The sequence below is a fragment of the Glandiceps talaboti genome, chromosome 3 (genome assembly GCF_964340395.1).
Source record: "Glandiceps talaboti chromosome 3, keGlaTala1.1, whole genome shotgun sequence".
In the NCBI taxonomy this organism is placed as follows: domain Eukaryota; kingdom Metazoa; phylum Hemichordata; class Enteropneusta; family Spengelidae; genus Glandiceps; species Glandiceps talaboti.
Genome location: NC_135551.1, coordinates 23,955,940 through 24,023,502, shown reverse-complemented (window position 1 = coordinate 24,023,502; position 67,563 = coordinate 23,955,940). Strand labels below are relative to the sequence as shown.

The window sequence follows — 67,563 nt, the reverse complement described above, 5'->3', positions numbered from 1 at the left end:
GGCAATCTGAGCAATAATACGCGCCCCTGTGGGTTGACCGATGTATGAAGGCATCCGTCACGGCGTACCTTGCAGGCTAGGATTTTTTCACGATAATTCAGGTAATAAATCGTGTACGATTGACGGTGGCTAGGTACATGTCAGCAAGAAGAACTGAAGGTTTAGCCTTCACGACGTACCTTTGATGATCAATGCAATGTTAGCTTTTCCATAGACACCCATGGTTTTTGGGTCTATGGCTTTTCCGACTAACAAAAAACAAGATGTGTTTTTTTATTATTATAAATGCAAAATATATATAACAAAAAACTTCGTGCTTTCTCAAAATAGTCCACCAACAGTTGTAAAATAGTTAGAATTTCTACATGTACTCAGTTTTCTACACTCTATAAGTAATAGAGACAATAAACGCTACAACATATACTGTTAAAACACATCTCTTGTAAGATTATGACTGATAACATTTTACTGGTACACGAACTGTTATTAATTGGAGTGTCTTGTTAGTTTTGCATGTTTGTGAAACCACACTCCGTATATGAATATATACTCCAATATATACATATGTTATCAAAATTTACATTCTGCTGAAAGAGGGTGCTTCATAAAATGGTAAGATTTTGCATTCAAACAGAAAAAAAGGTTTTTTTTTCGAAAGGAGTGGTCCCTGACTTTTGTGAAGGACATGGTACAATGCTTGCAGATGTCAATCAGAAATATGACCTAGATCTCTGCCCGATCAATGTCCAATATTCTACACAGGAGTTCGACAGAACAATGGTCTTGTGTATGAATGATGGGACTGGGAGAAAATGGTAAAACACTTCTTGCCAGGCTATAGTTCAGGCACTAGTTATAAGACGTCATATCACCCCTTGCACCTTTAATTGTGCAGCTATCAACGATTTCCCTTACCCTGGCTTTCGGTCTAGGGGAAATAGTTGTTACATAAAGGACCCTCAAGTAATATCTTCAAGTGTCCTAATAACCATGGCAATAAGTGTTAATTATGTTATCATATTGTACACACTCTTGTATTTGTTTTATGTTGCCATGTTGTACATAGTGCATTATTACATATAACCTTCCGTGATTGGCTTAAATCGTATCACGTGGTATGGACTATTGACCCATAGTAACCTCAATTTGCTTATAGGGACATGCAATGGTCGCATTCTATTTTCCCTCGACCAATATTCATGTAGCACAGAGGTCTTATCTGGGATTTGCTTTGACTATGGAAAGAATATGTGCCAGAGAATGTGATGTGTTATAAAACACTTATTGCCTGGCCTTAATTGGGCACTAGTTGATGTCATATTACCCCTTGTGCTTTTATGTATGTTTGTATGTAGCAACCGTTTCTCTTGGCTTTCAGCCTCGGGAAATCACTGCTAGATAACAGCCCTTTGGGTAATAAATCTCTACTAGTACGTGTATAGCCAGAAAATATTAAGTGTATATTACACGTTTTATGTCATCATGTTATAGACTGTTTAGAGTTCAGTCCCAGTATTGTTTTATGATAGTCTACTCAAGGTATAGTCTCGGTTACCCAGACTTTCACCACTGGGGGCTCTTCTACGAGACCACCCTGGCCAGATGACCACCCCACTCCCTCTCTCGCTTAGGGCGGTCTCGTAGGCAGAGCCCCAAGCGGTGCGTCTGGGTAACCGAGACTACTCAAGCTACACACTTGCTACACACATATTCCAATAATAGCAACGTAATTAGAAATCTTGCAAGTAAATTCTAAACGATGCAGAAACACACCCTAAACACTCACCTACTGAACATTGATATATTCTACATTCAAATACAACATCTCATCAGTTTTCCTTGTCATGTCTTGCATTTTTTTGTAAAATGTTTTCCTTTTATTGAAAAAAAATCTGCTAACATTAACAATGGTATAGTGAGGGTAGTTTATACATTAAAGGCCACTATGACAAATACTTATCAAGTACAGTTTCTTTCTATACTATACAGAGTATTGAAACTTTCTATCAGAGTGAGCCCTCTAGTGGTGGAAGCAAGCAGAGTCACAGAAAGACTGGTTTCCAGTACCCATAATCCTCTTCGCTAGGGTTTTGGGTAACAGCTTTAAAGATGGGACCAGAAACCAGTCTAAGTCACAGATCATTTTCTACTCTCTGATTAACTATTATTAACACTCTCATCATGACACTGCACAGTATCTAAATTTTTCTTCTGCATTCAACTTGAGAGAACCATATAGTGCAAAACCAAGTTGACAATAATAGGTATGAATGACCTCTGTCATTACACTTATTTGAATGCCCAGAATTCACCTCAGTCCATTCAATTTCAAACAAGTCATTGAGAATGACATACTCCCCGCTATGATTGGGTTTTAAAGAATTATCACTACTCTGATCACGCAACAACACTTGTGAACCTAAACCAAACAGACTTAGATATGTTGTGTCTGCTTGTTGGACATGGAACATGCCTACAACAATAAAGGACGGGTCGGGTATGGGGGATCGTATCACAACGAAAATGGATATGCACATGTATGTCATAGAACACTGTCCTAATACCAACTTTGAATGAGATATGTTCAAGCATGTCTGAGTTATGGCTTTGGACATAGAAAAATCGCAAACAAAATGGCTGCTAGGCGGCCATATTGGATCGTATCAACAATGAATATGCACCTGTATGTCATAGAACACTGTCCTAATACCAACTTTGAATGAGAACTGTTCAAGCATGTCTGAGTTATGGCTTTAGACAGGGAAAATTTGCAAACAAAATGGCTGCTAGGCGGCCATATTGGATCGTATCATGAAACAAATTGACGTGCATATGTATGCCATTGTATGTTGCCCTGTACCAAGGCATCTCCAAGAAACGGCTGCGGATGGACGGACGGACGGAACCCAATCCATAAGTCCCCATCCCGGACTTTGTCTGGTGGGGACTAAAAAAACATAGTACGGTTAATTGACACCTGAGGCGCTATTACACACCACTAGAGGGCACCGTTTATATACAACTTGAGGGTGCTATATGCATTTGTACCGTACAAGTACATTACAGAATTAACAGAACATATATTTTGTCTTTTTCACTGGAAAATAATACATGAAACTTAATATTTATTATAAACATTTCACACTTGTAACTGACCAATCTTACTCATGAAAACAAAATCCAAAAAGAGTTGACTGAAAAAGTAAGACTTTCCATGTACAATATAACATTTCACCCCTGCCATCCACAAAGTGGCTTTAACAGGAATGATATTATGTTGTTCATTTTTACTAAAATTACAAAGAAGAGTGTAACGAGAATATGAAACTTGACATTACAGCGGAATCTAGTTATTTTGTTTCAAATTTTCAACAGTACTGCTATAGAGTCAAAGTGATAGACATGCTAAAAAAGAAATATATACCGCTGAATAAATTGATCAACAACTTTAAAGTTGGCAATATATTGGTGGGTTTTTAAGATAATTTCTTGTGTGTTTTTATGTAGGGTGGGACTAAGGTGAGATGACACAATGATGGCTGATGTCTTGTTTGTACCGTTCTCTCTATTGATGGTTTTAAGAGAGTGTCTGATATTCCAACTTTGCTTTCATCATGGACAATGCTTTTCAATGTTTCTTTACAGTTTTAAAGCTGCACTAGCTTCAATCAGACAATAACAATAGACTTAAAGAAACTTGTTAAAGGTATATTAGCTGCAACGGGGACTATTTTTTTGACTATTTTTCTTCTTATTTTCAATATAATTTTACTTTTACACATGCCAAAGCATGTAGAATAACCTCGTGGCGGGCGGTTCGAAAAGAAGTAAATCGGCCAAATGTTTTACAGCTCCCGTATGTCACTTTGGAGTAATATTGACGACTAGTAGACAGGTAAATCTTCTAATTAGAGGGATTGGACCATTTACAGTTTAGTTTTAACGTATTTTTAAATGAAAGAAAATACCCCCAAAATAGTCCCCGTTGCAGCTAATATACCTTTAAAATACTAATAATCAGACCTTGTACATGTTAATTTCTGGGTCTATTCTATCTATATGAAGGATAGTAATAGGTTCAAATCATGATTCATTGGAGGTACAGATTTTTAGGTGTGGACCTAAAATTCAATTTGATTAGCTTTACGCCATATGATTTGTACAGCTACATAAATACATTTACCTACAGGTGATTCACTACTATTATGGGATATTATAAATAAGTCATTCCATTTAACAAAACAGTTTCAAAACCCATTCGTTACAGCTAGTGTAGCTTTAATGAAATCTTGTTCTATCTACCACATGGAGTCTATTGACAATGTATTGTTTATTTTGATCTCGACTTTTCCAAAACTAAAGTTTCACTTTTGTTGTTGTTGAAAATTCCACTATCCAGAAAAAACAAATCTTTCACAAAATATAATAACTTCCAAAAAACAGTCTTTCTTCAATTAAAACCAAACACTGATTTGTGAAATACCAAAATATTTATATCATGTACTCTTATTTTGTTCTTACTGAAAAATAAAGTTGTTTGTGCGCCATTTTTTTTTTTTTAAATCTCTTTCATGCCACTACAGAATTCAATTTTAGACAAAATTTGCATGACACAATTGTTTACCATCAAACACACAATTGACAACATTATGGAAGAAATTCTGACATCCAGAAATTAAAACATGTAATATAAATTTGTTTTGACTGTTTTGAAATGGTTTCTGCATTAGGCCAAAAATTAAAATGTTTTGTTTCTCTTCCTAGGGAAAATGCAAAAATTATGTGGTGGGTTGATATATTATTTTGAAGCATCACCATACCGATCAATAAAATTATAAACAGAAAAAATATAAAGAAACCTGTCACAGATGATCAGTAAAAATAGATTATTTGATACAGTTTGATACAGCGTTCATGGCAAACACATGTACAATTAACATACTGTACACACGTGTGGTAAAAATGCCATGTGTGTGCCAAAACACTTGAAAACAAAAGCTGTGACATGCATGTTCTCAGGTGATGCAGGTGGGGATGAGAAACAACACACTTTTTTTTCTTGGCCTTAGTTTAAAAATACACTATCAGTAATTACACAGGAATAGCAATCAATCGATTGATTAATAAATAAATAAATCGACTGATCAATCAATCAATTACATGCTTGCTATTCCCTGTGGTAATTATGAATGATATCATATTGTCAGTAAAACCCATAACTTCTTTAAAACTGATTGGGTTCTGCTATTTCTTGTTTTTTCCTATGCAGCCAAATAAGTATTGGCCATGTTCTCAGACCTTGTTTTCCATTCAGTACATATTTGGATTTTAGGTCTTGACAAAAAATTATCTTCCAATGATAAAATAATTGGATGGTATGGTTGCAAATTGTGAATGGAGCTTAATGAGTGGGAATATTTAAATAAAATTTACCACACTTAAATATTACAAAGTGTCTACAATATTCAAGAAATGGCTCCATCTTAGGTGATTGACCTTGAAAGCCAAGGTCAAGGTCAAGACTGTAAGAGAAAGCTTGCACCTGATAATATCGGAGTTGGCATTTAAATGGAGTTCTTATAAAATGTATTTCAGTTTTTGAGTTATTGGGTAATGTGGCTGCCATGAAACAAAGTGACATGCATACATTGAACTCCTTAAAATATCGGTAGGTATTTTTGCATCGGGTTTGAATAAAATGAAAAAACTATGTAACTCCTTCCAGAAATGCCCAATAGGGAGTGGGGTCATCAACAGCAAAGTATATCACTTCATGGACAAAGTATTCTAACAATAATGGATAGTGTATCTTTAATATTCACACTACTATGGCTTCATTCATGTTAACAAAACAATTTGGAGGCTTCTATGTAGCCTATAAGGTACGTCGTGACGGGGCGCCCTCACACATCGGTCGGTCAACCAATGAGGCTGTCAGGTGAGGGTGTAATGACACAATGTATCTTACAGTCTAGCTTCTATGTTGCAGTTACAATTACAGACCCTGTTTTAAGTTTTCTTTCTTCAAAAAAGTTATTGCAATAAAGCATTGATTGCTCCTGTGTTAAACAAGAAATAGAAACCATGTGATAGTCACATGTCTACAACCAGATGATCATCACATGACCAAACAAAACTGACAAATCACAAACTTTAGACAATAAAAACCCACAATAGCATAATATTCAACAAAACTAAATGTACCTACCACCTTACAAAGTGATTTTAAACAAACAGTGTTGTTATAGAGAAAAAACAGTGATTTGTGTTATTGGCACAAATCTGATCAATACCTTTCCCTCCAAATAACATGCATACATTGAACTCTAGGAATTGCAAAATAACAACATTAATCTACCAGAAGAAAAAAGCTCTTAACGCTGAACTGTTTCAAGAATTTGTTTAAACTGTACACTAATACCAGTATAGTATCCATTTAAGGATCTCCAAAACTTACATTTTTACCCATAATCCTTTATTCTTTGAGCAATCATAAATCCTTAGATTGCAACCAATCACATTGTTTGTAACATTATAGGCCACACACAGACTTTCTGTTTCAGACCATTCTGACTTTGATGATCTGATTGGTGGATGCAGTCATCAACTTCAAACTTTGTTCAATGATGCACATTTGATAGAAAATGATGTCTATGTGGTAGGTATCTTACACCAGTCTTTTAGACTAGACAGTTTGATATTCTGTCCATTTACTTGAACAAACTGGTAGAGCATTGTGATTGGTTGATGAAACAACAATACTTTTCCAATTGGCTGATGACATTCATTAGTACATCCTGATTGGCTGAACAGTATGCCTTATGAATATTAATTGTCTGAATAATATAATTCATGCACTATGATTGGCTGAGCCTGATTAGCATTTCACCATGATTGGCTTCTAAATATGAATAACTTATCCATATAGGTTGAACCCTCTTATTTATCTGAATATGTCAAGGAATTGAAAAGTTTGGATCAGTAAGTGAGAAATATTACAGTGGCAACTGAGGAATCGCCTTACCGAGACACACACAAATTCAAACTATTGTTCTTCAATGTGGTATATAACACTAGAGGGCGATAATGGCGACTGTTGTGTGGATATAATCACTCTGTAATCAAGATATTTTACACACTGGAAATCCACAAAATGCACACTGCAAGATTATGGAAGTCATCAAAAATGCCACACTACTGCGAGTCCAATTAACTCAACGGCCATTCAATGTAAATCAACATGTCGCAACAATCGTTCGCGTCTTAGTTCGTACGCCGAAACCTCGACTGCCACTGTAGTAAGACACCATTGATCACATGTCTAAGTATCAACAACCATAAACTATTTACAATGTACATGTAGTTACAGATTTCAAATAAAAAATGCATAGAATGTTTAGAATCACACAGTTGAAATGAACACAGTCATTTTGTATTCATTTTATTACAAGACCTATGATTACTACCTTATGTTTGGTAGATGTACGTACATTTCAATTTCAACATGAATTCCGATGTCACAAAATGAGATTAGAACAATGTGTATGTTTCAGTATAAAGGTCGTGGCAAGTTGGTCAAAAAAAATGACCACTTTGTGTCTAATTAGGGTATTTTCTTAAGTTTTTTGGAATATATCGACGGACTGTTTTTGGCCAATGTAGGCACAGATATGCAAATAGAATAGTGGTTCAGGCATTAGTAGCCAGAAAAATTGTACTTTTTTTTTATTTGCCGGGTTTAAAGATACCCTTTATTTTAACTGATTTCAATGTGATTACACTGTTGGTTTCTCATTCATAAGTTTTTGTTGGATATTTCAGACATAATTTTGGAAGGTGAAATAAACTGAGGAAAAAAAAAAGAAAAATTCAAACACTGTCTCGGGTATCTATCTCAATATACAACATTTTATTTCAATTTTTTTTTTATGATAAAGGAAATACATTGGCACTTTTATTGCCTCAATTCTTTTTGTTTTGAAGGGTACAAAATTATATTTCGCAAAATTTACTTTTCTTCTTCTTCTCCGTGGAAGTGTTCTCGGCAACTGAAGCACAAGAATGTCAACATTTGTATATCTTGCTTGCACTTGTTTCAAAAGTGTTGCAATACTCCAGTTGTACAGTATGTGCTCACATCTCATTGTGTACATGTAATGTCTTAGAATGCCCTTGACATCAAGCAGAAAATAACCGTGTTACATAACACTAGTATATAAAGTCTAAGGGTAAGTGATGTTACCACGGAGATGCTGTGTTTATAAGCCTAATAACAACAAGTCTCCCGTGTTTGAAGACACAATTCCCCTCACACACACACACACACACACACACACACACACACACTCTTACTATATGTATTGTGTTGTTCACTGATGGTCCTACAATTCACGAGCAAGGTCATAACACAATAAAAGGCAATGTCTACTCATAATAACATAAAGTGATATTAATTGATGAAAATACAAGACAGGAGAAAATGGACATTGACTATTCATAGTACACGACATTGATACATGAGACAAAATCTCTCTGATTACACAACCTTTGTTTGACATTATGGATGATGACAAAGGAAAAAACACTCATGGAGTACTTCCATTAGTTGGAGCATAGACCCTTCACCAACCATACAGTTGTATATGGTGGAGGGTCTATGGTTGGAGCAGTACTTGCTTACACTCACTGAGCAATGTGCTAATTGGCAATTAGCCCGTGAATTGGTTCTAGGATTAGCAATCTACTAATTAATGCAAAGCTGGTAAACTTTGATAAAAAACAAAACAGTGATAACTGTCAGAAATAGGCAAAATGAGCGAGAGGAAACAATAGTTATGATGGCAATATTTAAAACTTTATACGAAATATAGAGAAAATAAGAAAATTTGTCCTGTTCCCTGTGATATGACCTCCCTATTTGTCTTGGTACAATTGGAACTGTTATAACTCAAACGATTCCTCCATGTACGACACTACACATCTTTTCAATTTCACCATTGAGTACCGATATCGAAATTAACTTTATGCAAGCAGATTTACTTCATTTCTTGAATACAATGAAATCTACATAACCATCCATCCTTTCTAAAATATATGGTTCCTTTCACTCATCTAACCTTTGACCTTGCATCACACACATCAATGTCTCCATGGTAACATCACGAGGTAACACAAATTTTTCACGTTGAAAAAAGGAGTGTTTTATATCAGTGGATATTTAATTCCAATGTTTAGAAAAAATAATATTTTCTTCTTATATAAAAATGGCAGTAGTATTTGAAAGTTAATTTCATGGACTTGAACATAAAATGAACATATTTGAACATAAACGAACATAAGACATAATGCAATAATACACAGTGGGTATGTATTCCACTGTCTACAATGAAACTAAGGAATTCACCAGCTTGTCAAAACCTCACACCAATTGTAATCAAAAGACCCATGATACATGACCGACTTTAATTTTGTGCAGCCAATGAGATCTGAGTTTATATAACTTGTCATTACTTGAGATCCCATAACAATTATGAGACCTACTTTCTGATTGGTTTACCTAACCATATGCTGTTGATGGCAGCTTGTGGCAACCAATGGAGTTAAAGTTTATAGCTTGACAAAACTGTAGATTTTTTTGTAAATTACAAGATCTTACATTGATTGGTTAACTTTATCTATGTCTTAGTAAGCAGTTTCTAACAGCCAATGTAATAAGTGTTTACTAGCATGTCACAACTATAAATTATTTCAAATTATAAGATCTACTATCTGATTGGTTTATAATGTTCTTAAAGGTCTCTAGCAGCCAATGGCAAGAGAGTAAACAATGGGAAGGCACAATCTGTACAATATTATTTCTCCTGACAGATTATCAGTTATGTGTCCATAGCTAGGTTTTATTTTTTAATTAGAAAAAAGTTGCTAGGTATTTTGGCACAAGGTTTTTTAAGAACAATGTTATAAGTTTTCTTTATTGTAATGATGGTGGTGAACAATATTAGTTAGATAGTAGAGATAGCAGAACATAAGATTAGATTAGATTAGATTTGATTACATCTGTTCATCATCTTTCTTTCATTAGATAGTTTGTCTATGTGATATTTCTAATTATTCAGACCTCACCCATAACTTGTTATTGTATACTGTGAAAATGGGTTCTTATCGCTTAACTTTTTTGTTTGATTTGATGAAAGTTCTACTCTTAATGATAACTATATATTGTAATTAATACTATGTCTCCTACAGTGTTTTATATTTGGACTTTGTCTTCATTGGAATTTCTGTATCAACAGCCCTCTTAGTTATTCAGTTGGAATTTCTGCATAAATCTGGGAATTAGTGAGAGTTGTCACTCGTTTAATTGCAAATTTCGTAATCTGGCAATTTATCACTTGTTTCATTGGAAGTTCTAAATAAATCCAGGAATTGGTAACAGCCATCACTATACGTCATACAGCCATGGTCTGGGCTGTAATTACATGTATCACCAGAGAGTTATGTATCCAATAAGAATGTCAGGACTATTGCTATTATCCATATCTTATCGGGGCATATATTTTTTTTAATGAATCACGATTTTACTCATCAACATGTAGCACTTGAGTAACTAACGAAAATGGTGCAGGGCTAGATCCCGTTTAAACTTACACCTCAAGTATTTGAAACGACTTCTTATCAGCTCCTTTGATATGTTAATATATAGGGTAGATTTAGCATTTATTACCACATCTGTGATCATTAAGGGGGAAGATATAGCATTTATTACCACATCTGTGATCATTAAGGGGGTAGATATAGCATTTATTACCACATCTGTGATCATTAAGGGGGTAGATATAGCATTTATTACCACATCTGTGATCATTAAGGGGGTAATGAGTACTTTTACAGAAAAAAGTAGTTTGAAAAAGGAGATAATTTCTTGGTAGGAGAAATAGTCAGACTGGAAACGTTTAGCCAAATAGTATTAATTAATGCCGTTAAAAAGTACTGGTGGGTTATAATTATAAGATTCTGATCTGCTTCACCTGCATATTATCAATAAGCATCTCAGAGACGAACAGAATCAACAATTATGAATTGAACTTTCATATGGATTTAAAAATTTGTTTTGAATGTGTTTTGTATCAAACTAAAGATTTGATAGAGACTGTGATATCACTCCGTATATTATACAAGTACTGCTCTGTATTAGTATGGTATCACCTGCATTGTTGAATATTTAAACGACAAATTATGAGTTGTGATTGATGATGTTAGTCTAGACATATGAATACTGCTCTTAGGTGGACGAGTGTCAATTTGTTCATCGTCTTAATATATAATAATGTTATAGTGAATTGTGACTCAAAGTATTTTCATTTCAATTTTAATACAATGATAACAAAATGTATTACAATCATTATCACCATTATTACCCTGGTAGCTGAAACTTTGGTTTTCTAAGATAGACACGAATTAAAAGTATTGTCGCAACGCGTTGATTGAATGGACGACGGTTTAATTACAGTCTCAGTAGGGAGGTGTCTCTGAAAACTAGTTTATTTAGAGTTCCACGAACATGAAGTGCTGTTTTGGGACTTCCAATGTTTATGCTATGTTAATCACAGGGTGATTAGAATCACACATGAGGAACTGGTCACTCATTTGAGTAATCTAACACATTGAAGAACAATACATTTAGTTTGTGTCTTATCTTAGTACACTGAAGGCTGGATTACCAGTGTCGTATATTAAAGTTGACTCTGATCAGAATATTGTTTTATCGGTGGTAGACAAGTACAACTGGCTTTGAAGGTGCTTAGAAATCTTTTCTTTATCATAATATCAGTTTGCTTACAGACACACGTGGCCACAGCACACAGCAGGATACAACACACACAAATACACATGCTGTATAAAACACGATACTAAAGTCTGTACTGGTTAACAGGTGGCTTTGCTGTACTTTACATTTCCTTACGCATTGCATCCTGCTGTCCAATACTGTGGTTAAGTGTTCATGTAACAGAATTTATATATGTGATAAAGAGAACATTTCCGTCCCCTTCAAAGTCCGTTTTAATTGTCCACCGCTGATAAAACAACATTCTGGTCATCTCTAAATAACGGTGATAATGATAGTGCACCACATATCAAGTGATAGTATTAAAATAAAAAATATATAAATTAATTTTGCAGTCATACATAATGATGTATATCACTGTAGTTTCTTAGCACCGAAATCATACTCACAAAATTTCATCCCTTATGTTTCTTGAAATTTCTTACACTTTGTTTGCACCAAATATAAGTTTCTACTTCTTTGACGTCCTTAAGTATTTATCAAAAATTTTTTTTTTAAACTTTAGTCAAGTTCTCTGTCATCATGTATGACTTAGTTATAGGGCCACTTAAGCCTTGACTTGTAGTAACAAAGCCCCTTAAGCTACTTGGAATTCCTAAGACTTAGAAATATGCTGGGGGGTAGTTAGTAATATTTTCAAGTAATAATATTTGGCCATATGATGTGTCTAGATAATTTGGGATGACATTTAAATGGCTTCTACACTACTTATAATGCATGAACTTAGCACCTGTTTTTTTTTTTTTTTACCTCATCCCTTTCACTTTGTTTGGCTGCTATGAATATGTTTTGTTTGTGAAATGTTCATATTGGTTACCGACAAGATGACAACTCAACTGACTGTCACCTTATGATGATTAAAGATGGAGACATATGGATTCAAAAAAAAAAATGTTTCTTTTTTACAGACTATTAACTTACAAATCATTGTGGTTTGAATTATTTCTGCAAGTGGTTGAACAGTTTTAACAAGCTGGTTTCTTTTCACCTGCATTACAATTGTGCTCTCTTATTTCTTGTTTTTAAGTTTATCAATGACGTGGCAGAGTTTTAAAGCTGGGCCCAGTTTTAGTCCCATATACTTCATCATCATGTCACTATTCAATAACAGCAAGGCTTTTCCATCAATTTCCTGAAAAGAATACACAAGAAAAGGCGACTGTGTTTATAATTCGTACAGATTGTGACTGGATGAAACATAAAGGAATGTGAAACTTAGATATAATGTATGTATATGTGTGTGTGTGTGTGTGTGTGTGTGTGTGTGTGTGTGTGTGTGTGCGTGTGCGTGTCCCTGTCTATGTGTACGTATGTACTTGTGTATATACATATGTATGCACACCTGCCTGTCTGTGCATGCGTGCGTGCACATGCATGCATGTGTTTTATTTTTTAAGGTGAGAACAATTTTGTATTCATAAAGTGGGCAGTTGTAGTGAATAATACATGGAAGAACCAAAGTACCATTCCACAAAATTAATATCAAAAGAAAATAAGTTAGCATTGCAAGTAAAACTGCTAACTTGTTTACTAGCACTATGAGTAACTGTCCACAGTCATTGTATCATCATTGTCTGTATCATCATTGTTACAATGTAAAAATGGAATTTCTGAAATTACAGCGATACAGTTATAGATTGAAGCACATGGCATAGGCTATCACATTAGTTAACAGCCAGCATATTACGAAACTTTAAAGTACAATTTTTACTCATATTTATGTAAAGAATGTGAGACACTTTGCACTGGATCTGTTCCTGCAATGTGCTTGACTCTAGAGGTGTTTCCAGAATATAGAAGATACACACATTTAGATCCTAAAATGCATGAGACACAAAAAAATTAAAATACTTACATGTTTCCTGAAAAGCTCTGTATAGGAAGCTAATGCAGGATCTGTGTCTGCAATGTATTTAATAACATCTTCAATATTCCAATCACAAGGATTACCACTGGGTTTACTATCGGCTATAGTGGTGGAACTGGCAGCTATGTGTAATAAACAGATAAACACAGTTTAGATCATGCACTGGCCAAGTTATTGTCTCTGAACAGAAAATATGGATTATATACCCCAGGTGCTTTATGTAATAACAACCTGTGTCTTCATCACTGGTTCTGTGGTGCTTGAAATATGAGTCAAATCGCCATTATTTTTCCCAATTTTTCATAAATTATGATAGAGGAGGTATAATTATATTAGTCCCCCAATATTCTTCATCATTCAGCCATAAAATACTTGTGACGGAAGGTGTTGTGACTACGTATCTAGTGACTAGTGACTAGTAGTGACAAGGCCCCTTAGGTCACTCATATTTTGCTTGGCTGAATGAAGAAAAATATTACGAAATATCTATTAGACATTAGCTTTGTCAGTGTATATAATTCCTATGAGGTTTTGGTAAATAGTGATTTGGCAGATCGGACAAATTGACTGTCATCAGGAGTGATAGAGGGCATGTGGTGAATAACAATAATACCGATATGTTGGTAATGTAGTATTAGATGTCTGCTTTAGGCCGTGCTTACTTGACGACATTTACAAATAAAATACCCTAAAATTGATATTGTTTTCATTTTGATACCTTTTTATGTATTTGCTATCATATGATAGACAGACAACAGTTTTGACCACTTACACAGAAACATCGAAGATAGAACAAATTGAAAATGCTGCTGCTGCACATGCACAACCATAACACAATGGTTAGGAGTATATTAGTATGTCCACAGGGAACAGGACAAATAATCAGTTTTGTTTGATTTTCCGGATTTCTAATATTATTTTCTTTATATTTCAAATAAAGTTTTAAATACTGTTTCCTCTCACTGTTTTTTCTTTCTATTTCCTACCTGATATCAATGTCTTATCGGAGTTTATCGGCTTTGCATTAATTAGTAGCTTACTAATTCAAGAACAAACAGAAAATAATATTAGAAATCCGGAAAATCACGAGAACAGAACTGATTATTTGTCCTGTTCCCTGTGGTATGTCATCAATGGGTCATTTCTCGAGACTATTGGAAGCCACATACAACATGTACATCAACAATCTGTCACTTAATGCCAATGTTGGACAATATGACATTCCACCAATATAGTGACATCATCATAGAAGGTGGACAGCTGGATGTACAGAAACTGACAAGTACTTTCACACCTGAATTTACATATATTAAAGCTAACCTTTTCACACCTCTGGTCACTCAACACCTCCAGTAAATTTGGATCATTCTGTCAGATCCAGTTAGACACTGAAGGATTCAAGTGATTTGTTTGAAACAAAACAAAAAAACTATCAAAATTGGAACAAGAAGAGAACTCATATATGATTCATTTTTTTTACCTTCTGTTGTTATTCTTCTAAATTTAATGATAGGTCTGTCTCTGTCTCCACTCTCTGTTGACCATCTTCTTTTCACAAACGATGTCGATGATTTACTGGATCCTGCCTCAACACTAAACGTTTCTTCAACTGTAATCAAATAATATCAAGTGTATGTTTAATGTGTTTTTCACACAAAATAGTCTATCCCCTAGGGAAGTCATCAACTGCAGCCACAAGAACATGACCAAATCAGACTAAGATACTGCGAGTCTGTGTAATAACAGTGGTGTAGCAGTGTGTGTGAAATAACAGTGGGATAAAGCAAGACGTGTGAACTAACAGTTGTGTAACTGTGTCTGTGGTGTAATTTTTTTGAAAAGCATACTAAAAGGCATACTCTATAATGAATATCATGTTGATTAATCATCCCCCCCCCCCAGGTTTTTTTTGAGTCTGTTCACCAAAAAATAGAAAACAAACCCAAAAAGTGGATCTACTATGGATCTACTAACAATACATTACTACTCTAGGGAGTCTTTAACAGGAGTAGCACCCCTAGCCTGGTTTAAAATGACACACTAGCTATCCTGAATGTGGCTACTCACCTTGTTTGGCACATTTTGTACATTGACCCTGTAGAGGTCTACTGCAGAAGAAGTTACCACAACACAGTAAGTCTTCTAAAAGTTGATCTAGAGTGGTCCAAAATGTTGATAACTTATCTGGCACCGATATCATCACTGCTGGTGACTCATTGCCAACTGTATAGATAAACAATAATTGAATGTGTGAGATACAGTAGAAAACTGACGGGAGAGAACATGAAAAAGTTATGATATGGGTCAATTCAATTCTGATACAGCTAGTTGTCAGACGTGACTCATGGAAAATGCTTGTACACTATACTTGCATGGCAAAATACATTTAAAACACTTCCCTTTTGTCAAACAAACTTAAAATCAGTTGTAAAGACTGTACAGTACTTTCAGCACAGTGTGTTGGAAAGTGCTACATAAAAATGTGCAATGACAACCCGATGTGACATCATACCTGAGATTGAAATGGTTGGATCCTTCTCATGGTTTGGTTTGAGGAATGCTAAGACAGCTTTTTTCTGCACTGCACAATCTACACAATCCTGGACTATGTCTTTGAGTACTTTCTCCATTGTAGCTGGACCAAACTGTACTGGAAGCTGACGAACTTTATGTGGACTAAGATATGGACCACAAACACAACTACTGTGAACAAACACTGTCACTGGTGTGAAAAGATACAAAAAAAAAACACTTTGTTATGTACAATATTAAATTACAAGTTATCTCATGGCAGACATAATTATCATTTTGTTGTAAGTCTACAAGTATCTGTAAAACAATGAACTAACCACCAGTATTAAGCAAAAACAAAAGAATTACAAATTTCTGTCACTGTGGGTAACATTATATCAATTGTTCTATTGTCGATACTGTAGACATATTTTTGTAATTTCTTAAATCATCATTCAAAGTTCCATCATTCAGATATAAAGTGATCACAACAACATTAGGGGTGTAAATTGCATGGGGTTTTCATACCAACACTACTTGAGTTTGACATCTATTGTGAATTTCTGTATCCTAAACTTCCTCCAATAATACACTTTCAGCAGACGGCTGTCAATCAGCAGCCCAACCGTTAATCATTCCAGACTGCTGTCAACCAGTAATTGAATGGTCAATCAATCCACAGACTGTCAATCAGTAGCTGAACTGTCAATCATTTCACTGACAGCTGTCAATCAAAATGTTGGATTAACCAATGACATTGCTTACCTGTAGTTGGCTGTGGTTGTGGTATTGGTATGTGAACTGGCAGTGAACTTGTGTCGGGTTCCATGTTGGCACTTCCAGGGGAGGGTGGCTGTACACTACTACTACTAGTACTGCTTGTACTGCCCGATGAGCTACTTGATGAAGATACACTAACAGTTCTCTTGATTTTTGGCAAACCTGGTCAACAAGAAAATCATTTTGAGACACACTCATGATACATGATATGATACTGTGCATAAATTGCATTGTAACTAATATGTAAAAACTGTAACACATTGTTTTCATACAGCCTTGTGATTGGCTTAGATCGTGTCACGTGGTATTGACTAGTGACCCATAGTGACCTCAATTTGCATATAGAGGGCAATACATGTTTTCTATTTTCCCTAGGGCACTAATACAATAATACAGAAGTCCTACCTGTGATTTATTTCTACTATAGAAAGAATATATGCCTGAGAATATGATGTGCTATAAAACACATATTGCCTGACCTTATTCGGGCACTAGTTGACGTCATATTACCCTTCATGCATTTATGTAGCGACTATTTCCCTCAACTTTCAGCTTTGGGAAATAGTTGCTGCATAACAACCCTCGAGGTAATAGACATCTACTACTGCCCTCGTAGCCAGGCAATATGTGTATATTATTACTATGTTTTACCAACCTGATCTAAGGATACATCAACATGTTCACTAAAAGACGAACGAAACTCTACATACCTTTCAGTCCTGGGGCCTGGAGATGAATCCCTGCCGTGGAACACCAACTACAGGCGAATATATCTCTAGAGTCATAGTCACACCAGTAGTCAAAAGCACCACGCCAACCGTCAAAACTAACAAATATCTGGTTGTCTCTAACTGCAGCTATTGTGGCAGGACAGATCAGGTGTGGGTTCTTCCTATCTACTGCTTCTAGTTTCATACCCACATCAAATGTATTGGATTTAGGGGTTGTTGGCTCCTGATTGCACAGAGAGAAAGAGATATATATTTATGAATCTAAAGAACATTATGATGATATAACACATGATTGAGTGTTACTACTTTCCTCCACTCTCATCAACATGCTTCACTGTTCTCCCAAAACTGATATGGTGAAAGCAGTTGTATTGCTTTATTTACCTCTATTTCCATCACTTCTTGTCGTTTCCTTTCGACTTTTTTTGTCCGGGTTATTGCCACCTTCCCACAGCAATCATTCCCGGATAAACGAAACGAAATAAACGACAACAAAGGAAGGAAATAGGAAATCGAGCCATTCACCACATCAGATTTTAATCAGATTGTATTCTCCCTACAATATTTTAAGAAGGGAGCTTACTATTCACGACATCTATAAAATTGTATTCATATAACAAACACTCCATATGACACCCATCTTTTCTTACTAACCTTGATAGTGTATAATGCTGTGAATACAGAAAATCCAAATGTCCATTCACATGATCATATACTATAAACCTAACAAGCTACACTTCCTTTTGAGGCCCATTAGTCATAACTTAACTTATCAAGGTCTAGAGTAAATTTACATGTCGAGTGTTTGAAAATCCTGAATGGAATTACCCCAGTGTATCATATAACTTAAAACATGTAATTTCCTCGTATTCTCAAAGTATGTAGCAATATGGCAACAGCAAGTGTTTACCTTCTTAAAGGCTTTAGGAGGAGCCATTTCAGCACCATTTAATGTACGCAGTAAGAACATTGGCCATGATGATGCATTCATACGAAAACCTGCAAATAGTCAACAATGAAAATAGTAATATCAATAATTGAAATCTGACAATCTTATCATTTATTTGATATTTTGGGGGGCATTCATCACAAGAGGGCGCCCTCTATACAATTAATTACATGACCTATGGGGTCCACTTTCATTCTTTCAACCTTATTGAACAAGAGTGGGTGGATTGGACTATTTGAATGTTTAAGCCATTTGTGTGTTGGTTGAATGAATAAGAGAAGGGGAATTGAATTAGTTTAATATCCATCGACACAATTAGATAAGACTTGATTACACACAATTCTACTTTTTGTAATTTATTCAATCTGACTGTATGTATGTATGTATGTATGTATGTATGTATGTATGTATGTATGTATGTATGTATGTACGTACGTACGTACGTACGTACGTACGTATGTACATATGTACATGTATGTATGTATGTATGTATGTATGTGTGTGTGTGTATGTATGTATGTGTGTGTGTGTGTGTGTGTATGTATGTATGTATGTATGTATGTATGTATGTATGTATGTATGTATGTATGTATGTATGTATGTATGTATGTATGTATGTATGTATGTATGTATGTATGTATGTATGCATGCATGTATATACATACGTATGGACGTCCGACTATGGACGTCTGTCTGTCTGTCTGTCTGTCTGTCTGTGTGTGTGTATATGTACACATGTATATGTATGTATGCGTGTGTTTGTGTGCGTAAGTGTCTTTATGTCTGTCTCTGACAACTGCATACATGTACATGCATGTTACAAGCTGTCAATTAATAATGACGTTTGTATCATGGATTATACATTTAATGTAGTGTGGGTGAACTATTTTCATCATTTACATACCTAATGGTGGTTGAAGTAACCCTCCATGTTTTTCACACCATCCAATTTGTTTTATATCACTAGAATCTACTAATCTCCAAAAGTCGTTTTTGTTGTCGCCACCATCGAGTCGTAACCTTACACGTGGACCTTGAAGTCCCACAACTGTAGCTACACATGTTGATGTGATATTTCGAGGATCTTGTGCTTCTAGCTTCATTCCAACTTTGAATTCATTTGGTGGTGGTGTCAGGGGCTATTGAAGAAAAATGTCACAAATTAGTATTTTAAAGCTGCACTATCTCCAACAGTTTGATTGAGATAAAGAAAGTCATTTTGTTGGTGGTCAAATGACATCAGAAATATCCATCCAGTCATCGGGAGTACTTCATTGAAGTTGTGAGTATAAAGAATTGATTATGAGATAAATGTTTAATAGAAAGTTCATTTTGTTAGTGGTCAAGTCATCAGTAGTACTCTTAATTATTGAAGTTGTAAATATATAATGTGGTTGTGACTAACAGGGCATGTCTTTTGAAAATGGCAGGAGAGCTAAAAATCACTCTCCTGAAACCATCCAGGCGAGTGGTTGGCGAGTGATTTAATACCTCTCCTGAAAATAGTCAGGCGAGTGAAGAAAAAAAAATTTCATTTTCATTTCTATTTGTATTTTCAAATGGCCAGTTGGGTCCAAATAAATAAAATAGAATTAAAAAAACACACACATTTAAAAAATGTATGCAAAAATATATTTATAAGTAACAGTTCGTTTGGTTATTAGTACAACAATTATTATTGCAACAATTTTGTTAAGTCTGTGCACATCAAAAAATATTAAGTTTTTTGTTGTGACTACAAGTAGTACAATACAAAAATATGTTTTTAATTTCAAATGCTAACTGGTCTTGTTTTCTTTAGAACGTTTTTATAAAAACATCCTACCTGAATATCTCCTCCGGAACAATTTATAGTCGCTACAAAGTACATGTTTTGGAGGGCATTGAAGAAACCACCACTTCTATTTCGCTTAAAATGCAGCTAATTCAAACTTGAGATTGTTCAAAACTATAATGAATTGACAAAAACTAATGTACCCCAGATGACAAATGCCTCCTGATGTTGAGCTGTGACGTTGACGTTAAATTGCTTGCTAATTTGTAACCATTCACTCGATCCGAGACAATAAAACACGTAACCCCACCTAGTACCTGCACACGGATCCGACGACTGGTGTCGCCAACTAAAGTAGCGAGATCCGTTCACGTCTGAGCAGCAGACCTACTTTGTTTTGGAAATCACGACAAGGCGAAAATTCGAACAAAAATTTTATATGTTACAGCAGTCGATAAAGCCATGGAGGTAAAACAGACGTGGTCGGCAGTTGAATAGATCATCGGACAAAAACAATGAAACTGCATGTTGGTGATTATGAAATAAAAACCCGGGAATTTCTCTGAAAACTGCACGAGAATAATAAGATAAGATGGGAAAAATATCGACAGATTATTTTTATTATTTATTTTGTAAAATAATCGATCTTATTTTATTGTCATTCTTTCAATGCCCTCCAAAACATCGCCATGCTATTGTCGGAACTCTGGGCATGTACTTTGTGTAGCGACCATAAATCGCAGTTGTTGTTCATGTTCCGGAGGAGACATTCACGTAAGCGTAGGATGCCGGATGGTCTCCAAAAACCCCGTTCTAACAAAACTAGGCCGATCGGAATTTAAAACTAAAAACTCATCGATGGATTGCTGAAAACGACATCGTATAAACAGTCATCGTATCAATCGTAATTGCGCAATTTGCAATGATGCGAAAGTTGAAATCTCCACGCATACTGAGCTGATCAATATTCATGAATGCCATGACATCATGCATGTCCCGCTTCGAATACGTCACTATTTTTCCCATATAAGGGTAGTGCAATGCAAATTTCAGATACATATATAGGTCATGAATGGAGATAGACGATTATGAACACGGAAGTGTGCCACGCTCCCACCACGTAATTTTACCGAACAAACATCGATTTTTATGGTAACCACATACTGAAAAATGATATAAAATAACACCAGGCTGTTGTAAAGGTTCGTTGGGGCCCAGGCGAGTGGAAAATCGCTCTCGTGGATTTTAGTTTGCGCGAGCGGTAGGCGAGCGGAGCGATCGCTCGCCTCAAAAGGCATGCCCTGGACTAACCATACTTACCTGTTTGAAACATGTGTGAGGTGCTGGCGTTCCTCCTGTTTCTTTTAAGTACTCTTTCCAAGTAAAATTATCTGTTAAAAAGAAAAAAAAGACAATTAGAGTACAAGAAAGAATGTTCATGACCTCTGGGTTCATATTATCATATGAAAATTTCTTCTCACGGTCAAAAAATATTACTCCAGTAATTCAGCCTTTAGTTTTCTAAGATATACACAAACTAAAACTGCTGTTGCAACATGTTGATATAACAGTGATAAGCTATTGAATTGGACTTTGGTTTAATTATAGTCTCTGTGACTCTGTAGGGAGGCGTCACAGAGTTTTATTGACAGATTTCCATGAACTTGCAGAGTACTGTTTTGGGACTTCCAATGTTTACACTAGCTTGATCACAGGGTGATTAAAGTCACACAACAGAGGAACCACTATCACCTACCACATTAAAAAACAATAGATTCAGTGTGCACCTATCTCAGTAAACCAAAGCTGGATTACCAGAATCTTATTTTGAAAATGAATCTCACATTTTTGCTGCGATCTCATCAGCACTGTCAGGGGTGAAAATTTGGGATTCTCTTTCAAAATTTCTTTTCCTTGAGTGGAAATTTTCACTTGACATAATTATAGACTGTAAGATATGTCTTGTTGTTCAATCCTAATAGGTTTATGCTAATAGCATGGCATGACGTGTTGTATCTCATAGCCAGTAGTTTTTACATACATATACATATGAACTCAGATCAAAGATATACATACATTGAATGAGATATCCAACAGTTTTATCAAACCCCAGTATTTTTCACTACGTTTTGTGAATATCTGCCTGTTGTAAAATACACTAAACCATTACTAGAATCAGTTCAATCCTCCTTATGATTAGGTGAACTACCTCTCTGCTTGTCTTCATTGATGTAATATAGATGTAAGTGGAAATATCCATCAGTTATAAGTATGTCATGTGACAAATTTCCATTAAATCAAAACAAATTTTGGAAAAATGTAACGTAGATGTAATATAGGAAAGAAATGTGACAGTTGACATACTTGTTACAGAACACTGTAGAAATGTGCATGTGTTCATTTTGAGAAAACTGTAGAAAAGTTTGTTTGTTCATTTTGAGATTAGATGGCTTAGATGTAATACGTAGATTTAGCATAACCAGTTAATGTACAAGTATACATGTATTCAACTGCAGGAAAAATTCTGTAATTTCAACCTTTTTGTTTTCTCTCTCTAAAGACGGTCAAACACCTTTGATTCAAAACACACCCTTATCTGTAAATTATTGAGTTTCTTCCTTTGTGTTCTCATGGTTACAGGTATAAATAGTTTACTTCCAACCAAACCTGCACGTATTCTAAGGTTTTTTTGCCTGCTAATCATCCTCCAAGTCAACTACTCCTACACACTCAGTATAACACATTATAAATGTCACTTTTTAAATGTCACATCCCTTCAAGCAAATACCACGCAAGTCTACAGCATACTGCATGGATTTTTATCTCACGGTATTAATATTACATAAATCAGTCTTCCTGGGTTTTGTACACTAAAGGAATGGATAACAAGTTTTCAATCCCTAAAAGCCTAGATTTAGATGCTTGTCATTGATTTGGGCTATTACCCATAATTCACAGCCTAGATTTAGATGCTTGTCATTGATTTGGGCCATAATTCACAGTCTAGATTCTATACTTGTAGTTGATTTGGGCTATTACCCATAATTCACAGCCTAGATTCTATGCTTGTAGTTGATTTGGGCTATTACCCACAACTCACAGCCTAGATTCTATACTTATAGTTGATTTGGGCTATTACCCATAATTCACAGCCTAGATTCTATACTTATAGTTGATTTGGGCTATTACCCACAACTCACAGCCTAGATTCTATACTTATAGTTGATTTGGGCTATTACCTATAATTCACAGCCTAGATTCTATACTTGTAGTTGATTTGGGCTATTACCCACAACTCACAGTCTAGATTCTATACTTATAGTTGATTTGGGCTATTACCTATAATTCACAGCCTAGATTCTATACTTATAGTTGATTTGGGCTATTACCCACAACTCACAGCCTAGATTCTATACTTATACTTATAGTTGATTTGGGCTATTACCTATAATTCACAGCCTAGATTCTATACTTGTAGTTGATTTGGGCTATTACCCACAATTCACAGCCTAGATTCTATACTTATAGTTGATTTGGGCTATTACCCACAACTCACAGCCTAGATTCTATACTTATAGTTGATTTGGGCTATTACCCACAACTCACAGCCTAGATTCTATACTTATACTTATAGTTGATTTGGGCTATTACCCACAACTCACAGCCTAGATTCTATACTTATAGTTGATTTGGGCTATTACCCACAACTCACAGCCTAGATTCTATACTTATAGTTGATTTGGGCTATTACCCACAACTCACAGCCTAGATTCTATACTTATAGTTGATTTGGGCTATTACCCACAACTCACAGCCTAGATTCTATACTTATACTTATAGTTGATTTGGGCTATTACCCACAACTCACAGCCTAGATTCTATACTTATAGTTGATTTGGGCTATTACTCACAACTCACAGCCTAGATTCTATACTTGTTGTTGATTTGGGCTATTACCCACAACTCACAGTCTAGATTCTATACTTGTAGTTGATTTGTGCTATTACCCATAATTCACACCCTAGATTCTATACTTGTAGTTGATTTGGGCTATTACCCACAACTCACAGCCTAGATTCTATACTTATAGTTGATTTGGGCTATTACCCACAACTCACAGCCTAGATTCTATGCTTATAGTTGATTTGGGCTATTACCCACAACTCACAGCCTAGATTCTATACTTATAGTTGATTTGGGCTATTACCCACAACTCACAGCCTAGATTCTATACTTATAGTTGATTTGGGCTATTACCCACAACTCACAGCCTAGATTCTATACTTGTAGTTGATTTGGGCTATTACCCACAACTCACAGCCTAGATTCTATACTTGTAGTTGATTTGGGCTATTACCCACAACTCACAGCCTAGATTCTATACTTGTAGTTGATTTGGGCTATTACCCACAACTCACAGCCTAGATTCTATACTTATACTTATAGTTGATTTGGGCTATTACCCACAACTCACAGCCTAGATTCTATACTTATAGTTGATTTGGGCTATTACCCACAACTCACAGCCTAGATTCTATACTTATAGTTGATTTGGGCTATTACCCACAACTCACAGCCTAGATTCTATACTTATAGTTGATTTGGGCTATTACCCACAACTCACAGCCTAGATTCTAAGTTTGAGAGCATCCAAAAACAAACAACATGAAACATCTCCAGATGCAATCTAAATATCCGAGACTATGCTGAGAAGAAATCCTCATTGACGCAGATGGTTTTTTATTAATGGCAATTAATTTAAATCTTGTGATAAGTCCATATATGTATCTTCTCATTAACTTATGTAAATTTGTCTAAGTCTGTAAATCCTAACATATTGCCTCATTACATGTGTCATTTGCTGTTACATGTTTTTATCTCCCACTTGTCCAATAAATATGATATTTTGCAAAAACATAGATAATACATTTTAAAACATAAGATATTGTTACTCATTCAAGAGTCAGAAAACAATTGGAAATAAGTAGATGTTATTCCCCAATATTTTTCTTCATTCAACCAAGGAAAATATAAGTGACCTAAGGGGCATTTTTCACTTGCGTCGCTAGACCAGACTCGTAGTGACAACCCTTATAGGTCACAAGTATTTTTCGGGTAAATGAAGAAAAATATTGGAGAATAACATAATTATACCAGCACCGGTAATATCACAGAAAAATCAGGGGAAAGTAATGATAATTTTGAAAGTTTTGACTCATAATTGCGAAAACAACAGAACCAGTGATGTAGACATGCATTGTCATGACATAGACACATGTTGTCGTGACGTAGACACCAGAGTATATATTCCATATTTTTTGCTTGTGCATGGTATAATCTCAAATATCCGATGCTGTCTATCGGCCTTATTAGGAGTACACTACAAGGTCGTGTCTAACGCCATGTTTACATTATACCGTTTTCAAATGACTACATGCAACTATTTTATTTTGTTTTGATTACACATATCATTTATACAAGGGTGCCAAACACAACATGAAAACAGGAAAACTCATCAATTTGATAGCACAGCCAAAAGGGGATCATTTTCAAAACCCTTTATATTTGAAAACGGAGTTTGTATAAATAGTGGAAAATGGAACGGCTTGAAAATAGAGTTATGCAGACAACGATAAATGCAACTATTTGACTATTCAAAAGTGCACATATTAGATTTCATGAATGATGTACTTATACACATTCCTAACCATTGTGTTATTTTTGTGCAAATACAATAGCATTATTCTTGATTTGTGCCATCATTGTTAGTTCCATGAAGTAGTCCAAAAAACTTTGTTTGTCACATAGACACTTTACTATGCATTAAAAGAAATAAAAATTTTTTATTGTTATTTGAGAACATCATTGTGTAAATGAAACCTTATTAGGGGACCCTTATGGAGATGACATGATGTTGGCTGGCAGAAAAATTTGCGAATCATTCTCAGCAATATTATTACTGAGAAAAATAATATTTTATAATGTTTATGATGACTCTAGAGTCACAAAACATTCACTCTTACACAGATATATATAGTAATCTTTCTTCACAGTGCTTGAAATTAGCAGTAATCCAGGACACATAGACTACTAAACATGGTATCTCGGCGACCAAAATTATAAGGCGGTACTCTTTTAGACCAATGGAAATCAATAGAAAACTGTAGCTGAAATAGTTCACTTGGGAAAATCTTAGCGTAGAAGTTAAAATCGAGCACTGTTTCAAGTTCATGATTCTCTTCATTAATTAAGGCCCCTTCTTTAACTAAGGTTATATTTTTACCTCAGTTGGTGTACAACACTCATACATACCATTCCAAGGGTGAACAAATCATTTTGTGACCTGTTGTCCCCGGACCAGTGCCTTAAAAAATCCAGTGGTCCTGCTGAAATAATTAGTGGTCCCAGGTCCCGCTAATGTGAAACATTAAGTCTTGCCTATGGATCTGTATATTCAGATGACTTTTTAACATAGTTATTAACAGTAAGGTACTGGTCTGACGGACCAGACAAGGTAAAATTTGTGTGGTCCGCCCAAAAAAATCGCTAGTCCCGGACCCAGGACCAGTGGATTTGTTCACCTCTGCATTCATCAAAAAAATGCAAATCATGACAAAAACAGTAATAGAAAAATATTAGAATAAAATTACTTGTTGTCATTAAGAAGTCTGAGAATTTTACAACATAACGAGGAACTTAAAAATAGCTATCAATTACAATATGTCAAATGTCATCACCATGGTAACCTGTGTGTACATGTACATGTACCTCATTATTTACATTTTCGTATTACATGTACATGTAGTCTATTTTTATCACTTCTCTGAGAAGCAATCTCCATATAAAATAGATTGTGGTCTACTTCTGTGACAATTGTATCATCTTGTGAAATATAATAAAGAATATCCCCATGTGATCGGGGAACAATGATTCACATATTGATTAGCATACTATTTGCATATTGATTAGCATACTATTTCCATATTGATTAGCATACTATTCGCATATTGATGATGTTATGTGAAAAAACTGTCTATGTCTGACACGTCCAAAGACAATGTACGAAATATACAGAACATTCTCAGGTGATCAGAAAACATCAATTTGCATATTGATCAGGATACAATTTGCATATTTTTTTTTTTATCAGGAAACAAAAAATTACATATTGATTAGCACAATATTTGCATATTGATGATGTTATGTGAAAAAGGTTATCTGTGTCTGACACAGCAAAAGACTATATGAGAAATACATAGAATATCCCAAGGTGATCAGCAAACAACAATTTGCATACTGATGATGATATGTTAAAAAAACCTGGCTATCTGTATCTGACATAGACAAAGACAATGTGTGAAATATACATACATGTATGCTATTATCCAGAGTAATAGTCTCTGAGTGAAATTCCACATCCACTAAACTTAAAGTCAGAGTACATTTGTACAAATACAGCAAATTTCACAACACCATTCAGCTTTTCTGTTTGATAAAACCTTGAAAAAACCAGTAAGAAACTGGACTTGCAACATTTTAAGATAGCAAGATTAAATGAGTACACTTTATTGCTACATTTTGTCTAAGTGAAATGAACTACACATGCCACCATACAGACATCAAATGTACACCACGCACCCTTCATCAGGTGTTTGATACTAACAGAAACATCGGTGCCTGAATGTCTGCACGGAGTTGCAATACATTTAAATGGTGTATTTCATTTAGACTAAATGTAGCAAAAAAATGCGATCTTGCTATTGAAGTGTGGCCTTTGCAGTTTCTTGTTGGTCTCTGGACAGTATAATGAAAGTCACTGTATGTACTTCATACAATAGACTTGAAAATCCGTCCTTGATTTGCTTATGTAACCACTAGCTACCTGGGTTGGAACATATCACAAAAGCAGCAACAATGACGGATCTTTCTGTCTACCTAAAACTTACCGAGAAATAATTCAGAGTAGACAAAGCGTGATAAAAGTGGTTATATACACAGAGAAGCATGATACACATGTAAACTATGACATTAATGTTGGTATATACACAAAGAGGACCACTTACTTTGATATGGATTGGGTTCAAGAGAAGGTCTTCCTCTTGGTTTTTCTATCTTTTCTGGTTTAGTGTCTGGTTTATCAAGTACATTAGTAATTGTACTGGTACTTGTACTTTCTTTGTTCTTCATCTTGATGTGCTCTTCACGGTAGAAAAAAGAGAGAACGATCAAAATCTATTACTTCAGGTCAAATGCCACTCTGCTTTCAAATAATCTAAATGGAAAATTGTGACAAGTTGTCCCTAACTTGTGTTAAAAGTACTTATTATTGCAAATTGCACTACTTAGGCTCTGTTACATGTACATTAACAGTTACATGATTGTATATTATACAGATTTTCAGTAAACACTACAAATATACGTGTTTGTTGAATAAACGAAGATTAGTCCAACCTTAGACCTTGCAGAGAAATTTCTCTCCAAATGTTTACGGCAAATACACACTACGTATGTTAATGTTTTGTTAATAGTCAGGTGACATTATCCTACCACTGTTTCCGTGGCGATTTTGACAAGTTTGGAGCTCCCTGATCGGCTTTATATGTCTAAGCCATGTATATAATGTACATATGCTTGGGTACAATTGTTAATATGCACATTTCATATTTATATAATTCATATTCATATTTATATTTATCAAAGGACAAATTCTTCAAAAATACATTGACAATTTAAAACAGCAAAGAAAAACAAAAATGGGACAATGAATTAGTATTTATCACACATTATACAAAAAACAGAAATTAGTTAAAAATCAGATATAAAAATATAGGAATTCGTATAGGAAAATAATTGATTAGTAGAATGTATCATCAGGCCAAAGTTGTTACATGTATTTCCGATGAGGGGAAATGTCACGGTCATTGGTACATGTACAGTGTTGCAGCCAGAGGGGGTTTTTGGGTCATTTGACACACATTTTTTGGACCTGACCCACAATTTTGGAAGTGATGGGTCATAGATGACCCACCTTAAAATTGTGTGCAAATATGTTTAGCAATATGACCACATCTATACTATAGCAACAGCCAAATGATTGTGTATACTGCATGGATAACAACAGGGTTGGATAGACAACTGCATAATCATTCAGAAAATATCCAGCATTGATCAGCATGTGGGTAAATATTTTTAAAAACTGTACAGTTGTACTACAACGCAATTGGCGCTTTTTTTATTATGTCCCAAAAAAATTTATGATGACCCAGAAAAATGAAAGTCTCGGGACACTATGTCCTACTCTTTCAAAAGTCTGGCTGCAACACTGATGTATGGTTGTTAGGGGCGTCACCGTAAGGTCTGCGACCATGAGGATTGAGGCAGTTCAGGGGTGAAAGGGAGACAGAGAAAATATAGGTGTAGGAAGACTGAAAGATTCGTGTATGTTGTCTCATATTAATCATTCCCCACATACTCATCAATTGACAAGTGTAAAGGAAATTTTTCGTCGAGGTTTCGTAGTATAAAGAAGTAGAAAGAGGAGACGGTGTAAAACCTGAAAACATTCTCCATCAGCTACATGTAGTTGTTGTTCAGTACTATTGGGTCTTGATTCTAAATCGGGCGTCTAAAAATCAATTTTGGAGTCAGAATTCAACAATGGTTTGCTTTCACAAGCAGTACATTACTAAGTAATGGGTGCACTGCATCCATGGTGATTACAACTGACCTTAGTATTTGAAATCCTCCTTAAACTTGTACTGTGTAACATGTTGAGTCAATCACATATGTAAATTTTTCACTGCACGCAAAGTCAATACACATTTCATTATACATGTACCAGTATAATATTATACATGTATATATGACAATAAAACACATATTACTAGTATTATATTATTACAAGAGGATCACTGATATTTCTTTCCAAAATAAGACAACATTACACAGTAACGTCTAACAACTAAGTTGTGCTAATAGACAGAGATAGACACAATGGGTCTATACTTGTACCAATTCAATATAAAATGAGAAAATACAAAAGATACTCACTAGGCATTGTTGTGTATTAAACTGTAATACTTAAAGACTGAAAAATACTAACTGTACACAGTATTAACTTTGAGTAATACTGGTGGTCAATCATTCTACATCAGATATAAATGGCTTACTCAGTGATTAGTCACTATGAATAACCATGTGACAGTCAACATGTGAAGTCATAGCTTGGAATTTATAATGTATTGTTGTCCACAACTACATTTGTACGTGTACAATGTATGTACACAGTTTTCAGTTTATTATGGAATCTACATGTATGCTGTCCTTTTCTACATAACTAACAACAAATCAAAACTATATCCATAGTTCTTAGTTTAGGATGGAATCTATCTTGTCCTGTTGTCCACAAACTACAAATTAAAACTACATCCATAGTTCTTAGATGGAATCTACTAGTATGCTGTCCTGTTCTACACAAACTACACACCACAAATTAAAACTACATCCATAGTTTAGGATGGAATCTATCTTGTCCTGTTGTCTACAAACTACAAATTAAAACTACATCTGTAGTTCTTTGTTTAGGATGGTTGTCCTGTTGTCCACAACTAACTACAAATTCAAACTATGATGTAAATTCACAGCTCCTAGTTTAGGAGGTATTATTTGCCATCCACACAAAGAAAAATATGTCGTTATGATTAGTTGACTGATTAGCTGATTGACTGAATTACTGTGTGACTGATTCATCGATTGATTGACTGATTGATTGATTAACTGATTGATTAATTGACTGATTGATTGACTGATTTATTAACTGACTGACTGATTTTCACTTCAATTACTAGGTTGTTTCTTATCAAGCAAGACATCTTGTGGTTCAAATCCTAAGAAGTACATTATAATATCAGAATGGCCAATCTTATCACTCATCAACAAGCAAGCTTTTAGAGATATTATTATTCTAAAAATCCATTTGTGCCTGCTACATATTTTATGATTTATGTGTTCAACGTTATCCATTATTGAGATTATAAAAGAGCCATCTTGTTCTGTCTGAAAATACAATTTACAAACTGAATCACGTTGTTTGATCACTCACTTGTATCATTTCAACAACTTTAGATTCCCTATATCTTTCAATGGTGGTATTAAAGGCAAAAAAATAATAATTATGTGTATCACATAACATGGCCTCAGAAAAGAGGGTACTTGGGATTTTATTTTATTGTATATTACATCTTATTAAATATTTTTATTTTTGAAAAACGTTCCTTCGACCAAAAATAAACAAAATGTCAGTCAGAATACCCCTTCTGTCATAGTCTGATGAAATATACAGACATACATGTAGCTGAAGAAAGAAAACCGACACGCATGAAGACAAAGTATTTCTTATCTTTTTGTTTTAAATGTTTAAAAAAATGTTTCTAGTCGGAGGCTTAAACTAGAGGCGATTGGGTTATTGGAAACACAATTTTTTTTCTGCCTAATACACAAGTGAATAATCCATGTTTGTTGTTGATATTTGCATATTTACATATGAATTGCTGTTACATATAATTTGTATAATATAAAACATTTTCTATAATTAAATTAAGCTAGTAAAGTCTACTCACGTGACCCACTTTTTATCAGCATTTCCCTTTAAAAATAAATATATAGGAACATTTTGCAAGCATTTCCTTTCTCTTGTTCTCTCTGTGAAACATTAGAAAAACGTCTTTCTATGGCTTTCAGTTGTTACCATGACAACATGGTAATTGATAGAAAATACAAGGTATGATGTAAATCATATGATGGTTATTTCTGGAAGTATTTTTGGAGGGGGTTAAGTACAATGTACTTGTACATAATATCTACACGAGTCCCCTGATATTTTAGCAGCGTTAATTTCAGGGATGTACTGTAGATGAGAACCGGTAGCCGTCAAAATCAACCGACTACATGTACTTCGCAATGTTTGTCTGCTACTTTTTCAAGAATTTGTTTACAGATGCTTTCTTTCAACCAGTCATTTGGGCAGATTTATGAGTCTCATTCCTAGATATTACTGCCTACTTTTCACATTTGATCGACTACTTTTAAAACTAGCTACACCTCCCCCCCCCCCCCCCCCCCCCCCCCTGGTTATCCTTTTCTGGTTATCCTTTTCTGGTTATCCTTTTCTGGTTATCCCTCTCTGTGTAAACAAGTTGTATAAAACTTACTCGATACCCTTATTTTTTTATTGACATTTGTGAAGGCATTATTTAAGCTTGACAAGCTCTGCTTTTGATTTGCAGCCTAAATGCTCAAGGTTTGCTTCGTTGTTTGATGAACTCTCCGCCGAGGTGATTTTTAAAAATAATTCAAAGAAACCTCTCCCAATATATAAATGTGTATGCTGGTTTCCTTACTATTCTGTATTCTTGCACAGTACATGTCTTTTTTACATTAATAATTAATATTGATTCAGTATCAATTACAATCAAAACATTCTATACAGGTCTCACCTTTAAAATAATCTAAACCATTATCACCATTATTCTACACTTAGGATAAAAAGTTGCTTCTAATGGCAGTGTCTGTCATTTTACAACTTTACGAGACACTCAAACACTATCAATAGGTCATCTGGGGTCATTACCATGGTAACTAACCATGGCACTTGTACTATCAATATGTACTTGTTTATTGTATATTCAATAGTCAAGCTCTCAAAACATTCTGTGCATTTTTTAAAAATTCAGTATGTATTTTAGTTTTTTTTTTGTCACTTGGCACGGAATTTGCTGTTATCGCCACTTTTACTCAAACTACTGTCAATATTTGTTTATCGTAGTCAAGCTCTCAAAAATGTGTGCAATTTTTGAGAATGTATTTTAGTACCTAGCAAGGAAAGTTGATATGATTAGGTAGAGTCACAGTTGGCATCGTAGGCCAAGGCATTATAATCCTAAAGATTACATGTATGTCTATAGATCAGTGTTGCAGCCAGCCTTTTGAAAGAGTGGGACATAATGTCCCGAGACTTTCATTTTTCTGGGTTATCATACATTTTTGGGGGACATTACAAAAAAGCGCCAATGGCATTGTAGAACAACTGTACGTTGTTTTCAAAATATTAACCCAGTCATGCTGACCCATTCTAGATATTTGCTGAATAATGATTATGCAGTTGCCTATCCACCCTATTGTTATCTATTCAATATACACGATCATTTGACTGTTCCTATAGGCATGGTCATGTTGCTAAACATATTTGCATACAATTTTAGTGTGGGTCATCTAGAACCCGTTACTTCCAAAATTGTGAGTCTGGTCAAAAAAATGTGTGTCAAATGACCCAAAAACCACCTCTGGCTGCAGTGCAACACTGTAGATGTAAGTGAACAAACAAATTGAGTTTTACTATTATTAGTACTGGTACTGGGTAGTCTAGTAAGTGCTTAACTTCATCGAATCTTTCAGATATCTCTTTCAGTTTTGCTCACTGAGATGCATGAGATGAAATTTAAAATTCAACCAAAACCACCCACACAGTAATTGGCATAATGCCTTAAGTGGTTTTTTGGGGGGTTAGTTAAGTAATGTGCAAATGTGGTATATTTATCAGCTAAGGACAGTCCTTATAGACTGTTTACACTGTTTACATCACTATAACATCTGGGGTTTACTCATTTGCGCGAACAACTTTTGGTTATGATTGAGTCAGTTTGAGCAGTGGGGGTTAAAGACCACGTTGGCATTAGTAAATGGAAGAATGAAAATAATTTGTTACATGTATAGCTTTCCACAAGTTTGCAAAGTACTTTATTTTTAAGTTTACAACCATACCCTACTTCTTGAATATGGTGAAAGAAAAGTATAAAATAGAGAAATGTGTTTTGTAACAAACTGAAAAATTCCATAAACATGACCGGTATTTTGACTTTAACTGCAATTTTTCATACCATCTTTACTGTGGTATATTTTATAGAGAGGTAGTCCTTTTTACTTTTCCCAAACTTTTTTATTGTCATATTTTTCTTTTGTTGTACATTTTTTCCCCTATGTGATCTGTTAAAGAAAAGTCAATAAGCATATACAAAGATGAAAAAAAAGTCAAATATTATAAAAATATATAATGATAATGTTGGGTTCTTATATAGCGCTTTCCTACACCGTGCTCAAAGCGCTTTACAATTTATTACCCCTGGCTCGGATCAGAACGGCACAACGGCCCTTTAGTCTTCCTCAACTCCACGGGGAGCATACAATCCATTACAGCCATTTCAGCGCATAGGATTAAAGCCTTCACATTGCAACCTACATCCTACCAGGTCCCCAATTATACAGCTGGGTTGACTGAAGCATAGTCGTGGTTCAAATCTTGCCCAATGACTTTAGCCACTCAGAAACAAACAGCAGGCAGCCACAGGGCTCGAACCTGCAACCTGTAGATTCCAAGCCGGTCACGCTAACCATTCACCCATCATGACTCCACATATACCCCTCCCTATTACAAATGTGCATGGGTTGGCTAGACTTTATAGAAGTAAGGGACATAAGATGAATTTGTGACGAATTTGAATTAAAGTTCTGATCTACATGTACATGTATGTGCTGAGAGTAAAGACAATGCACATGTACACTGTAGGCCCACGTCACCAACAGAATGTTGTGAAGGGTGGATACCATGAACGAAGGTTGTTTCTATAGACAAATTAGGCTAGACAGTCTCCAAATTTTCATTCCAATTACAAAACATCCAACATTTGGACTATTATTGCTCTCACAAGATGAATCAAGCATAAATTCGGTGTGCACATGTTAAAAGGGGTACGACCTTCAGCAAGTTAATACATTTGGGGGCATAATTTCTGCAATCAAGGAAATCGCTACTATGCAATCATCTGTTCTTGAAATGCCAGAAGACAATTGCAATTTTCCTATAAGGCATTTTGTATTTTGCAAATTGTAATTTAATATGAGGAACTTAGTTTTTCTTGATCTATCGTTGAGATAATTCTGTAAAAGATTATCCATAAGCTAGTTTTTAAAAGGACAGTTGCTTTGTGATCATACAGCTACTTCATTCGTGATTGTTGGTAAATTGGAAATGCATGTTATCATGGATGAGTTTTGGAACAGTTTTCATATTCAAGGTGTAGAGACTACACATGTACATGTATGTGTGAAGCTGTCGGTTGTTGTTAAAATTATTACATGTTATCATGGACGAGTTTCACAATACTTTTCATATTGCGTATATAGACTACATTGTACATGTATGTGTGAAGCTGTCGGCTGTTGTTCGTTCAACAGTTTTAAAATGGAGAATATATTGTTCATGATTCCAAGAATCAATAGGACAGTACAATATAGTTACTTCACAATGATAAATTGGAAAGGAATGTGACGTTTCGATTCATCTACTATAGACTCGTACAATGATTTAATTATAGTTTTACTGTTTTGTCAAATTCTTCTTTTTTTTTAAAAAACAAAATAGTTTCTGCTAATGTCTTTTGTACTGGACATGAGTGAAATAAAACAGGTGATTATTGTCTACATATCAAAAGAGCAGTGTCTCTATCATCCACTTCAGTCATCGGACAAATATTTACTGTTTATTAAATTACAGACTTAATTTCTGTGGTGGCTTTGCTTTTTCACTTGCCACACCACATCTTTTGGAACAAATTGCCACTGGAGCTTTGACAGACACCCACAGTTAATGCCTTCAGGAAGAACCTTAAAACATACTTATTCGCGAAAGTTTTCAATATTTAACTGTACAGCGCCTCTGAACTTTACTTCGTACTGGATAGATGCGCTCTATAAATTTTCAGATTGATTGATTAATTGATTGATTATTTGATACAACGCCATCTGTTCAATGATTCATTAAATTTGTTTACAAGACAACACAATATAAGCAATCAATGCCACAATCAACTGATTAGTTTTTGTGCTAAGTGTCACAGTTTGTTTATGAAATTAAATCGCTTGACCGACAACACAGCGGTTACTTCACAGAAATGATATGAATTTGCTGTGACATACATGTATGTCGCCAATGTCTGCATTGATGGTTACAATAGTTAGTCTTGTATAGAATCCTTGTCTTGATAGTCATTCTCTTCTAAATATGAACATACGAGTACTCATTTTGTTTAGATCAGTAGATCAGTTTCTTAGTGTTCCGATTCAAACACGTAGGGTTGAAAACCAGGGTAACTAGTGTTGAAAACCCAGGCCACTTGGGTTGAAAACCCGGGCCACTAGGGTTGAAAACCTGGGTCACTAGGGTTGAAAACCCGGGTCTCTAGGGTTCAAATAGAGGGTCACTAGGGTTGAAAACCCGGGTCACTAGGGTTGAAAACCCGGGTCACTAGGGTTGAAAACCCGGGCCACTAGGGTTGAAAACCCAGGCCACTAGCGTTGAAAACCCGGGTCACGGGTTGAAAACCCGGGTCTCTAGGGTTCAAATAGAGGGTCACTAGGGTTGAAAACCCGGGTCACTAGGGTTCAAAACCCGGGTCTCTAGGGTTGAAAACCCGGGTCACGGGTTGAAAACCCGGGTCTCTAGGGTTCAAATAGAGGGTCACTAGGGTTGAAAACCCGGGTCACTAGGGTTGAAAACCCGGGTCACTAGGGTGGAAAACCTGGGTCACTAGGGTTGAAAACACAGGTCTCTAGGGTTCAAATAGAGGGTCACTAGGGTTGAAAACCCGGGTCACTAGGGTTGAAAACACGGGTCACTAGGGTGGAAAACCTGGGTCATTAGGGTTCAAAACACGGGTCTCTAGGGTTCAAATAGAGGGCCACTAGGGTTGAAAATCTGGGTCACTAAGGATGAAAACCTGGGTCACTAGGGTTGAAAACCTGGGTCACTAGGGTTGAAAATACGAGTCACAAGGGTTGAAATCGAGGGTCACTAGGGTTGAAAACCCGGGCCACTACTGCACGACATTATCCTTGAGAATCCCTAAGTTCAAGGTTAGAAGGGAATGACATCACAAATACTCAGAATGACCACTAGAGGACAGTTCAAAATGGGCAAAATGGCGATATACATGAACTTGAAAAACCAGACTTTCAAATTTAGTTAAAATATAAATAGATGATAATTAAATGCAATAAGTGGTACAGATTAATCTATAGTCAAACGTCTTACCAATCAATACAACTTACAAGTCAACTTGTTCTTTGGGTGAGCTTCTACTAAATAAATCAAGGTTTTTAAGTAAGTATTTTCACTTGAGTAAAAAACATATAATCTCACCTCGTGCCATTTTTATTAATGACATCATCCATTCATTTCTCAAGGAAGACTAATGGTAGATTCATGAAGAAATTGAATAACAAAAGAACATATTTAGCCTAACAAACAAGTATGATTATATTACCTGATTTTATTTCATTTTTAAAACATAAAAAGATCCGTTATTAAATTGCTTATTAACTCCACAAAATCAACTGCTTACCTTTCATTTCATTGCATAGGATTGGTCAAGTGTGTGTTTTTTGGCTCCTTGAAGGCTATCAGTTGTTGTATTTGAAAGGTATCTATAAATAAATAAACAAAGAGAACAGATGTTTTTGTATATAGAAATCTCAAAATATGAAATATCCTGGTTCCTCTTGTAACTAAGGTTATAAGGACCACAAGACAGTTATTTTAAAACTTACCACCTCAGAACACTCACCATGAAAATTGGGGAACTCACACAGGGAATTTCATTTATCAAATCTGCCATCTCTGAACAGTTAATTCAGACAGGTATTTCACCTGTCAAACCCACACTTCAGAACACTCGCATAACAACTGAGAAACCCACACATGGTATTTCACCTACAAATGTATTAAACCTGCCACCTCAGGACACTCGCATTAAAACTGTTGAACCCTGATGAGAGTACTTCACTTATCAAATCTGCCACCTCAGAACAGTCACATGACAATTGGGAAAAACCCATCACAAGTCAAAGGACTGAAAATGAAACTGAATTAAAAGAATTCATTTCTACAACACAGTAGTTGTATCTATCAGACTTCTGTTTGAAAGATACAAAATGTAGGACCATCCAGGATACTTGCTGGACAGGTGCTTACTCCCGGAATAACAAAATAAAAAACAAACAATAATATGGGAAGGAAATAGAGGTAAATAAAGAAATTGAGCCATATTCCTACATCACATTTTAATCCGATTGTCTCTAATCTTGTTACTCATTACCTGATGTTCCGAAAACCGACCAGAATAGAACCGATTCCATTATTCCATACGATACTATCCAGGTATCAGGACCTGCTTTGAATACTCCAATTTTTTCAAAGTAAGCCATAAACGTTCTGGCCACCCCAGCACTCAACTAAGAGCACTGGGTGAGCACTGAATGCTTAAGAATTGTATAACATACCATATGTACTCAGGATGTGAGATTTACTTTTTTAGTCATTGGTTCAAGTGAATCACCAGTTTTACATATTGTTGGCTCTACAGCAACATAATAGTGGGTCAATAATTTAGTCACCATCAACATTATATTTATTTTATCCGCCATTTCCCCAAAAAACTTTGTCTTTGGGTGTATATTTTTTCTTAAAACAAATCTTTCAAAAATTAATGTTTTACTTTTAATTTCTTACAATAGCTGTAACATAATGAATCCGATGAAACCAATTAATATATATATATGTAATACATAGAAATGCCTTCACATGTAAACAATGTACACACTATGATCATGAATCAACAATATTTCATAATTTTTTCTAGCTTCATCGTCATACTTTGAAAATAATAAGTGACCCATGGAGCTGGAGATTGAAACTGGTGATCCAAAACTAAATTCTAGTGGTTACTGGACCCAAACTGAACATCATAAATCTCAAATTATCAAATCAAATGCTTATGTGGCGATACTTAATTCAATATATTCACTTTCTCTAAAACTAAATTCTAGTGGTTATTGGACTCAAACTTAGCTGCAATAATTGTAGTGTTTTGCTGCGATTTTGAGGGTTTTTCCGTCAGTTTCGGTGTTTAACTGAACATAATACATCTTAAATTATCACATCAAATATTTATGTTGTGATATTCACTTTCTCTTAATATTATCAATACATTTATTTACGATTTTAAAACATACCATTTCCTACATTCGTATATTTTGGTATTTGAACTTAAAAAAAGAAATATATCATTATTAGAATTTAATAGAGCATGGCTGGGGTGTGGTCTTGTAAAAATGACAAAACAAAAACATCAATTAATATGTTATTCATGTACTCTGTATGACTCATACGTGCAGCTTATATACACATGTATATATATATACACGGGATGGAAAACATGCTGTAAAAAATGCAGGTCATTGGATGACCTCTCAGTGCACCGTAAATAAATGTTTCATCTGTTGAATACGTTAGTAAACCTTGGAATGAGACTTGGCCAGTTTTTCTTTTTCAAATTGAGAAACCTTACAAATTCACTTATCCAATTTGTTAACATTTCGTGAGAGAAAAGTAGAAGTTTTCGATCATGTTTGACAAATGAAATACCGAAATCAAAAATATATATAAATAAACTTCGTAGCGTTACTATAGTAGTTTGTGTTTCTGGTTACAAATCTTAGTGTTTCCTATCAAGATATCATGTAGTCAGTTCATACAGAACAGAGTATATTCTATGTTATAATCACGTGTTCTCCTTGAAAAAAAAGTGTGCCAGTATCCTTAAAGGTCATAGTTCATGGTGGTAGTGCGACAGGAACTGTACAAATGAACACCTTTGCATATGCCCAGCCCACATGTACGTACGTACGATCTAAAACGCTACCCTCTTCGCGACCCAGGAGCGACATTGAGCAGATTACACATGAATTAAGTTCAAGAAAAAACTGAAATGGTAAACTTTACCTAGTTGATGCTCAAAGTTATGTTTGTAGCTGATCTTGATAACAAAATGCCGACTTTTCATCGGTTCAGTTTGTTCACGCAGCAAAGTTTTCTTTCAATAGCCAGCCATATTGGACTACCCACAATGCATTGTACATAAAACTCCCTAGAAAAATCAGTGTTCTTATACTGAGTTGAAAGTTTATTTTGTCCATGCTTTTTCCTTTCCACGAATAATATTAGATTTGCTTTCTAAGAGTGTAATTTTTTAATTAAATGCGTGCCATCTTGATAATTTCACCCCATTGACAACAGTTACACAACGTTTTTTAAACGAGTTAACAAATGACAGTTGAGTTAAGGGTTCACTTTGCAATCATGGCGGACCGTGCGTCGGGAGTCACAGCTGAAGTGAAACGAGCAGAATTTGAACGAACAGAAATCAGACATCGGTTGAGGAGGGAGTTTCAACGGAAGTTACACAATCCCTATATCGAAGGAACTATTGTAAGTTACCATGTCCAGTGTAGATGTTGTATTTTTTGTAAGATTTTTTAGCAGTGCATTATTGCCCTTGGTTGACCTTGCCTGTTTACGTGCCTAGCCAAGTTTCACGTAATGTAACATTACATTTGTATTATTATTTTAGCGCATATATATAATATGAATGTATATACATACTGTGAAATAATAGTGTTTGGTGATGAACTAATCAGAGAGTCTGTGAAACTAAAACTTTGAAATATAGTTATACATATATCATCATTGTTTAGCATTGAATATACATTGTACATTGTACCTTCCTTTGCCAGTGTTTTGCCAAGTCCTGCTTGCACAAGTTGCAGCCGGAATAAGTCGGGACGAGGTCTCTTGGTTTGAATGGGATATCAAAATTTTAGTCCCGACGCACGGGCTAAATGAAACTTTGTCTGAATCGAGTCCTGACATACACCGCCCCTTCTCCACTGTCTATGTTGCAAGCAGGAATATACAAAATGTACATATACAATGTAGGAATAAATAAAGTTTGTTATTATATACTTTGCTTTAGATGCAGTACTTGTAGCGGTTTTGCTATGTCACTCTCGGTCCTACACTTACCCCGTAAGAAAATAAATTGTAAAAGGAATAATGTTGAGTCACACAAAATATAATCTAAATAAAAAATGTTGTAAATAAAAAACAGAGCTACAATTATTGCAGCTACATGTAATTTTGCTTAATCTTGCAGATGGAGTAAGTCAGGATCATTTAGGACATTGTCGCTTTCCTTGTACATGCAAGGGATAGCTCTGAATTATGTATATGCTATGAGGTTCGACACTTACATGTATTGCCTCTCTGCTATGGTTCCTCCCTACATGTAACAATGAGACTGTGAACAGATTTCATTTGCACATATTTGAGGAATAAAAACCACCCATACCCTTTCTAATGACTATATAAAATACAGAAACTAACTTTGATTCGTTAAATTCAACCTATGTCTTGTCTATTCTATCATTTCTTGTCTAACGTTCGCTTCAGCTGCAAAACAGACAACAGTACATTTGTAAGTCATGCAAAACAGATTAGCTCAATATTGCACATGCACACAACCTTGTACATGTTTAAGCAGCTGTCATATCGTATATCTTGTACAAAATGTATATAGTCATTAGCAAAGGTATGGGTGGTTTTTATTCCCAAACTCTGTGTGCATGAAATCTGTGCAGTCTCATTGTTAAAGAGAGGGAGAAACCATAGCAGATGGGAGATGTGTCAACCCCATAGCATATACATCCAGAGCTATGTAAGGGGCAGTGTTAGAATCGAGTCCTAACTAACTCAGTCTGCAAGCAGGATTGTGTTTTGCCAAGTTAGTAAATTCGATAAAATCTATGGGAGTTCCCCGGTCACTTTACCAGTTTCCCAAACAAACCTCAAAATGGTACATTATATCATGAAACTGAAAGTTTAACCTGATTTTCTGTCAGCGAAGTTCACCAATCTTTGCAAAAAACAATGTTTGAAGTTAAGTATAAATTTGCACATACATGTACATGTATGTGGTATGTCACTAATAGTAATACTATTACTACTATAATTATAGGTAATCTCCTCTTCATTGTCTATGGTGCAGTGTAATAATGGATGAGGCCTTGTTCTTGTGACATGATGATATGCAAATCTTCCAATCTGCAATCAAATGACACATTATGTTGTAAATTATATACTTAGTACCCTACTTTTGTGTAGGGGTCTATGTGTAAACATACACCAATTTGCATCCTAAAGTAGATGTGCTTTGTGCTTGTCTTTCCAACAGGAAGATGCAGCAGTGTTAAGATGGTCCACTGCTAGGGCTGATGGTTACAACTATTTCAAAGCAACGCCAAAGACCTCATTTATGGGTATATTTTGGATCATTGGACCTCCTCTAGCATTGTATACCCTCTTCAGATATGACCGGGTAAGTATTTCAAGTTCACTCATTAGCAAGATCATAAAACAGTTGGATGGTTCTACATTTGACCTTGCTAGTGGTGTCCCAATGTGCCGTATTCTGGTTGTAGCCTTTGTCCATATGAAATCACCATAGAATAATAGTTTTGTCATTCAGTGTTTTTGTTAAGGGCAGTATTAAAAGCAGGTAAAATCTACTGGGGTTCTCCAGGCTAGGGTTCCCAAACAAAATGAAGGTAGACTGTATGGGAAACTATGCAACTTTTACTCCTTTCTCCATTTCTTTTACCAGGGTTACCCAACCTTAGCAAAAACACTATGACTGGTCATGTTCTATCTAGAGATACTGATATTGCATGGGGAGTTGGCTTGGGGGGAGGTGATGTAACTGTTTGCAATGTGTATTGTCAAGGTACTGGTATATGTACTGAAACCATCATCATCAGAAGCTGTCTGATGTCCTTATAATAATAAAGGCCAAGGTTTCAATGCCAGACTTCTGCATTAGTGATATCTTATCAGTAGTGTCCATACAGTTGGTCATTCTTTTGTTAGTGTTACCTATAGCTTTGCCAGACACCTGTTTTTCAATGCTGAATTTTAGTCCAAATCCAAACTGGGTTCTGAATGTCCTTGTGAATGTGTTATTACTGATAGTGATAACGATAACTAGAGAATTCAGATAAAATCATGGAAATTTGTGGGTGTTTCTTTTTTGACTTGCTAACATACATGAAATGATAATAACAAATCTTACAGTCTACCCAAGGAGAATTGCTTTGTAACTTTTCAGCTGTGATACACTAGCTGCAACTGGGATCTTTGTTTTTCATCTAGTATCAAATATATATACTAAAAATTGGTCAGTTATTTATTTATTTTTTTTAATAAGACTTTTGAAAAAAAGAATTATTGAATGTTTAGGGAAAATTTTAATGTTGTCAATTCTTCTCTTCTCAGTGACTCGTATGTACTTTTCAGTGCAGCAGAGAAATGATAGATATTTATTTGTTATGTAAGAAATTCACAAGTTCATTTCTGATATGTTGATGGCAGTTTTTTCAGCATGGATAGCTAATCAGAAGCATGATTTCAGGGAGGGCAGGGTACCCCTATCTGAGGTGAAGTACATATAGTGGGCAAAATATGTACAAAACTAATCAGTGCTAATCACCGCATTTAATCCTTTCATTTGAAAATAATGGTATTTCTGATCATTTTTACAGCGACGTCGACAGGAACTGAATGCAAAGGGAATACAACGGGTGCCACCCAATTTAATCTCTGGTTGAAATCTGTCATGTGATGTGAATTGGTTTGCTGTAGATATGCAAGAAAGAATTCAGATTTGATGATTAAAAAGTTCGCATGGCTAGAATTCCAGTTTATGTACTGTAATCTCTAGTTTTGATGCGATTACTTTACTCCAGTTAGTAGATTGTTGCATTTTTTAACCTTGTCAGCAGTTTGTGATTTCTTTACTCTATTAGTTACAAATAGATTTGAATTGTTTGCCTTTAAGCTTTCTGGAGAGAATTCACATTATTTCTGACCAAAATGTAAATGCACAGTTCTAACTACTGAGTGTTTGTAAGTTTAAAAAAAAAAGATTTGTGTGAAATAAATATTATTTTAAAAATGATGGCTGAGTAGTCATGTCTTGTAGTATAGTGAATTATAGAATAATTTTAGTTTCCAGTACCCAGACTGCCACTGAGGGCGCTCTCACGTCCATCATTTCCTAGATGCCGACACCAAGTAGCCTGGGTCAACAAAGACTGTCCTGGACATGGGATTGACATGGAGAATGTTTCTATCTTGGATAGTCATATTATCTATCATGCATTTAATGACAAATGATATCTTATCACATAAATATATGAACGCTGCTGCCCCAAGAAAGATCATGAAAACTGACTTCACTGGCATGGTTAAACTTAGAGATAGTCACTCTGTTAGGCCTAAAATAATTGTTTCGTTCTAGGGACCCGACCCTCATCTAGTTTTTCACTGCTGACCCTAAACTTTTTTTTACGTATTTGAGAAAAAAATAATAAAATCGCCAAATTTGTGAAGTCTCACAAGAAATAGCGAATGCGGAAACTGACATCAACTTAGTGGCAACATCAAAAGTTCAATATAATATATCTAAGCTTAAGTTAGGTCCCGGATCCCAGACCCCCCCCCCCTCTAACTTAACTGACCTAAAATTGAAAATCGTTTCAGACTCATACTGTATACTTCCACTTTCAAACAACGTACCAATATACTACTGAATTATAAATAACAAGCCATCGAAGATGACATAGCCCCCGCAGTGGATGTTTGAGACTTAAAGTCCTAGCCCCCCAAAAAATAAAGTGTGTTTTGGTGGGGACAAAGAAAACAGTATTGCTTTTGCAAATTGCCATGATTTGTCAATTGGATGATAATAATGTGTAACTGGTGCAGAATCACTAATGATTTTACAATCATTATCACTGTGCTGATAACTTGTTTGTGAAACAGTTCTTTGTAATTTGTCTGATTTACACACCTGTGTCATGCTATGGACTCTATATGTAGCTATCTCACAAGTGTTTTTGTGAGTTAATGTTTGTTGTTTTGTTGAATATATCTGTACCTTTTTTAAATGAGGTTTTGTGACATTAATTTTAAGTACACATGACAAAGGTTGTGAAACAGTTCTTTGTAATTGGTCTGTTTTACACACCTGTGGCATGCTTTTGACACTACATGAAGCTGTTTCACTAGTATATTGTGTTAATGTGTCTTGCTCTGTTGAATACATTTGTACTTCCTTTAAATCAGGGTTCGCGACATTAATTTTACGCGCACATGATCTTTCTGTTTTTGAGAATTTTTTTTTATTATCAACTTTAAGTGTTTGTTTCGTCTTATGTATATACTTTTCTTCAGTTGTACATGTTATGATGGCAGATGAACATATCCCATAATGTGCTGTAAGGTTAAAGGAATCACTTGGACTATTTGTTGTATAGACTAGTGTAGGAGTAATTTCAAAAGCCACACTTGCAAGAGAATCCTCAGTCAATGTTGATGTTAGTTGTCTTAAATGGGTACAGAGATCATGTATTGTCTTGAAAATGATAAGAACTGCATGTCCATCAGGCATTGAATAACCTTGATCACTTCTGCTATGAGGATCGAACAAGTGGAACTGGTCATCTTGAGTAAATAATGCCATACCATAGTCTTTCACTATAAGAATACACTGGGATGAAATTTCTAGAGCACTCTCAAATACACTCTCCATTTTATGAAATTCAATATCAGTGGTAGGAGTAAATTGTTGGATCCTGTACTGGTTTACAAGCATACAGACACAACAAAGGCACACACCTTGCACAACAGACATAAATACAATAACAAAGTTCTCAGAACCCGAGAACACTCTTCAGTTGAGGAGGTTAAAGTAGGATTTGGGCACCGTCCCAAATTAACTGCTGGTCTGAACATAGACCACTAGAGAACTAGAGAACACAAAGAGAACAAAAGCAAAGACAACAACCAAAATCTAATAAAACACATGTGATAGGACAGTACATACATAAAATAAAAGACAGGTGATAGGACAGTACATACATAAAATAAAAGACAGGTGATAGGACAGTACATACATTATTAGAAACTTGTCCTAGAACTCACTACAATATTATAAGTTGTACCAAGGATACAAACACTTGAAAGAACTAGAAATAGAAAGTCCAATTGTCTTAGTTTATATTTCAAATTACTGACTAGGTATTAGCAATAAAACAATCATGGGAATGTGTGTCCAACAATACAGGCAGTCTGTAGGAAGTTTTTATTCTGTGCACTACATGATCAATGTAAAATTAACAAAGATATTGTCCTTCTGCTGCGCTTGTATTCTTCGCCTTTACTTGTATTATAATTATTACACCAGGATGTTGCTCCTGCTTGGAGGTGATATAGAAACAAACCCAGGTCCTCCAACACCAAAACAGACTTGCCCTGGTAAATTTGCAATTATTGGTAGTATACATCAAGGTTCACCCCAATTTTTGATTACTGAATCTGGTGCATGTCATTCATAAAAATTAATTGAAAACAATTCATTTCCCTTTATTTCTCTAAAATTTGATATCCTTTTAATTTTCATGAATGGAAAATGATTTTTCATCCAAATTTGCCGGAAATACGTACATTTTTAATGTGACGAATTTGGGCTAAGAATAACCGAATACGTTCAGTGCAAACGTGCAGTAACAAACATGGCTGCCACATTGGAGCTACCTCGTGGTACTACGATCGCGATTCACATCCAAACGTGATCATTTAGGACATAAATTTTACCATGGAACCGTACCGGAGTAGTTATTTCTAAAGAACATGTATAAATTTTATGATTTTGTTCGTATTTATCGATACAATGTGAAAATTGCCGTGACATCGTACATCGTATGCGTACTGTATTACGTATACGGGAAGGCTTGGAAATTACCGGCTTGATATACCCGGCCATAGAAACTACCAACATACCGTCTTCTACTTTACGACGGTACTACATTTACTGTTTTTGTTTCGGCTACCATTGTTATAATCAAGGCGATAAATAAGTTCATAAATGATGATAGACGCAGTGTCGCTGTTCACTTCCTTCATTAACGGCATTGAATAGAATCTCTTGAAGACGTTCACATCAAAACAAAGGGGCGCTGAACGCAAACAGAGGGGCGGTCCATGAAAACAGAGGGGCGGTGCGCCCCTCAAAAACCCCTCGTGGAGAACACTGATAATGTAGGGTTAAACTTACAACGGAATCTACTGTATCGTGGAGAATGGAAGAAATTTTGTGCGAGCACTACAATTCATGAATGAAATCTAAAGCACATACGTCATCAGCCTCTTTTTGGATAACGTTGGCGATCTTGCACAATATTCTCAGATTTGGATTCACACTATTAGACATATTCATATATTAGACGAATTGGATAGGGACCAAATAATTCTCAAAAAGTACAATAAACCGTTTTCCGGCCATATTTGATGATTTTGATAAACAAATATGCATACTTGCGCTTACAACTTTCATTTAAAAGCTTTATTTACACACATACCATTTACCACAAATGTACAATTATGATTGGCACAGCATGAAATGCATTGTATGTAATGAAGTGTGCACTAGTTTTCATACTGGTACAAAGCGCATTGACAATAAAGATTAACAATTATCCAAAGCACATTGACAATAAAGAATAATAATTCTCCTTACCTTTTATCGATGCAGATATAAAAAACAAAAGTCACTCTTACAAACATCCGAATCTAATCTGAATTTGAATTCGATAATCTAAATTTGAATTCGATGATTGCAATTCTGAACCCATGTTCATACACATGTACAATTTACTCTACAAATTATTGTTACAGACATGTGAAATATTTTAAATGTTTGTAAATCAGCTAAACCACATCGCATCCAAAAGAAAATCAGCGTGCATATGTAACTCATATCTAATTATGAATGTACCAATTTTGGAAGGAATCGGTCCATGATTGTCCGAGATATGGCTGAGGACGGACACACGCATGCATGCACGGACGGACGGACGCACGGATGCACACACGCACGGACAGAACCCAATTTATAAAGCCCCCGCCTCGGACTTCGTCCGACGGGGGCTAAAAACAGAAAACCATTTTAACCACGTACCGCTGATAAATCGGACCGAGTGTACGCAGTGTTATAGGTAAATGCAGCCTTGAAATCGTACTAAATTTGCCAAGTATGACGTTAAATCGTTTTTGACGGTTGAGAAATTAATTTGGCCAAAACCCTCTACCCCCAAACTTAAGCAATTAAGTTAGATATATTATATTGAACTGTTGATGTTGCCCCTTAAGACAATATAAAACTGTTCTTCCAATCTGTAATGGCTGTACATCTGATGAGAAGAAATCAATAACACAGAGACCATATGGATAACACTGGAAAACATAACTACTTGAACTAGACACTCTATGAAAAATATTACATATATAAAAAATAAAATTAAAATCTACCTACCCCCACCTATTCTAAAATTGAGTGTAATCGGAACCACACAGTTGTTTTTTTTTGTTAGGCCTTACTGCCATTTGTTTTGGTTTCACCCCGGCACAATATACAAGGCTGAAATCAACAAAGGATAAACACACTCACGATGTCTCTTAGACTCTCTCACAGCCCTTGGATCATCGCATCACTAAAAGGGCTGTTTTGTATGTACCGATATCTACTGCATAATCATTGTACTGTGGACACTCATCAATGGGACTAAATCATTTGTTGACGTGTTACTCGGGGCATCGCAATAACACGGAGTCACAGTAACAAGTCAACAAATGATAGGCCTATGTAGTCGATGAGGGCCCAGAGTACAAGGATATTCTAGTACAATTATGCGGTAGATATTTGTAAAGACAAACAGCTAATAGCGATGCTCCCGAGGACTGGTGAGAGAGTATAGATGTCAGTTGATTAAAGTAATGCAGCCTGGTACATTACCTGTCACGACATGCTGCTCATAAAGCCATACGTGTGTCGAAGCATGTTTTAATTCCTATGTATATATCATCTTTGCCTAATGCATGGAAGTGAAAAAACCCAAAACACTAAATGATATTTAGATGGTGACAAGAAATGTATGATGTTTTATACCTGATGTTTGTTTAAACAGAATAGAATCAAGACATAAAGGTGGGGGGGGGGGGGGGTGGGAAGCTAGCCGAGGATCATAATTGTCCCAATCCAGAGCAATATAGAGGCCATGAAAATAGCACGTTTTATATGTACATTTTGTAGTCAAGTCATTGACCCATAGTTTCGTAACTTGTGTAATTAAACACGGAATGACCTTGCGTAATTAGTGATGTGTGATGTTCATTTGTTGCTGGACAGGCTTAGTAGTCAAAAATAAACACTGAAATGTTGATCATTTGAAACAGCCAAGGTAACTCATTGAGTATTGTTAAAGCGTGTGGGGGTATGTGTGTGTGTGTGTGTGTGTGTGTGTGTGTGTGTGTGTGTGTGTGTGTGTACGTACGTACGTACGTGTGTGTGTGTGTGTACGTGTGTGTGTGTGACGTTAAAGGATTTTAGACTACAATATTTCTTCACACACACACACACACACACACAATGTACACATAATACGTAGACATCAGTTTGCATGACATCAGCTGACGTCATTCTATAAACATACATGCAGTACATATCAATACATTCAGTGATAATGTGGTCACAATCGGTCACTTTTTATGTAAAACATCCAATAAACCAGTAGATGGCGCTATTCTACATGTCACCAAGTTTGATACGTGTCCAAGTTGCCTACATGTATCACAGGAAAATGGTTAACTTTTAGCTTGGACAAATATTGTTGCCCATTTGAGTCTTTGATTTACACTTAAAAAAGAAAGTTACTGAATTTTTTTGATAGACAAAATTATTATAACATCATATTTGAAATTTGAAAAGAATGTACAAATTATCGTTATATTTTTCTTGAAATGTCTACAAGGCGACAGATACTTTAATTCATACACTAGTCTTATTGTTGGTACATTTTATACCGCCCAGCGGTAGAATTTTCAAACAAAAGGTTATCTTACTATAATTTGATGATTAGTTTACTCTTCACCAGTACAACTTCAACACTTAACTCGATATTTACATTTCTGCAAGTGGCACTATACTTACACTCGTAATCAACTCATAAAACTCTTAATACATATTAAAATTCCTCAGTATTGATGATTTACCCAGCCTATTATAATACATTGTGTACGTACAATTAAGCTCTCATTGGTAACTTTACTGACAGTGTAAGGTAGCACGTGTGTAATTTAATTCTGTCCATCATGTCAGAAAATTAGGCGACTTTGAGAAAGCACACCTGTTTGCTTCTCAAGTATCGTCTATCTGCAACATTTTCGGAGAAGAAAGTGAACATTCCTAAACCTTAACTTTACGAGATCCAAACATCTTTAGTGGTTGTATTTCAATCTACATAATAGAAGATATGTTGAATGAATAATATGAATCCAACATCATGAACACATACACCAGACCTGCTCTATATACCGACAGCTAAAGCGATAACTTTAAATAACGTAACTCTTGGAAATGTTACCTAGATAATACTGTTCTCTTCACACATACACCCTGGAGACTCGCTCCACGCTGACAGCGAAGCTAAAACTGAAATAGGAATTATGAAGAACAAGTGTTAATGTTATAATGCTTTTGTCTTACACATGTACAAAGTTGTACATTCTATTCACGGGCACATGTCACAGTCTTTATATGTCTAGCTATAGTCGATGGCCATGTAACAAATTGCTAAAAATAGTCTTCAGTAATTAAAAAAATGATGTATTTGACATTTTGCACAGCTGTTGCAAACTAATCTCTAAGCTAATAATTACGATTATTGTACCATCTCTATAATAATTAAGCTATACGCTGGACCTACAGTACAATCCAGGACTTCTTGTCCCCAGGAAAGAATACCCATAGACACGTAGCGAGAGAAGAGCCTTTATTGGGTTATTGAGCTCGACCATTATTGTACTGGAGGTGAGAAATTATTAATTTACGAGAAATTCTTTCAGTTCAATTTTACATTCTATTATTACTCTTCACTTTATTTTACGTAATGACATTCGGTCAAAATTTCACCAAAGTACTAGCAAACTAATGACAAACAACGTAGCCTCACTTAATAATTAATTGGGTCCATTCGACATCTTTCTTTAAAACTTCAGTTGACCATGTGTGTTTAGATTGATAAATGTCTATAATATATGTTTCTATTAAAGGCTAAAGTTGATTGCAAGAGGCTGCAGGATATAAATTAGCTATACATCCAGACATATAGACTTGGGTCAGGAGACAACATCATAACAAAATCAACCTAAACATTAAATTCAACACTATCCTGATACCAAACAACAAAAGTAATCAATTTAATATCTGAAACCGATTTGTATTCACCTACAGAGGAACCTTATCGGATGAATTTGATATCCACAATGGTATTCATGAGATGTGTGTTGATTATTCAGTTGCTTGTTACCATGGTATCAAGTCTTGACAGAGGTAATGTTTGATGTTTATTTCGTATTGATAAAAAAACAACAACTGGGAATTCTTAGTTTGTCCTTGTATCTCTTTAAAGTGGTGGCGGAGACATAACTTCACCATTTTATTTGTATTTAGGTACTGCACCAACACAGGACACACAGTAGAAATGATTTTGGTTTGGTGTTTCACTCCACACTAATAATAACAGAGACACAACAAAGACACCAGGATCCTTTGACCAATCACATTGAACACTGATAAACATAGCTATTCTTTTTAAGTGCAGTAAAAAGGCTTCTAATGAACACATTATAAATGGACTTGAGAATTTTAATGGATTCAAATGGAAAAAGCAAACCAACGTCTGTTCAGCTGCTATATGTATTTCACTCTTTTATCTACAATGACGAATTATTATGTCTGGTATAGTTTGCATACTTTGTCCAGGGGCCTGAAAATAGGGTCTAGAGATTGAATGTGCAGTCAGATGCTAATTTGGGCAGTCTCTCTGAAATATGTAATAGGACGAATTTTGTAATCAGCAGAGTGACGGCTATAAACATATTTCCATATGTTTTCGTTAAAATGGCTCAGCTTCATTAAAACGGTTATGAGTACAGGAACAAAATTCGAACATGTAAAATTCGGATTGTTACATTCACGTTTGCTAGACTTTTTTTTTTATTTGTGAATGAATTTTCCCTTATTTCTGTATTTGCCCGAACTTTGACGACACGACATGGCTTGGAACACTACGTGCTGAAATTGTTAAACGTATTGTGCTGCTGCATTTGTTATCAACAGCTTTGACCACCAGACACGTTTCGCGCCATATGGAGCTTCTTCTCAGGGTTAATTTTAAATTAATAATATGCGCATTTAAAACGGAAAAATAACATTATACGCTTGCATGTGTTAATGCGTATATACAGTGGTCTTAATTAATGGGGCATGGTGGACTAAATTCAGTGTAGAATGACCATACACAGTCTCTTATACATTTCTGTGTAAACGTATGGTACATTATGTTATACAATACTTAAGATTTCACGATCACATGTTTATTGCAATATTGGTTAAACAGTAAAAGTTAACTACACAAATATTTTACATGAAATTTTGAAATTATGTTATGCACTCGTACTCCACATATGTTATTTCATCTAGTATATATGCAAAGTGTTTAGCTGACATGTTTATGCACACAGTGTTTAACGAATGATATGTTGCATTGACAGGTACTAATATGGTGGGTGTCAACTGTGATTTCGAGTTGGTTACCCGAGGTCGTGTGGACGGAAATTGGTTTCAAACGGAAGACAGTTGTTGCGTCACTGCCGTAGCTATCCTTCCCGATAACACACTATTGGGTGTTGGTGAGGACAAAATGTTATACACAAAGAAAGCTCCAAATGTTGGCAAGTGGCAAGGACCAATCGAGAATAGCTGCTGTGTCAAAGATGTCGCTGTCATGCCCGATGGCAGAATTCTTGGCACAACCCTTCACCATAAGATGGTAGTCCGTGCTGATTTACACAGTGATTGGGAAATTGTTCCAAACGGCAAAGGCGTTAGGGCGATAGACGTGTTCAGTGATGGACGTATACTTGGTCTATCTAAAGGCAGTTCTCTAAAAATTCGTAGTGGGATAAATGGTCACTGGCGATTCCTCGGCGGTGGTGGTAACAAGAATATGAGAGATATCGCTATACAACCTGATGGCACCATTGTTGGCGTTGGAAAACGTCGAAAGGGTCTGTACTTTCTTGACAAGGATGACAAATGGGGAGAGCTCAGAAAGAACAGCGACTGCGTTTTATCTATCGTGTCAAGTGGAATCCTGAAAGAATAACACATGTATGCCGGTGAGACCGACTTCCGGTACGGTGTCAATTTATGTGTTTGTTGTGGGGAACATATTCAATGTGTTCAATAAAAAGCGAAATTCAATAAAACGACTCAATACAAAAGATATTATTACTATGGTTGATGAATGTTACAATGTCTTATACCAGAGCTGACTAGATCTAACAAATCCTAAAGCAATGAACAGTGCAGTAATCGTATAATTACCGTGTAGTCACTTATCCGCCAAGACACCTCTGACTATGTTAGTAATCTAGGCCGTATAAATTACATGTAGTCACCTAGCTATCCCGCCAAGACACCTATGACTATGTTAGTCATCCAGACCATAGAAATTACATGGAGTCACCTATCCCGCCAAGACACATATGACTATGTTACTCATCTAGGCCGTATAAATTACCATGTAATCACCTATCCCGCCAAGACACCTATGACTATGTTACTCATCTAGGCCGTATAAATTACATGTAGTCACCTATCCCGCCAAGACACCTATGACTATGTTACTCATCTATAGGCCGTATAAGTTACCATGTAGTCACCTATCCCGCCAAGACACCTATGACTATGTTACTCATCTAGGCCATAGAAATTACATGTAGTCACCTATCCCACTAAGACACCTATGACTATGTTACTCATCTAGACCGTATAAATTACCATGTAGTCACCTATCCGCTAAGACACCTATGACTATGTTACTCATCTAGGCCGTAACGGTATAAGTTACCATGTAGTCACCTATCCCGCCAAGACACCTATGACTATGTTACTCATCTAGACTGTATAAATTACATGTAGTCACCTATCCCGCCAAGACACCTATGACTATGTTACTCAACTAGGCCGTATAAGTTACCATGTAGTCACCTATCCCGCCAAGACACCTATGACTATGTTACTCAACTAGGCCGTATAAGTTACCATGTAGTCACCTATCCCGCCAAGACACCTATGACTATGTTACTCATCTAGACCATAAAAATTACATGTAGTCACCTTTCCCGCCAAGACACCTATGACTATGTTACTCATCTAGACCATAGAAATTACATGTAGTCACCTATCCCGCCAAGACACATATGACTATGTTATAGGTGAACAATGGAACTTGCTTGAATTTAATAATGTTAACATGGAATAAAAGTGTGGATTCCATCGAAAAACTACACATAAACGCTTAAAATTGGTTTGTAACTCAGAAAAATACAAAATACTATAGCTAGGATAAGAATAATACTTTTATGTTTTCCTATATGCGAAATGGTCACAATTGTATATACTCCACGTATACACAGTAAATGAGAGTAAACACAGTTTATGAAATAAAGGTTTATGATGATTAATTATGTCTGCATGATCACAACCTCATTATGCTATGGCTATACCGTTTTTATTTACGTTTGCCCATCATCAGCCCGTCAATCGTGGTTTGTCGATTCAGCTGTTCGGCCGAATAAGTACGTGTATAAGGCCTAACAAAAACAAATGTGTGGCTCCGATTACGCTCAATTTTAGAATAGGTGGGGTAGGTAGAGTTTTTATTTCTTTTTTATATGTATTTTTCATATGTGATTGTCTAGTTCAGGTAGTTATGTTTTCCGTTGTTTTCCATATGGTCTCTGTGTTATTGGTTTCATCTCATCAGATGTACAGCCATTACAGATTGGACGAACAGTGTTATATCAATTTTTTCTTTTTAGATTGATGTCAGTTTTTCGCATCCACTATATTTCATGCGAGAGTTCACAATTTTCGCGATTTTATCACTTTTTTCTCTCTCGAATACGTAATAAAACGTTTAGGGTCCGCGTGAAAAATTAGGTAACAATTTTATTGCAGGCTTAAGGAACCTATTTTAAAATTGTGCATATCGTGTCTGCATTAAGAGGGAAGGAGAACAACTTGTTTGCACTTGTTTACTAATTTACGACCAGAATTTTATTTGCCACGTGTTGCTACATGTATGACGATGATGATGATTGATATGTGTCACAAAAATGATGATTTTAGTAAAGTTTCTTGTCGGGGTCAGCTACTTAAGGTTGACCAGTCACACAGTTGTTGGCAGGTTATGGACATTGTCTGGAACTGAACTTTGCATTCGTGAACAATTGACAATCTCATCCATGAGTTGTGTGTGTTGCAATGCCGACAGCGTGTCCCAATCAAGTCTGCGATTTTACACCGAACATTGTGTGCAGTTTTGTTTGCCACAACTAGCCATCAGTAAATTTCAAGTGTATTCTAAGTTCATTGAATTAAGCATATTTTCGTACAAGCATTTTCGCTGTATAAGTGTTTCATGTTTTAATTTAGGGAGAAATTAGACCGTTAAACCTGTGACATCTGTATGTATGTATGTATGTATGTATGTATGTATGTATGTATGTATGTATGTATGTATGTATGTATGTATGTATGTATGTATGTATGTATGTATGTCTGTCTGTCTGTCTGTCTGTCTGTCTGTCTGTCTGTCTGTCTGTCTGTCTGTCTGCCTGCCTGCCTGCCTGCCTGCCTGCCTGCATGCATGCATGCATGTATGTATGTATGTATGTATGTACTGTGTGTGTGTGTGTGTGTGCGTGCGTGTGTGTGTGTGTGTGTGTGTGTGTGTGTTCTTTCTTATTTATCCAGTAATTGAGGTCCCTCCCCCATCCTGTACTTCAGAAAAACTCGACTATCGTGACAATATGAGTTTCAGAGTCGCTACTGTGACATCATGGATAGTATCGTTTTGATTAATCCAAATACATGTAAGGTCAGAAAAAAAAATAGAATTTTTTTTGAAAATAAGGACAAAGTAGGAGATTTAGAGGCATACATTTATCAAACCATAGACATAATTTAAAGTCTGACAATGCTTTAATATGGTATTGAAATACCAGAATTGGGACAATTGTACTCTGCACAGCACATATTATATGGCTATGAAGTGTATTTTATGAAGTGTATTTTGTTGTGGCAAAGCTGAAAGATATTTTGCGGATGTGCACTTGAATTGGTAAATAACTTGGTGAAGTTTAATTTGGTTTCAAAAAAACACGAATAAAGGGCAACACATTACAAGACTTTCAGATGGCCCAATGACTGCTCAGCCCCCTTCCCATGGTCGTAAATATTTGCTCCTTCCTTTTAGTGTACGTTGGAACAGCTTAGTTTAATCTCAATTCACTCTTGTATGCATCGTCAGAGCCAAGTAAGCCACAGTATAAGATTATATAATTTGGAATTAACTCAAATGTCACTTGTATTATTCAGAAAATATAAAGAAATCACCTTAATTTTGAAACAAAGTGTGCATTTTACTGACACGTGAAGCCCGCATGTCATGAAGATATATTGACCATCACCAAAAAAAAATGAAATGCCCACAATATGGGTAGGTTGGGCCCGTTGAACAACCTTTTCATTTCTTTCTGGCCTAAGAGGTACATCTGTGTTTTTAGTTTATATTTCTGAAAGTTTATTCAGTTTTAGAATACTTTCTAAACACCATGTATTAGAGAAAAATGGATATTTTTTTGAAGACAAATAGAAGGTCCATATAACATTACTCATAATTATACATCCGAGGCAAAATGTGATGGGAGTTATTTTCAGTACACAATGTGCACTGTACTGGAAATTTGGCGACTTTTCACTAATTGTTCTGTCACTTAACGAGTTCTAACACGATGTTCACATATAGATATGTTTACCTGTACTTATATAATGCCCACAAAACTTTACCTAAAACCATAACTTTTCTGTGTGTAACCAGATCGTGACGACATCGCCATTAAATACCACTAACTGTCTTTGAGGTAAGAAATATTTAACGCATAGTTGACTGTTGTCTGTCTGTCTGTCTGTCTGTCTGTCTGTCTGTCTGTCTGTCTGTCTGTCTGTCTGTCTGTCTGTCTGTCTGTCTGTCTGTCTCGTCATATGACACATTTTTTGAACATCTTTGAAACCATGATTGTACCAATCCTTACGTATGGCTCTGATGTTTGGGGCTTCCAAAGTTAGGTCCCATTAGAAAGGGTGCGGCTTCTTGCTTATAGATTATTTTTAGGTGTAACAAGTAATGCCCCAAACTGTGCCGTTGTTGGTGTCTATGGAAGGTACCCTCTCCATCTAGTAACCGCCAAACGCTGTGTCAAATATTGGGTGAATACGCCATGTTACAGATATCCAAAAGGGTGTTACAAAATGCTTTACCAGATTTAGAACTCAGGTGTGTGCGTGTTAAAAGACGTGGGCTAGGATATTAGACATTTATTGACAAATTACAGACAGACTGGGAACAATATAAGCTGACGACACACACCCACTTAGGCCAGAACAGTCGACGTATAGAAAGAAGCGGCAGACTCAGACTACCACGCACCAGAACATTAACAACACGCTATAAGCAATCATTCATTCCAGCAGCAATCGAGTTATCGTCGTTCTTTTATCCTGGTTATGTACGTGTTTTGATTGTGATCGAAGTCTTGTTTTTTATGTACTCGTTTTATTGTTTTTATCTACTCGTTTAAATTGTTTTATGGCAGACACTATAATTTCCTGACAAGGACCAATAAAGTTGTATTGTATTGTATTGTATTGTATTGTATTGTATTGTATTGTATTGTATTGTATTGTATTGTAATGTATGGAATGCGCAAGAAGTACAAAATGTCAATGTATTCGTAAAAATTTTGTACATAGATTTAAAGTGTATCTGTCCTCAAAATGGCACAGTGAGATGTCAACGTTTGATAATTACAGGACTTTTATTACTATCTATTTGTTTTTAAATTAGGTTGTCACCGCATGATGGTGGCACGGTTTAGGTGCTCGTCTCTTTGCTTGAAAATTTAATCTGGTAGGAAGATCAATATAGGATTGATCGTATTTGTGCACTTTGTGACCTTTTTGAAGTTGAGGACGAGTTCCAGTTTCTTTTGAAATATCAATTTTTTAAATCAATATCGTAAAAAGTGCATTTCACAATATTTTTTTTACTCTGTTAAAACTTATGATCAGTGTATAGAGATAACGCTTTCAGATGATAACGATACAATGCAAAGACTAACTGCTTTTTTGTTCCATGCCCCTTCCCTGAGAAAAGATAATATTGCTGGAACCTGTGACATTAAGAAATTGTATATACAATAAATGACCATAATATATATAATCTCTCAGAAGATAGGAGATAAAGCAAATTGTTTCTGTTACCGGTGCCTTGGTAATTATAAGATTTAAGGGTGTTTTAATTTAGATAAGAGGAAAAGAATGGGCAAGATGTCTTTATTTAATCAATAAAGAGAGCTGAAAGAGAGAAAACTCGGAAACCTAGCCAGGGAAAGAAGGAAAAAAGTTTTATATCACCAAAAGAGTAATCACTCAATTGGTCAATATCTCACAAAAAAATAGGTTTTATTTCACCAGAAAAATTAAACATCAATCGATTAAACATTCAATTAAATAATCAATCAATCAATCAATCAATCAATCAATCAATCAATCAATCAATCAATCAACCAATCAATCAATCAATCAATCAATCAATCAATCAATCAATCAATCAATCAATCAATCAATCAATCAATCAATCAATCAATCAATCAATCAATCAATCAATCAATCAATAAATCGATCGATCAATCAATTACATGCCTGCTGTCCCCTGTGCCTAAGGGCGATTTTTTTCGATAACACAAAGAAATACAATTGTACTTATATGATTGCAGAGCTAACAATCTTCTGAGTTCCTGACAACGTAGAAGGATTATTATATGCTAACCCCACACCTAAAGAATATTGAATGTTGACCAACAATGTTCATTGACTTTGCCGCTGCTGATTTACAAAAGTTATAACTCACAAGCAGTTCAAAGGTTTTAGCATTAAGCTTTCGATTTGTCTTGGTCGACGACTCCTATCAGATTGCCAAATTCCATAGTTACAGCTGACCACTAGGTGGAGGTAGGATCAGCCTATTGTAGATGTTTGGAAGTTCGGTACCATGCCCCCTGTCTATGTTGATCTTGGGACTGTAACGTTTGTTGTTGAGAACCTCCCTGCTCTCTCTCAGGAAATGTGGAGGATGCATCAATAATGGAAACATATAATGGAAAGAAAATTATGTTTACTGCAGTACTTGTTTAAAAAAAATACTAATGAAAATTACTCTCTTGTAACCAACAGATATACAATCTGTTCGAGACTCCTTTAGCAGTAGAAATGGAATTCGTAAACTTGAAAATTGCTGTGATCCTCCAGTTCCTTATTGCCACGGTGACATGTCTTCACGAAGGTAATGTATTTCTAAGTTATTTATTTGTCAACACTAGATTAATCCGTTATTAAATCTAATGACATCTAAGAGGAAATGAGGAATTAAAGGTAAGGGTAATTTCCAAATTAGAAATTATGATGTCCCATTGATGAGTTTCTACTGTTAATATGCAACTCAATAAACGCTGCCATTTTTAACTTTTTGGAGTAACGGTAAACTGTTTGCTATTTTGTTTATGAAAATTAGAAATACGAAATAACCCTATTTTTCACCTGGCCATTTGGAATCATGCCTCCAATCCTAAGCCAACATTACGGGTTTTGTATGATAAAAGAAACATACGATAGAATCATCGCAATATTTTTAATTCATATTTGAATTTTTGTAGTGGTCTATTTTGTATTTTAATGATGTATTTATTTATTTATTTATTAAATCATGTATGTATGTATGTATGTATGTATGTATGTATGTATGTATGTATGTATGTATGTATGTATGTATGTATGTATGTATGTATGTATGTGTGTGTGTGTGTGTGTGTGTGTGTCTGTCTGTGTGTGTGTGTATGTATGTATGTATGTATGTATGTATGTATGTATGTATGTATGTATGTATGTATGTATGTATGTATGTATGTATGTATGTATGTATGTAGCTAGGTAGGTAGCTAGGTAGGTAGGTAGGCAGGCAGGCAGGCAGACAGGCAGGCAGGCATGCATTCATCATTGTATGTATGTATGTATGTATGTATGTATGTATGTATGTATGTATGTATGTATGTATGTATATTTATTTTGGCATTTGTACTTTTTTACTTTTTTACCATTGGATTACATTTATAGTTTCGATTCAAATCTCAGTCTGATAGATTTAACCACACTACTTGTCTGTGACTTAACGTTATACATTGTTAGATCTAATATTACGACATCTAATGAGCAAGCCTTAATTATGGCTAAAGGCTCTCTTATAAAACCCATTTTGTCTTGATTTCGTATTTATAGTTGTGTGAAATTAAAGAAATCAATTGTATCCATTTTCGAATATGATGGAAATTAGAAAAGGGTGTACCAGGAAATACTAGTAATAGTACTAAATTAGAATTTGAGTAAGAAATAATAAGAGACAACGGAAACAGAGAGACACGGGTGTTAGAACGTTCTCAAATAAAAACAACACCATTTTCTTCCTAATGAGTAGAACATACCCTCGTATTTGGTAATAACATCAATAATAGTCCTTGTATACCATTATAAACAAGCTTCTGTGCAATGCCTGGGAAGAGACAGTAACTGTATCCATAAAACTGTGTAAAACATGACCACTAGATGGCGCTAGTCATTAAGTGATAAGAGTAACAGATACGGAGCCTTGAGTTCTGACATGACAGTACTTATTGTTACAGTTTGGTGATACTGTTTGTATTGGCAGGTACTCAAATGGTGGGTGTCAACTGTGACAAAAGGGTAGTTACACGAAGCCATGTGAATGGCGATTGGTCTAAAGCACAAGGTAGCTGCTGTATCGAAGCCATAGCAGTTCTGAAAGATGGAACGTTATTAGGTGCCGGTGAAGACAAGATGTTATACACTAGGAAATCTCCACATGTTGGTGATCACTGGGAAGGACCGATTAAAGACAGCTGCTGTGTTAGAGATGTCGCCGTCATGCCAGATGGAAAAATTCTTGGTGCGACAGCTGACGAAAAGATGGTTATCCGTGCTGATTTATACAGTAATTGGGAGCCATGTAAAAACAGCAAAGGTGTTAGGGCGATAGATGTGTTCAGTGATGGACGTATACTTGGTCTAACTCAAGGCAGTGCTTTGAGAATTCGTGATGATATTGATTCCAATTGGAAGTACCTAGGTGGTGGTGGTGATAAAAATGTTAGAGATATCGCAATACAAGCTGATGACACCGTTGTTGGTATTGGAAAAAGCAGAAAGGGCCTGTACTTTCTGGACGAGAACAAGAAATGGGGAGCGCTGAAGGAAAACAGCGGCTGTGTCATGTCCATAGCATCGGCTGGAGTCCTAGTAGAATAGTCGACATCACTATAATTAGCGTACTAGATTGTCAAGCAAATGGTGAAGGGTATATTAAACAAACCTTACATAAGTGTAATTACAAAATAGATACATTGTTGATGTAAAGTTGCACAAGTAGTACCTGGAGTATTATTCTTTCCATGAGACAACCAACAATAAAAAATGTTAAAATACCAATAAAAAGACGTTGTATTTGTAAATTAGGGATCGATTTGTCCAGAGGTATAGTACAGCAACAGTTTGAATTTATTGTATCATTGATACATATGCGTACAGTTACACAAAATCGCCGGTTTATCCACAGGATACGGATGACTTTAAAAAATAAAGGCATGTAATTTTAACTCTATATTGTAAAGGTTTTAAATCGGGTATAATAAAAAGTGTAGCTTCGAATCCTTTGCATTAAATGTCGATGATAATAACACAATGCACACACTACAGTATAAAATACAAGCTAGCATCTATCTATCTATCTATCTATCTATCTATCTATCTATCTATCTATCTATCTATCTATCTATCTATCTATCTATCTATCTATCTATCTGTCTGTCTGTCTGTCTGTCTGTCTGTCTGTCTGTCTGTCTGTCTGTCTGTCTGTCTGTCTGTCTGTCTGTCTGTCTGTCTGTCTATCGATCGATCTGTCTGTCTGTCTGTCTGTCTGTCTGTCTGTCTGTCTGTCTGTCTGTCTGTCTGTCTGTCTGTCTATCTATCTATTTATCTATCTATCTATCTATCTGTCTGTCTATTTTTCTATCTATCTATCTATCTATCTATCTATCTATCTATCTATCTATCTATCTATCTATCTATCTATCTATCTATCTATCTATCTATCTATCTATCTACACTCGATCACTCCCCTTTATATACTTATACCACTCTATGGCTTTATTTATTTATTTATTTATTCATTTATGTATGTATGTATGTATGTATGTATGTATGTATGTATGTATGTATGTATGTATATGTATGTATGTATGTATGTATGTATGTATGTATGTATGTATGTATGTATGTATGTATGTATGTATGTATGTGTTTGTGTGTGTGTGTGCGCGCGTGCGTGCGTGCGTGCGTTTGTCTGTCTGTCTGTCTGTCTGTCTGTATGTATGTATGTATGTATGCAAGTATGTATGTATGTATGTATGTATGTATGTATGTATGTATGTATGTATGTATGTATGTGTCTGTGTCTCTATTTCTGTGTGTGTGTGTGTGTGTGTGTGTGTCTGTGCGCGCACGCAACAAACCGACAACTTCCCCCCACGTTTACATATATACTGGTGTTACATCAGTGCGTAATATGGTCATCGAGATGATCCACATTCAAACTGTATTTCGGGTACAGACAATGAAAATACCATGATAGCATCAATTATTAAAAATAAAGACATTCACAACTGTTTGATAGCATACATCATATGATTTATTATCTACTATTTCAACAAAGAATTTCGTAAGATAGCAATATAGATTATTTTCAAAATCAACAGTCCGTCGATAACATAAACATCTCGGTATCAATTACAGACTGCAAAGTATCAGCAAATACCCAAAGAAAGAGACTTTATGCTCGGTCGTTCCCGTTCAAATCATTACGAAAGTGTTTTATGAACAATAATAATGTTTTTTGACAAAATTTATGTTTCACAAGACAAGGTTTCACATGACATGACATGATAAAGTTAGCTTAACAAAATATCATGCTTCACATGACAACGTTTTAATTATTACATGACAAAGTATATGTTGCATAATATGACAAAGTTTAAGTTGCCCATAAAACTGAACTGTTATGTTGAGCATGGCAAATATGATAAAGTTTAAGTTGCACATAACAACTGTTATGTTGCGCATGGCAAATGTATTTTATTTTCCGCATGAAATAGATTATGTTTCACATGGCAAAGGTCCTGTTTTACACGACACCGCGTATGTTTCATGTGTCAAGAGAGAGGGGCTACTTGCAGTTGTGCTGCAATTTCAATGGATGCCTGGTGTGTTCTTGTAACTACCCTAGTATTTCCCGATATACCCAACAACGAAGCAAACGTCCACACAACTGTAAAGTACACTCTAGTCACCCTTGTACAGATAACAAACAAGTACCCAGAAATAGCTCAAACAGACTCTGACTAGAAGGTTTGATTCGTGAGTTTACTTCCCAGATCGATATGGTATTATCAATGTAACCCTTTTCCCAGTTCCTTCTGGAACCAGTCCCAATCTTCCGAACTTGAATTGTTCTTTCTCTTCTCGTCTTTATTGAGAAATGTCTTCACATTATGTAGTTTCTATTAGTACTCAGATACGCCATAGTGTCTTTTATGTGATCGGGTACAATATGTAAATCGTCATCGATCTGTTTATGATATTAAAATGACAATCCAGAAGAATTGAAGTAATCGTGATACCAAAGCCATATGCTTCCATTTTAATCTTCATGGCGACAACTCATCTGATCATAATATCTCGATGCCAAGTTTTCTCGCCACCGTTATAGCCACGATGAAAACGATCCCTTCAGTAAGCCCATTTTAGAATTGAGTTCAATATATTTGTTGGGATAAATATTGAAATGTTGATGTGAGTCTCATTGGAATATGTCCTTCATGCTAGGACACCAACAACCAGTATATGTTATCACAATAATAGTTGGCAGTATACTAACTATTTCATGGCCATGTTTTAACAGTTTGTTGGTAGAGTTTGTGGAAGAGAAACTATTCTTGCAATGGAAAGAATCGTTGTTGCCGTGAGGATTATAGATACTGAAATTTTATAACGTTGTTTATGAACCAGTCATGACGCATACACTGACTATTTCACGGTTTTCAGGGAACACAACTTAGCCTTTTGGGAATAATGAATATACGAACAAGGCTAAATTCGCATAAGGTACGATAAAATATGCTAGCACGTTACCATATCATATTTAGGGGCGTATATATATCACATTATAATATGTTTGCATGTATGTCAATTGTAGGACAAATGTGCAAATAAAATGGTGAGTTCATTTTCTGGAAATTACCCCCAAAATCATCAAATTCATCTTTTTTTGTGAATTACTAGTCTTCAACGTACCTAAACATATGAGACATAACCCGAAATAACCCTAACCAAATACTTAGTTTACCCAGCAGTGTGATTATAATAGTTAATCTAGAGTATACATATGCTACTGGTAATAACTTCTAGTGGTGGTCCATCTTCCCTGCATGTTATGGTTACTCGATAAGGATGCCAGTGGAAACAATGGATAAAACGCAGTCACTGTTCTCTTTGATGTCGCCCCACTTTTTCTCATCGTTCAGGAAGTACAGGCCCTTTCTGCTTTTTCCAACACCAACTACGCTGTCGTCAGCTTGTATAGCGATATCCCTGACATCACGGTCTCCACCACCACCCAGGTACTTCCAATCTCCTTTCACTCCTTTTCGAATTTTTAGAGAACTGCCTTTAGATAGACCGAGTATTCTTCCATCACTGAATACGTCTATCGCCCTAACGCCTTTACTTTTATCGACTTTCTCCCACTCGCTATTTAAGTCAGCACGGACAACCATCTTTTCCTCAGGAGTCGTACCAAGAATTCTGCCATCGGGCATGACGGCGACATCTCTAACACAACAGCTGTTGTCAATCGGTCCTTCCCAATCACCAACATTTGGAGATTTCTTGGTGTATAACATCTTGTCTTCACCGGCACCTAATAACGTCCCATCATTTAGAACTGCTATGGCTTCGATGCAACAACTACCCTGTACTTTAAACCATTTACCATTCACATGGCTTCGTTTAACTACCCTATTATCACAGTTGACACCTAACATCTGAGGACCTGTAAATGCAATATTGATACCACGTCACATATACACTTCAAAAGCTTTGAGGTGTCGTTACTATCATATCATTAAAAAATAACCATATTCCTTGATTAACAAGATATACAAATGGAATAAAAATATTATGTCCAGTATATACAGCTTCCTGTTTTCTTTGTTCTTCGTGTACATATGATTTCCTCAAAATTGTTTGAGGTGAAGTGTAAGCTCAAATCAGGAAAAGACCATGTCCAATTGATAAAGCTTGCTGTGTTCCGCGTTCATAAGGTGTTGTCTAAATTGTTTGAGATGATATTTAAGTGGGGAAATCTTCTGTCCTGTCTGTAATGTTTGCTATTCCTGGTGTATGTAATTTGTGTCTTTAAGTTCTAAAAAAAGTATTTGAAAGATTTAATATTTGTAGGTGGACTAAATACATTACCTTCGTCCTGACAGATTACTATGCCAACATGGCAGAGGATAATTAGGAAATTCTTCACAAATCTCATTCTGGTATGACAAAATTATCTGTAATTAAATAAATAAATAAATAAATAAATGAATAATCTTTATCTGGTAAATCAAATTAATATCAATATATTAATATTGAATGAGAGAGAGAGAGAGAGAGAGAGAGAGAGAGAGAGAGAGAGAGAGAGAGAGAGAGAGAGAGAGAGAGAGAGAGAGAGAGAGAGAGAGAGAGAGAGAGAGAGAGAGAGAGCTATATGTGTAGTCTTTCTGTTTTCAGGCTATTCCTTTATTTATTGTTATTATTCCTCAACAACTATTCATTCGCGGCCTCTTTCTTATTTCACCCTTCAATGTGAGGAACTTTAAATTTCATAAAAATATGATTCCATTTTGACAAAACCTTCAAACCTGTCAAAATGGACTTGACATCAAGAAAGTTACAAACTCCTTACCTGCAAAGTACAGTAACGGATATCGTTGTGGGTGTAGACAGCTTACAGCAACTAATGTTGATGTAGACTTAGACAGGTTATGTACATATATAGATGAATTATGTTAATAACTGACCTTAATTTAAAGCCTGGCATATAAATGTTTCCTAAGTACCAGCAAAACTGTCCTTTAACTGAAGACTTGTCAACGTGCACGTGGATGTCAACATTTCTGACAACCATTATTAGGTATGAATAATAGTGTACTCTATACTTTGTACCAGCATAAAACACTTCTAAGCAGTTCAGAAAAGGGGTAATGCTTCTTACATCAATGGTATGGGACAATGCTTCTTACATCAATGGTATGGGACATTCAAATGTATTTTAAAGTGGATGTACAATAAAACAAATAAACTGAATGTGATAGTAAAGCGACAAAAACTGAACGAGCTCAATACCAAATTTCTATACCACCAGTGTAGTATACATTTTTATATAGACAAGGGTAACTAAACCTTACGTTTACAGCTATAGAATAGACAGGTATCACATGTCATGCAAACGTTAGAAAAGCTCTGTGTATAAATAATTCAATTACAGCTATCGATACGTTACATTTAGCAAAGTTACAGTTTACAGTTTTCACTTAGTTTTCACTTTATTTTTAAATCCTCCTTTGTCCGTGTTTTCAAGTAAAATGTTAATATCACTCTCATATATGGCTTGACTGCAAAGATA

At 35.5% G+C, this 67,563-nt stretch overlaps 2 protein-coding genes and 1 long non-coding RNA gene across 3 annotated transcripts; 1 reads left to right on the top strand and 2 right to left on the bottom strand.

Annotated features, from left to right (window-relative positions):
• Positions 1-12,756: 12,756 nt before the first annotated feature.
• On the bottom strand, positions 12,757-40,446 carry LOC144432762 (polycomb protein SCMH1-like). The gene is made up of 13 exons (XM_078121039.1): positions 40,349-40,446; positions 37,911-37,992; positions 28,521-28,655; positions 21,778-21,848; positions 19,588-19,822; positions 18,645-18,733; positions 17,714-17,957; positions 16,989-17,165; positions 16,225-16,434; positions 15,780-15,935; positions 15,193-15,321; positions 13,701-13,834; positions 12,757-12,977 (listed from the first exon to the last, which is right to left on the bottom strand). Exons 2-13 carry the CDS (start codon positions 37,915-37,917, stop codon positions 12,855-12,857), a joined length of 1,710 nt encoding a protein of 569 aa, XP_077977165.1. The 5' UTR covers positions 37,918-37,992; positions 40,349-40,446; the 3' UTR covers positions 12,757-12,854.
• Positions 40,447-40,701: 255 nt separating this feature from the next.
• On the top strand, positions 40,702-44,366 carry LOC144432919 (NADH dehydrogenase [ubiquinone] 1 beta subcomplex subunit 4-like). Its single transcript, XM_078121224.1, has 3 exons — positions 40,702-40,834; positions 42,636-42,779; positions 43,999-44,366. Exons 1-3 carry the CDS (start codon positions 40,706-40,708, stop codon positions 44,062-44,064), a joined length of 339 nt encoding a protein of 112 aa, XP_077977350.1. The 5' UTR covers positions 40,702-40,705; the 3' UTR covers positions 44,065-44,366.
• Positions 44,367-65,835: 21,469 nt separating this feature from the next.
• On the bottom strand, positions 65,836-66,885 carry LOC144432512 (uncharacterized). The gene is made up of 3 exons (XR_013480726.1): positions 66,844-66,885; positions 66,363-66,448; positions 65,836-65,937 (listed from the first exon to the last, which is right to left on the bottom strand). It is a non-coding gene; the product is annotated as an uncharacterized LOC144432512 (long non-coding RNA).
• Between the last annotated feature and the right edge of the window lie 678 nt (positions 66,886-67,563).

Coding starts and splice junctions, on each gene's coding strand:
- LOC144432762 (XM_078121039.1), bottom strand. Junction 19,823..21,777: donor CTCACACATGTTTCAAACAG/GTAAGTATGGTT, acceptor TTTCTTCAATAG/CCCCTGACACCACCACCAAA. Junction 15,322..15,779: donor TACAAAATGTGCCAAACAAG/GTGAGTAGCCAC, acceptor ATTTGATTACAG/TTGAAGAAACGTTTAGTGTT.
- LOC144432919 (XM_078121224.1), top strand. CDS start 40,706: ATGGCGGACCGTGCGTCGGGAGTCACAGCTGAAGTGAAACGAGCAGAA. Junction 40,835..42,635: donor CCTATATCGAAGGAACTATT/GTAAGTTACCAT, acceptor TCTTTCCAACAG/GAAGATGCAGCAGTGTTAAG. Junction 42,780..43,998: donor CCCTCTTCAGATATGACCGG/GTAAGTATTTCA, acceptor TCATTTTTACAG/CGACGTCGACAGGAACTGAA.